Source organism: Pristiophorus japonicus, chromosome 14 (assembly GCF_044704955.1).
Source record: "Pristiophorus japonicus isolate sPriJap1 chromosome 14, sPriJap1.hap1, whole genome shotgun sequence".
NCBI lineage: Eukaryota > Metazoa > Chordata > Chondrichthyes > Pristiophoridae > Pristiophorus > Pristiophorus japonicus.
In genome coordinates this window covers 165922020-165982967 of record NC_091990.1, presented here as the reverse complement: position 1 = coordinate 165982967, position 60948 = coordinate 165922020, and the positions used below count along the sequence as shown (strand labels likewise).

The 60948-nt window shown below is 44.3% G+C and overlaps 2 protein-coding genes across 4 annotated transcripts in view; both read right to left on the bottom strand.

Moving 5' to 3' along the window:
- Positions 1-2100: 2100 nt before the first annotated feature.
- LOC139279535 (cytochrome c oxidase subunit 6A, mitochondrial-like) lies at positions 2101-40540 on the bottom strand. The gene is made up of 3 exons (XM_070898658.1): positions 40435-40540; positions 26033-26166; positions 2101-2307 (listed from the first exon to the last, which is right to left on the bottom strand). Exons 1-3 carry the CDS (start codon positions 40517-40519, stop codon positions 2227-2229), a joined length of 300 nt encoding a protein of 99 aa, XP_070754759.1. The 5' UTR covers positions 40520-40540; the 3' UTR covers positions 2101-2226.
- A 13416-nt stretch (positions 40541-53956) lies between these two features.
- gal (galanin/GMAP prepropeptide) overlaps positions 53957-60948 on the bottom strand; it is a 16441-nt gene continuing 9449 nt past the window's right edge. For all 3 annotated transcript variants that reach the window (XM_070899790.1, XM_070899792.1, XM_070899791.1), the window contains 2 exons: positions 60396-60473; positions 53957-54213 (listed from right to left, as the gene is read on the bottom strand). In XM_070899790.1, the coding sequence (XP_070755891.1) occupies positions 54155-54213; positions 60396-60473 (137 nt within the window). In that variant the 3' untranslated portion in view covers positions 53957-54154. The remainder of the gene's footprint in view (positions 54214-60395; positions 60474-60948) is intronic.

Here is a 60948-nt window from a genome sequence, read left to right as displayed (position 1 = left end):
TACTCTGCACTAACTTGTTCTGCACCTGATTTAGGAGTGCTTAATGCTGACACACTGCACAGAAAGTGGAAAAGTGTTCCCTTCCATCACCTTGATCTTTTCTGTACATAACAGTGAATATCTGGAAATGAGTTATGGGCTCTTTAGAAGAAAATTGATGAACATTTGTGGTTACCGAATAAGGGAAATTGAACAATTTTCCATCCTAGGAACATGGGGACCGACTTTCACTTCCTGGCCTCGCCTGGTATTAACGGCCTCAAAGTGGGCTCGATAGCCTTACAGCCTCATGATATAGTTGGCTCCAGTTTAAAAGGGGCCGGCCACCGGGGGTGCAAAGCACCCACCTGTTTCAGGCAATAGGCCTCTGTTAACATGGAAATCTGGATTCTATGTTGCAAGTAGGACCTCAATTGCTATGTTAGGTAGGAACTGGTCAGAGTCTGCGCAGTGCATGGGTGATGGAAAAGAAGAGGTTTTCTTAAAAATAAGTGTTGAATTATTTTTGTGGATCCCAGTGTTGACATCAAAGACTAGAAATGACTGTGTTTATGTTAAGAAAGGCTTAACTGAATATCGTTTGTCTCTTGGCATAATTAAGCATGCTCGTGAGCAAGTGATTTTACTATTTAACTTGCTTGTCAAACATTGTGCTATAAATTACCATTGACAGTGTTAAGCAGTCATTTAAATCCCTGAAGGCACACACGTGAGTCTACTACAGATGTTTACTGTGCGATTTTCCTGCAGAATGGTGGCTAAGAGGCTAAGGAAGTCCTGCTTTGATGACATGGCACTGGAAACACTGTTTGAAGTACAGAGAGAAAGGATATATGAAAGAGAATCATCACCGCTCCCATCCTCTTCCCCCCCCCCCCCCCCCCCCCCCCGAGGTATGTGGTGCAGCGGGCATGGGAAGATATTGCTGAAAGGATCACTGCTGTTTCCTGAACCTGTCGGACCAGATAGGATACAAAGATGTGGCAGATCTCCAGAATTAGGCTCCGGTAAACCAACACCTTTGTGCTGAACAAACACCTGTCATAAACAGACATGCAAGACATTCAACTCTACCAAACTTAAGCAGGCTTACCATTAAGAAAATGTTAACCAGTGCAATACTGGCATAAGAAACCCAGGGTCAAGAATGCTTTGCATAAATGGGGATAGTTACGTAAGATATAATTAGGACCTGTCACATGTCAACCTGTGTTACAGCAAGAATAACAAATTTAGGTCTAAACTGGAATTCATGCAAGTCGGTCTAACAGGTTAAGGTTTTTAAAAATTTTAAGAATCCAGACTGTCACTGAAGCTGTAGAATTGCATGACATTATCAACTGTTATTAGTCTATGTACTTTCCATATCTTAATACTATTCTTTCACTTGCAGGCCAAGATTTATGTGTCGAGTGTGAAATGTATGTTTCAGATAATGCCAAAGGCAATATTAGGACTATTTGAACATCTATTAATATTTTTGATGTTCAAGCAGTTCTAACATGACACCACAATCACGCAATTGAAAGTCTCATTTAACTGTTGAGATTGAGCATTTGTGATTGGTGCAAGAGAACGTTATGTGAACCCTCTTCTGCCATCTGTATATGCAACATAAGGAAAGGGCCATTGCTATGTACCCTTCAACATGTGGCACAGGATTATTGTTGTATATCCAACACCTGATACAGGGTTATTGCTTATACCCTTCAACACAAAATACAGGCTCATTACAATATGCACCTCAACACATGGCACAAGGTCATTGATGTATTTAACTCAATACAAGATCCAGGTACGTAAGTGTGTTACTATTACGTGGTGCAGAATCACTGCTGCATACCCAACTCTTGAGGTAGGTCATTTCTGTACAATGTTTATTATGTTACTGTATAGACCTTGTTTTGATATTATTTTTCAATGTTTTAAAGTCATGAATCAAAGTAAATGCAGGTTTGTGGGTTTTTTCCAACTCATCTATGCCAAAATCTCATTCAACCTATTTGAATGAGATGACTGAACTACAAGTGAGGTTTTGCTTTACTGTACAAGGAGATAACTTTTCCAGGATTAGAGACAGCTCAATACTGAGAGACTATAGGTCATGTAAAGCCTTTTATTGTATATTTTGAATGTTACATATGGATTATAATAGCACATGTGAATTACGTATTTTAATGTTGAATGCATTGTGGGGCTGGAATTCCCAACAATGAATGTAATGCTTTATTTCTCATAGCCGGTAGGTAATGGATTGGTGTGTGAGTTGTGGAAAAGTGAATGATTCCCATCTCTCCAAGGAAAAGGCTGTAAAAGAGAAACAAAGTTGCATCAGTACTGCTGTGAGACAGAAAAAACAATCCAAAACTACTATAGAAACGGAACTTTTCTCATTTGTTTGATGGCTGCGAGGATCCTGTGTGAAACAGGTTTGGGACAGTCTCAATGTAATTACTTGTGAGCATAGGGCCAGCACACACAACTTCCCTTAATCTCGACTCACGGGCACCAAATTGGTCACATCTCCACTCATTGGGCTCAATTTTGCCCAAGCCCGTTTTCTGGCGTATTGTCATAGTTAACGCCCGTTTTCTTGGCCAGAAATGCAACAGAAATATTTTGCCTGATGTACAATTCAAATTTGGCGCCATGCAGCGTTTCCATGTCGCCTCGGGAGGTGGAGCCTGCTGTCTCGGCCGAAGAAACGATGTTGCACCTTCTGCGCATGCACGGGAAAAGAAGTGACATTTTTAACATAGAAACATAGAAAATAAGTTCAGGAGTAGGCCATTCGGCCTTTCGCGCCTGCACCACCATTCAATAAGATCATGGCTGATCATTCACCTCAGTCCCCCTTTCCTGCTTTCTCTCCATACCCCTTGATCTCTTTAGCTGTAAGGGCCATATCTAATTCCCTCTTGAATATATCCAACAAACTGGAATCAATAACTCTCTGCGGTAGAGAATTCCACAGGTTAACAACTCTCTGAATGAAGAAGTTTCTCCTCATCTTAGTCCTAAATGGCTTATCCCTTATCCTTAGACTGTGTCCCCTGGTTCTGGACTTCCCCAACAGGGGGAACATTCTTCCTGTATCTAACCTGTCCAGTCCCGTCAGAATTTTATATGTTTCTATGAGATCCTCTCTCATCCTTCTAAATTCCAGTGAATACAGGCCCAGTCGATCCAGTCTCTCCTTATATGTCAGTCCTGCCACCCCGGGAATCAGTCTGGTGAACCTTCGCTGCACTCCCTCAATAGCAAGAATGTCCTTCCTCAGATTAGGAGACCAAAACTCAACACTATTCCAGGTGAGGCCTCACCAAGGCCCTGTGCAACTGCAGTATGACCTCCCTGCTCCGATACTCAAATCCCCTAGCTATGAAGGCCAACAAACCATTTGCTGCCTTCACCGCCTGCTGTACCTGCATGCCAGCTTTCAATGACTGATATACCATTACACCCAGGTCTTGTTGCACCTCCCCTTTTCCTAATCTGCCACCATTTAGATAATCTGCTTTCGTGTTTTTGCCACCAAAGTGGATAGCCTCACATTTATCCACATTATACTGCATCTGCCATGCATTTGCCCATTCACCTAACCTGTCCAAGTCACCCTGCAGCCTCTTAGCATCCTCCTCACAGCTCACACCACCACTCAGCTTAGTGTCATCTGCAAACTTGGAGATATTACACTCAATTCCAGCATCTAAATCATTGATGTATATTGTAAATAGCTGGGGTCCCAGCACTGATCCCTGCGGCACCCCACTAGTCATTGGCTGCCATTCTGAAAAGGACCCATTTATCCCGACTCTCTGCTTCCTGTCTGCCAACCAGTTCTCTATCCACATCAGTACATTATCCCTAATACCATGTGCTTTAATTTTGCACACCAATCTCTTGTGTGGGACCTTGTCAAAAGCCTTTTGAAAGTCCAAATACACCACATCCACTGGTTCTCCCTTGTCCACTCTACTAGTTACATCCTCAAAAAAGTCTAGAAGATGTTTCAAGCTTCATTTCCGCTTCATAAATCCATGCTGATTTGGACTGATCCTGTCACTGCTTTCCAAATGTGCTGCTATTTCATCTTTAATAATTGATTCCAACATTTTCCCCACTACTGATGTGAGGCTAACCGATCTATAATTACCCGTTTTCTCTCTCCCTCCTTTTTTAAAAAAAAGTGGTGTTACATTAGCTACCCTCCAGTCCAGAGTCGATAGACTGTTGGAAAATGATCACCAATACATCCATTATTTCTAGGGCCACTTCCTTAAGTACTCTGGGATGCAGACTATCAGGCCCTGGGGATTTATTGGCCTTCAATCCTATCAATTTCCCGAACACAGTTTCTCCTTCTCACTAGACCCTCGGTTTCCTAGTATTACATAAGAACATAAGAATTAGGAACAGGAGTAGGCCATCTAGCCCCTCGAGCCTGCTCCGCCATTCAATAAGATCATGGCTGATCTGGTCGTGGACTCAACTCCACTTACCCGCCATCTACCCGTAACCCTTAATTCCCTTATTGCTTAAAAATCTATGTGATTTGAATACATTCAATGAGCTAGCTTCCTTAGGCAGAGAATTCCACAGATTCACAACCCTCTGGGAGAAGAAATTCCTTCTCAACTCGGTTTTAAATTGGCTCCCCCGTATTTTGAGGCTGTGCCCCCTAGTTCTAGTCTCCCCGATCAGTGGAAACAACCTCTCTGCCTCTATCTTGTCTATCCCTTTCATTATTTTCAATGTTTCTAGAAGATCACCCCTCATCCTTCTGAACTCCAACGAGTAAAGACCCAGTCTACTCAATCTATCATCATAAGATAACCCCCTCATCTCCGGAATCAACCTAGTGAATCGTCTCTGTACCCCCTCCAAAGCTAGTATATCCTTCCTTAAATAAGGTGACCAAAACTGCACGCAGTACTCCAGGTGCGGCCTCACCAATACCCTATACAGTTGCAGCAGGACCTCCCTGCTTTTGCACTCCATCCCTCTCGCAATGAAGGCCAACATTCCATTCGCCTTCCTGATTACCTGCTGCACCTGCAAACTAACTTTTTGGGATTCATGCACAAGGACCCCCAGGTCCCTCTGCATCACAGCATGTTGTAATTTCTCCCCATTCAAATAATAATCCCTTTTACTGTGTTTTTTTCCAAGATGGATGACCTCACATTTTCCGACATTGTATTCCATCTGCCAAACCTTAGCCCATTCGCTTAACCTATCTAAATCTCTTTGCAGCCTCTCTGTGTCCTCTACATAACCTGCTTTCCCACTAATCTTTGTGTCATCTGCAAATGTTGTTGCACTACACTCTGTCCCCTCTTCCAGGTCATCTATGTATATTGTCAACAGTTGTGGTCCCAGCACCGATCCCTGTGGCACACCACTAACCACCGATTTCCAACCCGAAAAGGACCCATTTATCCCGACTCTCTGCTTTCTGTTAGACAGCCAATTCTCTATCCATGCTAATACATTTCCTCTGACTCCGCGTACCTTTATCTTCTGCAGTAACCTTTTGTGTGGCACCTTTATGAAGACAGAGCCAAAGTATTTGTTCAACTGGTCTGCCATTTCTTTGTTCCCCATTATAAATTCACCTGATTCTGACCGCAAGGCACTTACGTTTGTCTTCACTAATCTTTTTCTCTTCACATATCTATAGAAGCTTTTGGAGTCAGTTTTTATGTTCACAGCAAGCTTCCTCTCGTACTCTATTTTCCCCCTCCTAATTAAACCCTTTGTCCTCCTCTGCTGAATTCTAAATTTCTCCAAGTCCTCAGATTTGCTGCTTTTTTCGGCCAGTTTATATGCCTCTTCCTTGGATTTAACACTATCCTTAATTTCCCTTGTTAGCCACGGTTGAGCCACCTTCCCCGTTTTATTCTTAATCCAGACAGGGATGTAAAATTGTTGAAGTTCATCCATGTGATCTTTAAATGTTTGCCATTGCCTATCCACCATCAACCCTTTAAGTATCATTCGCCAGTCTACTCTAGCCAATTCACGTCTCATACCATCGAAGTTACCTTTCCTTAAGTTCATGACCCTAGTCTCTGAATTATCTGTGTCACTCTCCATCTTAATAAAGAATTCTATCATATTATGGTCACTTTTCCCCAAGGGGCCTCGCATAACAAGATTGCTAATTAGTCCTTTCTCATTACACATCACCCAGTCTAGGATGGCCAGCCCTCTAGTTGGTTCTTCCACATATTGGTCGAGAAAACCATCCCTAATACACTCCAGGAAATCCTCCTCCACCGTATTGCTACCAATTTGGTTAGCCCAATCTATATGTAGATTGAAGTCGCCCATGATAACTGCTGTACCTTTATTGCACGTATCCCTAATTTCTTGTTTGATGCTGTCCCCAACCTCACTACTACTGTTTGGTGGTCTGTACACAACTCCCACTAGCGTTTTCTGTCCTTTGGTATTCCACAGCTCCACCCATACAGATTCCACATCATCCAAGATAATGTCCTTCCTTACTATTGCCTTAATTTCCTCTTTAACCAGCAATGCTACCCCACCTCCTTTTCCTTTCTGACTATCCTTCCTGAATGTTGAATACCCCTGGATGTTGAGTTCACAGCCTTGGTCACCCTGGAGCCATGTCTCCGTGATGCCAATTATATCATATTCGTTACTTGCTGATGCGCAGTTAATTCATCCACTTTATTACGAATACTCCTCGCATTGAGGCACAGAGCCTTCAGGCTTGTCTTTTTAACACTCTTTGCCCCTTTAGAATTTTGCTGTAATGTGGCCCTTTTTGATTTTTGCCTTGGGTTTCTCTGACCTCCACTTTTACTTTTCTTCTATCTATCTTTTGCTTCTGCCCCCATTCTACTTCCCTCTGTCTCCCTGCATAGGTTCCCATCCCCCTACCATATTAGTTTAACCCCTCCCCAACAGCACTAGCAAACACTCCCCCTAGGACATTGGTTCCGGTCCTGCCCAGATGCAGACCGTCCGGTTTGTACTGGTCCCACCTTCCCCAGAACCGGTTCCAATGTCCCAGGAATTTGAATCCCTCCCTTCTGCACCACTCCTCAAGCCATGTATTCATCTTAGCTATCCTACAATTCCTATTCTGACTAGCATGTGGCACTGGTAGCAATCCTGAGATTACTACTTTTGAGGTCCTACTTTTTAATTTAACTCCTAGCTCCCTAAATTCAGCTTGTAGGATCTCATCCCATTTTTTTACCTATATCGTTGGTACCTATATGCACCACGACAACTAGCTGTTCACCCTCCCTCTCCAAAATGTCCTGCAGCCGCTCCGAGACATCCTTGACCCTTGCACCAGGGAGGCAACATACCATCCTGGAGTCTCGATTGCGGCCACAGAAATGTCTATCTATTCCCCTTACAATAGAATCCCCTATCACTATAGCTCTCCCACTCTTTTTCCTGCCCACCTGTGCAGCAGAGCCACCCATGGTGCCATGAACTTGACTGCTGCTGCCCTCCCCTGATGAGTCATCCTCCCCAACAGTACCCAAAATGGTGTATCTGTTTTGGAGGGGAATGACCGCAGGGGACCCCTGCACTACCTACCTTCTGCTGCTCTTCCTGCTGGTCACCCATTCCTTATCTGCCTGTGTAATTTTTACCTGCATGCTGGGACCCCAGCTATTTACAATATACATTAATTATTTAGATGAAGGAATTGAGTGTAATATCTCCAAGTTTGCAGACGACACTAAACTGGGTGGCGGTGTGAGCTGTGAGGGGGACACTAAGCGGCTGCAGGGTGACTGGGACAGGTTAGGTGAGTGGGCAAATGCATGGCAGATGCAGTATAATGTGGATAAATGTGAGGTTATCCACTTTGGGGGCGAAAACACGAAGGCAGAATATTATCTGAATGGCAGCAGATTTGGAAAAGGGGAGGTGGAACAAGACCTGGGTGTCATGGTTCATCAGTCATTGAAAGTTGGCATGCAGGTACAGCAGGCGGTGAAGAAGGCAAATGGTATGTTGGCCTTCATAGCTAGGGGTTTTGAGTATAGGAGCAGGGAGGTCTTTCTGCAGTTGTACAGGGCCTTGGTGAGGCCTCACCTGGAATATTGTGTTCAGTTTTGGTCTCCTAATCTGAGGAAGGGCATTCTTGCTATTGAGGGAGTGCAGCGAAGGTTCACCAGACTGATTCCCAGGATGACTGGACTGACATATGAGGAGAGACTGGATCGACTTGGTCTTTATTCACTGGAGTTTCGAAGGATGAGAGGGGATCTCATAGAAACGTTTAAAATTCTGACTGGTTTCGACAGGTTAGATGCAGGAAGAATGTTCCCGATGTTGGGGAAGTCCAGAACCAGGGGTCACAGTCTAAGGATAAGGGGTAAGCCATTTTGGACTGAGAAGAGGAGAAACTTCTTCACAGAGAATTGTGAACCTGTGGAATTCCTTACCGCAGAGCGTTGTTGATGCCAGTTCATTGGCTATATACAAGAGGGAGTTAGATATGGCCCTCGTGGCTAAAGGGATCAAGGGGTATGGAGAGAAAGCAGGAAAGTGGTACTGAGGTGAATGATCAGCCATGATCTTATTGAATGGTGATGCAGGCTTGAAGGGCCGAATGGCCTACTCCTGCACCTATTTTCTATGTTTCTGTGACCAACTCGCTAAACGTGCTATTCACGACATCCTCAGCATCGCGAATGCTCCAGAGTGAATCCGTGCGCAGCTCCAGTGCTGCAATGCAGTCTGTCAGGAGCTGCAGCAGGATACGCTTCCTGCACATGTAGTCATCAGGGACACTGGAAGCGTCCCTGAGTTCCCACATGGCACAGGAGCAGCAGGGCATGTGTCAAAGCTCTCCTGCCATGACTTAACCCTTTTGATGTTATTTCAATGGGCATGCATGCGCAGTACAGCTCCAGGTTGGCAATCGGCCATTTTTAAAGAGCCAGTTGTATGTGTGATAACATTGAGTGTTGTGTGAGAGTATCGGAAAAATCGGAGCTGCAGCAATACAAGATGCAATGTGGTGCAAGGATCAAGAATTTCTTACAGGATTGTGGAAGCACTAGTTACTGTCATTGAGACCAGAAGAAGGAGCTAGACACAAGCAGAGGTCACACAAAATTTCCACCCAAAGAAATTAAGAAACGCTGGAACCAAGTTGCAGATTACTGCGCAATGGTGATCACCACGAGATCTGGAGGCCAGTGTAAAAAGTGGCAGGACCTTGGTCAAGTAGTTAGTGTCAGTAATATTTTCATTTATTCAATGGAATTGTAAATGTGACCAGCTGTATATGTCCCACCCAGCAGAAAGACACTCTCTCTAAAAAGTTGCATTTTCATCTTTGCAGAGGAAGGTGGCACATAATAAAAGGGGAAGAACTCGAACAGGAGGAGGCTTAGCAAATCTGCAGCCACTGACACCCTTGGAAGAAAGGGTCGCTGCTTTGATGGGTCCTGCCTTGGTAAAAGCAATCACCACTGCACAAGCTGGTCCCACACTCGAGGGAGAGGATATGTCCTGCAAATTCCACAGTCTGGCTTTGCTAAATGTTAAGTACTGTGCGAGCTAGCCATGCTTCGGTTCACGGGGACATCTCCCATCAGCTATGCTTTGGTTCATGCAATCTGCACAAGCTGGGCCACACTCGAGGGAGAGGGCAAGTCCTGCAAATTCATCGTGGTCCTTCAAATCAGCCTGCTGCCTGTGCTGCGTAAGCCTACTGATGCCATCCACCCTGCCCCTTCCTCTGCTGCTAACCATTTGTCTGTGTTCTGTTATATTTTGCAGAACTTGAGGCCAACCCTGACGATGCAGAAGAATATTCAGACGAAGGCGAGCATGAAGAGAACATCTTCCAATCACACTTTACAGAGCAATGGGGGTGAGGGGGAGGTGGAGGGGATGGATGAAGCCCCATCTCTTGCACTCACTTTGGAAGAGATGCAGGTGCCGCCCATTGAGTTGCTAGCCCCTTTGCTGGCTAGTGGTTTGAGTATTGGTGGGACATTCCATGGTTTCCCACCGTCCGAGGCTGGGGATTCCACTGGAGTGCAGCGAGGCACACCCAGGGCCCCATCTTCCAAGGTCGCGGGTTCCAGTAGTGAGGTGCGAGCCACACCCATGGGGAGGAGGGGAAGGAGAGCTCGACAGAGCTCTCCTGAGGCGCAAGATCTAACAGATGTGGTTCAGATGATGGCAATGAGTGGGGAGAGCATTGACCTTGCTCCTGGAGGTAGCAGGACTGTCGGGAGAAGTCACAGCAATCTCATGAGAAGTGGAAACGATGTACAGGACCATGAGTGAGGGAATATCTCAGTCAGCTGAAACCATGTCAGTGACCATGAAGGAGGGAATATCATAGGTAGCTGATACGCTGTCAGTGAACATCAGGGAGGGAATGTCAGAGATGGTGCAAACACTATCACTGAACATGAGGGAGGGAATGTCACAGGTAGTTGAGACAGTTTTGCTCAACATGAGGGAGGGAATGTTGCAGGTCATTGAGACACTGTTGGGGAACATGAGGGAGGGAATGTGGGAGTTAGCTGCTGCAATAAGGGAACACGCCCAGACGCCGCGCCCATTGACAGAATCAACTGCCACTCCCACTCCAATCCCCAGACCAGCCTCTGAAGAGCTCCAAGCCGGGCCCTCCACATTGCCGCCTGCCCCCCCCCCCCCTCAACAGGTGCGCGCTACCTGAGACCTTAGGAAGAATAAGCTCGGTACCAACCCCAGAAACACTCTGCCACCGCCTGCGGGCAGGGGTGGTGGAGTCACCAAGACCAAGCGTGGTGGGCGGTCTTAGAATAAGGTGGAGGAGAGATGGGTGCAGCCTTGCTTTGCTGCTGCTGCTGCTGTTGTTGTTATTATTGTTGCTGTTGTAATTGTTCTCATTAAAAGATTTTTGTAAGTTATGTAAATTTACAAGTTTAAAAGTTAGTAAGTGATCTTAAAGTAAATAAGTGATCGTAACTGAAAACTTTAAAGTTTGATACAAGAATAATTTTATTAAAGTTAAATTAAGTACAAAGAACTGTTTGTTAAACTTTTGAATAAAATATATTTTACATTAAAACTGAATCATTTACATTTGTTTTGTTATTAACACAACTTTTGGTACTCAAGAAGAATTCTTTTCATTATTTGTTCAATTATTAACACAATTTTTGAAATAAACAAGAATAATTTCCATCATTTGTTCCATTAACACAACACAACATTACGGAACAGGTCCAAACAGTAAACATGGTCCATGTGGAATACTTGTCGCTGAGCCTTCAGGCAGCAAAGCGTTCACTGATGAGCTGCTGGCGCAAGGCTCGAGCAATCGTTAGAGGCACGATGGCCCGCTCTCCTCTGCTGTCGTGCTTCAGGTTCAGGTACTTGCATGGCTTCCTTGTCCTCCTACACGTCATCTGCATCTTCCTCATTATCATCAGCCACTCTCACACAGGTGGGTCTTCTACCAGCTGCTGCTGCCTCATGATGGCTAAGTTATGCAGCATGCAGCACACAACAGTGAACTGACCGACAATCTCAGGGGAGTATAGCAAGTCGCCTCCGGAATGGTCCAGGCTCGGAAACACTGCTTCAAGATGCCAATGGTCCTCTCTATGCTGCTGCGCATCACAATGTGCGACATGTTGTATTCCCGATCAGCTTCCGTCCGGGTTACGCGTAAAGGAATCATGAACCAGGTGGCCAGACTGTACCCTTTGTCTCCCAGTAGCCAGCTCTGCCCTTCTGGCTGCTGCTGAAACATGGCAGATATAATGCTCTTGCATAGATGAACGCATCATAGAAACATAGAAAATAGGTGCAGGCCTTTTGGCCCTTTGAGCCTGCGCCACCATTCAATATGATCATGCAACTTCAGTACCCCACTCCTGCCTTCTCTCCATACATCCTGATCCATTTAGCCGTAAGGGCCACATCTAACTCCCTTTTGAATATATCCAACGAACTGGACTCAACAACTTTCTGTGGTCGAGAATTCCATAGGTTCACAATTCTCTGGGTGGAAAAGTTTCTCCTCATCTCGGTCCGAGATGGCTTACCCCTTATCCTTAGACTGTGACCCCTGGTTCTGGACTTCCCCAACATCGGGACCATTGTTCCTGTATTTAATCTGTCCAATCCTGTCAGAATTTTATGTGCTTCTATAGATCCCCTCTCATTCTTCTAAATTCCAGTGAATACAGGCCCAGTTGATCCAGTCTCTCTTCATATATCAGTCCTGTCATCCCGGGAATCAGTCTCGTAAACCTTTGCTGCACTCCCTCAACAGCAAGAATGTCCTTCCTCAGCTTAAGAGACCAAAACTGCACACAATACTCAAGGTGTGGTCTCACCAAGGCCCTGTACAACTGCAGTAAGACCTCCCTGCTCCTAAACTCAAATCCTCTTGCTATGAAGGCCAACATGTCGTTTGCTTTCTTTATTGCCTGCTGTACCTGCATGCCTCCTTTCAATGACTGATGTACCATGACACCCAGGTCTCGTTGCACCTCCCCTTTTACTAATCTGCCGCCATTCAGATAATAACCTGCCTTCCTGTTTTTGTCACCAAAATGGATAACCTCACATTTATCCACATTACACTGCATCTGCCATGCATTTGCCCACTCACCTAACCTGTCCAAGTCACCCTGCAGCCTCTTAGCATCCTCCTCACAACTCACACTGCCACCCAGCTTAGTGTTATCTGCAAACTTAGAGATATTACATTCAATTCCTTCATCTAAATCATTAATATGTATTGTAAAAAGCTTGGGTCCCAGCATTGAACTTTGCGGTACGCCACTAGTCACTGCCTGCCATTCTGAAAAGGACCCGTTTATCCTGACACTCTGCTTCCTGTCTGCCAACCAGTTCTTGATCCAAATCAATACATTACCCCCAATACCATGTGCCTTAATTTTGCACACTAATCTCTTGTGTGGGACCTTGTCAAAAGCTTTTTGAAAGTCCAAATACACCATATCCACTGGTTCTCCCTTATCCACTCTAGTTACATCCACTAGTTACATCCTCAAAAATGTTTTAGATTTGTCAAGCATAATTTCCCTTTCATAAATCCATGCTGACTTGGACCAATCCTGTCACTGCTTTCCAAATGTGCTGCTATTACATCTTTAATAATTGATTCCAGCATTTTCCCCATTACCGATGCCAGGCTAACCAGTCCATAATTCCGTTTTCTCTCTCCCTCCTTTTTTAAAAAGTGGGGTTAAATTAGCTACCCTCCAATCCATAGGAACTGATCCAGAGTCCATGGAATGTTGGAAAATGACCACCAATGCATCTAGTATTCCTAGGGCCACTTCCTTAAGTACTCTGGGATGCAGACTATCAGGCCCTGGGGATTTATCGGCCTTCAATCCCATCAATTTCCCAAACACCATTTCCTGACTAATAAGGATTTCCCTTAGTTTCCCCTTCTCGCTAGACCCTCGGTCCCCTAGTATTTTTGGGAGGCTATTCGTGTCTTCCTTGAAGAAGACAGAACCAAAGTATTTGTTCAATTGGTCTGCCATTTCCTTGTTCCCCATTATGAATTCACCTGATTCTGACTGCAAAGGACCTACATTAGTCTTCACTAATCTTTTTCTCTTCACATATCTATGGAAGCTTTTGCAGTCAGTTTTTATGTTCCCTGCAAGCTTATTCTCATACTCTATTTTTCACCTCCTAATTAAGCTCTTTGTCCTCCTCTGTTGAACTCTAAATTTCTCCCAGTCCTCAGTTTTGCTGTTTTTTCTGGCCAATTTATATGCCTCTTCCTTGGATTTAATACTATCCCTAATTTCCCTTGTTAGCCACGGTTGAGCCACCTTCCCCGTTTTATTTTTATACCAGACAGGGATGTACAATTGTTGTCGTTCATCCATGTGATCTTTAAATGTCTGCCATTGCCTATCTACCATCAACCCTTTAAATATCATTTGCCAGTCTATCCTTGCCAATTCACATCTCATACCATCGAAGTTACCTTTCTTTAAGTTCAAGACCCTAGTCTCTGAATTAACTTTGTCACTCTCCACCTTAATGAAGAATTCTACCATATTATGGTCACTCTTCCCCAAGGGGCCTTGCACAACAAGATTGCTAATTAATCCCCTCTCATTACACAAGACCCAGTCTAGGATGGCCTGCTTTCTAGTTGGTTCCTTGACATATCATGGGTGCTCGCACGGTATCTTGCATCGACCGACATGATCCAATGCATGTCCTCACACATGAGCTTTACATTAATGGAGTGGAAGCCTTTTCTGTTCCTGTACATCTCGGAATCTTCCAAAGGTGCTCGCAAGGCGATGTGGGTACAATCAATGAAGTCCTGTACCTTTGGGAAACCAGCAATCCTGGAGAAGCCCACAGTCCTGTCACGCATTGCCTGGACTGTCATGGGGAACTTTATGTAGTCATTCCTCCGGGCATATAGTGCCACAGTCACCTGCCGAATCCAGACACGTGTTACATGTTGAGAAATGGCGCACATATCCCCAGTTGTAGCTTGAAACGATCCTGAGGCATAGAATGAAAGTGCAACTGTAACCTTCACTTCAACTGACAAAGCAATCCCCCTGATGCTTCCAGGTTGCAGGTCTGCATTGACCAACTCACAGATCTCAGGTACAACTTCTTTGCGGAAATGCAGCCTTCTGACAGTCTGCATCACTCGGGTGTAGGTACGAACACCTGTCTCGATATACCCGAGCTGAGTAAGGCCTCTGTTATGTAATGATGTGTGTATCGTCCCAGTACCTTAAATGTAATGTAAGCACTATGCCACACCACAGAGGGCACTGTGGTGGAAAACCTGGTCGTACCTGCAACAGGCTATATAAGGCTGGACAACACACCTGAGAGGCACTCTGGAGCTGAACAATAAAGGACGAAGGTCACAGCAGTTAGATTTACACCAGACCGTGTGGAGTCAGTGATTTGTGTGCTACATACACCACAGCCTCCTGTCCAGCACCCTATGGGATCTGATGTTCCTCATGCGATGATGTCGAATTAATTATCTCCTACTTAGCACCATGATGCAGTAGGCTCGCACAAGGTATGGCATTCTCAGTATTGCCCCCATAGTTAAATTTTACCTTTGCAAGAAGCTCAAAACGTCAGAAAGGCAGGCAGGACAGGTTCTTTGTTCTCTTTCCCCAAGGTCTGTGTGGATGGACCACACCCAGGTCTTATGACTTCTCCTCCCCCGGCCAACCCCCCCACCAAAAAAAATTCATTACTCCCTTTCTCCCCCAAACTCATTGTTGTCTTGTGACTTCTCACCCCGCCCCCTCAACTCATTTCAGTCTTGTGCCTAATGCAGCAGCCTTCTGATCAGAGCCTCCGTCCCCGGCCTCAGTGCAGAAGCCTTCTGATTGCCACCCCCGAGCTTGTTTTCCAGCCGATCCCCTGTGTCCGGACGTCGGGCCAATTCTGACGGCTGACACTACGACCCAGCAGCCCTGCTTGAAGATGTTCAGTGGTGGTGTGTGAGTTTAAAAAAAATGAAAACTTCAGAAATCTAATAAACTTCCATGTACTCTGTTGAAAGGTTTAAAAAAAAGTTCAACTTTATTATGGATATTTAAAGTGTTTTTGACTCCCAAAAACTTTGAGGAAAAACAATGGGGTCTTTCAGCGCCAATTTCTCAATGTGCCCTGTTTTCTGTTAACTCACCAGAAGGTTTTTCAGGTGTGGTCAGATACGCCAACCTAGGATTAAACAATTTTGGGCAACCTGCAAGAAATGATGTCAAAAAAACCTAACCTAGAAAAATTGTAACTGAATAAGTTATGCCGGCGCAGATTCCAGGAGGAAACTTTGAATTAAATACGTATGCCAGCAAAAACGGTGCACGCCAAAAAAAATAGTGCAAATGACCCGGGAAAATTGAGCCCATTGAAACTAAATTGGTAATTTGGAGATGGTGGTGTAGGAAATGGAAAAATGTCTTAATATGGAAATATGACTTGAAAAAGACTTGCTTTTATATAGGTCCTTATCACACCTCTCAGACACATCCCAAAGTGCTTCATGTGCGATCGATTACTATTGAAATAGAATGACTTGTTATGTAGGCAAACATCGCAGCCAATTTACATCCAGCAAAATCCTATAAACAATGAGAGGTAATGTTTTTTTGGTGATGTTGGTTGAGGGAGAATGTTGGCTAGGACGCAAATAATTCTCTGCTCTTTGAATTGTGCCATGGGATATTTAACACTGACATAAACCAATTTAGTTGGCACATAAGGCTTCAGGTTTAACATCTCATTCGAAGGATTGCACCTCCAATCTCTCAGTATTGCATTGTAGGTAAATGGAGGGAGTCTGTGCTACAGTAGAGGGAGCTGTGACAGATAGGAAGTTATGTCACATTTCAAGTCACATATGATCTGAAATGTAGCCCGTTACTTGAATTTTATTTAACTCTCGGCCCAGTTTCTCTGTGTTGGGGGTAGAATCAATATTCCTTCGGAGTATCTGAAAACTGCCATTGTAAAGATATGTTTAATTTTTCAATACATTCTGATTGTAAAGCAAGTCGAAACCATTTGATGTTTTGGATCCACCCAGGATTACAGATATCTCCGAGATATTCATCGTTCCTCCAACCACTGCTCTCGCTGCATCCTGGGATGCACACTCAACGTTATGCGCTGCCACATGCATGCTCTCAACCTCTCTCTTCAGCAACACCGACTCACTCTGTCTCTAAGCTATCCTGGTCCGCAGTTCCATTTCATCATTCGCCTCATCCGGCGCTTTAAGCAAAAACTTCTTTCTTTCTTTTCAGGTGTCAAGGATCGTAAACTTCAACAACTGTTGGACACCAAAGCCCCTCCGGAACCTTCTTACCCTACACTTCCCTCTGATCCCATCCCTTCTTCCAATCTTACCCCCTGCCGTGTTTTCACTATCCCCTCTGACCTTCCTCTCTCTGACCCTGAATGATCAGTCCTCAGCAAAGGTCTGAGCTTCATCTCCTTATACCCCGACCTCAATGAATTTCGAGCTCAGCACGATGCTGAGCTCTTTTTCCGCCGCCTTCGCCTCCGTGCCCACTTCTTCAGCCAGGAGTCTTTCGCCCCCCCCCCCTGCACAGCTGATCTTTACTCCCATTTTCAGAATTCTCGCTCTACCTGGACCCCTCCCTCTGGCCTCTTACCCTCTCTAGCCCTCTTCATTGCAAACTGCCGACGCGACATCAGCCGTCTCAATTTCTCTGCTCCCCTCACTCACTACAACCTACCTCCCTCTGAACTTGCAGCACTCCGCTCGCTCAGATCCAACCCCAACCTTGTCATTAAACCTGCTGACAAGGGTGGTGCTGGTGTTTTTTGGCGAACCGACCTCTACCTTGCAGAGGCTGATCGCCCACTCTCTGACACCTCCTTCTACCTCCCCCTGGACCATGACCCCACCACTGAACAGCAAGCCATTATTTCCCAGACCATCACTGACCTCATCTCCTCTGGAGATTTTCCCTCCACAGCCACCAACCTCATAGTTCCCCAACCCTGCACAGCCCGCTTCTACCTCCTTCCCAAGATCCACAAACAGGACTGCCCCGGTAGACCCATCGTTTCAACCTGTTCTTGCCCCACAGAACTTGTTTCTTGCTATCTCGACTCTCTATTTTTTTTCCCCTTGTCCACTCTCTTCTCACCTACATCCGCGACTCCTCCGACGCCCTCTGTCACTAACAGTTTTCAGTTTCCCGGTCCCTACCATCTCCTATTCACCATGGACGTCCAATCCCTCTACACTTCCATCCCCCACCAGGATGGCTTGAGGGCGCTCCACTTCTTCCTCGAGCAGAGGCCCAACCAGACCCCATCCCCTACCACCCTCCTCCGCCTGACTGAACGTTCTCACATTGAACAACTTCTCTTTTAACTCCACTCATTTCCTCCAAATTAAAGGTGTTGCTATGGGAACCTGCATGGGTCCTAGCTATGCCTGCCTTTTTGTGGGATATGTTCCAGTCCTACTCAGGTCCCCGCCCTCACCTCTTTTTCCGGTACATTGATGACTGTATTGGTGCCATTTCCTGCTCTTGCCCTGAACTTGAAAATTTCATTCACTTTGCATCCAAATTCTGCCCTTCCCTCACCTTCACATGGTCCATCTCCGACTCTTCCCTTCCCTCCCTCGACTTTTCCGTCTCCATCTCTGGGGATAGGCTTTCGAGCAGTATTAGCCCGCTGACTCCCACAGCTACCTAGACTACACTTCCTCCCACCCCATATCCTATAAGTACTCCATTCCATTCTCCCAGTTTCTTCATCTCATCTGCTCTGATGACGTAACCTTTCACACTAGTGCCTCTGACATGTCTTCCTTTTTCTTAACCGAGGATTTCCCTCCGCCATGGTTAACATGGCCCTCGACTGTGTCCGTTCTATTTCCCGCACCTCTACTCTCACCCCTTCCCCTCCCTCTCAGAATCATGATAGGGTTCCCCTTGTCCTCACCTTTCACCCTACCAGCTTCCATGTTCAACGGATCATCCTCCACCATTTCCGTCACCTCCAGCGTAATCCCACCACCAATCACATCTTCCCCTCCCCTCCCCTCTCAGCGCTCCAAAGGGACCGCTCCCTCTGCGACATCCTGGTCCATTCCGCAATCACCTCCAGCACCCCTTCCCCTTCCCACAGCATCTACCCGTGCAAGCGCAAGAGATGCAACACCTGCCCTTTTATCTCCTCCCTTCCCACTATCCAAGGCCCCAAATACTCCTTCCAGGTGAAACAGCAATTTACTTGTACTTCTTTCAATTTAGTATGTGGTATTCGCTGCTCATGATGTGGTCTCCTCTACATTGGGAAGACCAAGCGTAGATTGGGTAACCACTTTGCGGAACACCTCCATTCAGTCCGCAAGTGTGACCCTGAGCTTCCGGGTCTCCTCTGGAGATTTTCCCTCCACAGCCACCAACCTCATAGTTCCCCAACCCTGCACAGCCCGCTTCTACCTCCTTCCCAAGATCCACAAACAGGACTGCCCCGGTAGACCCATCGTTTCAACCTGTTCTTGCCCCACAGAACTTGTTTCTTGCTATCTCGACTCTCTATTTTTTTTACCCTTGTCCACTCTCTTCCCACCTACATCCGCGACTCCTCCGACGCCCTCCGTCACTGTTAGTGACGGAAGGCGTCGGAGAGCTCCCACTCTGATCTCTCTGTCCTTGGACCTCTCCATTGTTCCAATGAAGCTCAATGCAAGCTCGAGGAACAGCACCTCATCTTTCGTTTAGGCACTTTACAGCCTTCTGGACTCAACATCAAGTTCAACAAATTCAGAGCATAACCTCTGGCCATTTTTGGCTCCCTCCCCCCCCACCCCCTTCCCCATCTTATGTTTTTATTCTCTTTGTCTCCAATGGCAGCTGCTCATTACTCCGCCATTCACACCCTATCCAGATTAATCTTTATCTAACTTCTGTCGTTACCATTTCAAGTTGGCCCATCATCCTTTTTGTCTCTCTCATCTCTCCTGCCTTCCACCCTATCACAGACCTTCCCTTTTGTTCTTTCTTCCCCTCCCCCTTTCAGTGCTTAACAATGATCTTTTCGAACATTCACCAGATCGGAAGAAGGGACAACGACCCGAAACGTTAACTTTGTTATTCTCTCCACGGATGCTGCCTGACCCGCTGAGATTTCCAGCATTTTGTTTTTATTTCAGGTTCCAGCATCTGCAGTATTTTGCTTTTATAGAAACCATTTGACACAGATTGCTTGTTTTGTATTGAAAACGATCAATTTATGGTAAAGGGTTTGGTAATGTGTAATTGGATATGTAGCTTAGACCAGGCACCATTTAATCTATAGGATGTAGACTCTCAGTCCAGATGCCTGTTTGAATTAATGTGGAATGACAGATGGTCCACAGGAACAACGCTTGGCTCAGGCATGGGGATATATTCCAACAACCAGCTTTTCAGTTTTTCTGAGCCCAATTAGATACAGGCAGGAGAAAAAAAATCTCACGTATAGGTTTTGTTATGGACTTTGACCCAGGTTTAGTATTAAGGAATTAGTGAAGTTGCATGTTTTATTATTTTTGTATATCCTTTGGAGCTCATAGAATCATACAGCATAGAAGTAGGCCATTCGACCCATTATGCTGGCTTTTTGAAAGAGATGTCCAATTAGTCCCACTCCCTCGCTCTTTCCCCGTAGCCCTGCTAATTTTTTCCCTTTAAGTATTTATCCAATGCCCTTTTGAAAGTTATTATTGAATCTGCTTTCACCACCCTTTCAGGCAGTGCATTCCAGATCACAACTCGCTGCATAAAAAATGCTTTCCTCATGTTGCATGTAGGTCTTTTGGCAATTACCTTCAATCTGTGTCCTCTGGTTACCACCCTTCTGTCACTTGAATGTTTCTCATTTATCAAAATTCTTCATGACGAGCTATAAGTTAAATGTTCTGTAATCAAGTGAAATCTACTGTATTGATTTTTCACTGCTGCCTACTTTTTACTTTTAAGAAACCTGATTTGTAGGTTATAGCCTGAGTTGTATAAATAGAGTGTTTATACATAAGAATATAAGAAATAGGAACAGGAGTAGGCCATAAGGCCCCTCGAGCCTGCTCCGCCATTTAATAAGATCATGGCTGATCTGACCACGGACTCAGCTCCACCTCCCTGCCCGCTCCCCATAAGCCCTTATTGTTTAAGAAACTGTCTATTTCTGTCTTAAATTTATTTAATGTCCCAGCTTCCACAGCTCTCTGAAGCAGCGAATTCCACAGATTTACAACCCCTGAGAGAAGAAATTTCTCCTCATCTCAGTTCTAAATGGGCGGTCCCTTATTCTAAGATTATGCCCTCTAGTCTTAGTCTCCCCAATCAGTGGAAACATCCTCTCTGCATCCACCTTGTCAAGCCCCCCTCATAATCTTATACGTTTCTATAAGATCACCTCTCATTCTTCTGAATTCCAATGAGTAGAGGCCCAACCTACTCAACCTTTCCTCATAAGTCAACCCCCTCACCCCTGGGATCAACCTAGTGAACCTTCTCTGAACTGCCTCCACAGCAAGTATATCCTTTCGGAAATATGGAAACCAAAACTGCACGCAGTATTCCAGGTGTGGCCTCACCAATACCCTGTACAGCTGTACAAGACTTCCCTGCTTTTATACTTCATCCCCTTTGCAATAAAGGCCAAGATTCCATTGCCTTCCTGATCACTTGCTGTACCTGCATACTAATCTTTTGTGTTTCATACACAAGTACCCCCAGGTCCCGCAGTACTGCAGCACTTTGCAATCTTTCTCCATTTAAATAATAACTTGCTCTTTGATTTTTTCTGCCAGACCTCACACTTTCCAACATTATACTCCATCTGCCAAATTCTTGCCCACTCACTTAGCCTGTCTACGTCCTCCTGCAGTCTCTTTATGTCCTCCTCACACATTGCCCTTCCTCCCATCTTTATATCGTCAGCTAACTTGGCTACGTTACACTCAGTCCCCTCTTCCAAGTCGTTAATATAGATTGTAAATAGTTGGGGTCCCAGCACTGATCCCTGCCCACCCCACTCGTTACTGATTGCCAACCAGAGAATGAACCATTTATCCCGACTTTCTGTTTGTCAGCCAATCTTCTATCCATGCTAATATATTACCCCCAACCCCTTGAACTTTTATCTTGTGCAGTAACCTTTTGTGTGGCACCTTGTCAAAAATGTCTTCTGGAAGTCCAAATACACCACATCCACTGGTTCCCTTTTATCCACCCTGTTCATTACACCTCAAAGAATTCCAGCAAATTTGTCAAACATGACTTCCCTTTCATAAATCCATGCTGACTCTGCCTGACTGAATTATGCTTTTCCAAATGTCCTGTTACTGCTTCTTTAATAATGGACTCCAACATTTTCCCAACCACAGATGTTAGGCCAACTGGTCTATAGTTTCCTGCTTTTTGTCTGCCTCCCTTTTGAATAGGGGCGTTTTCCAATCTGCTGGGACCTCCCCAGAATCCAGGAAATTTTGGTAAATTACAATCAATGCATCCACAATCCCTGCTGCTACTTCTCTTAAGACCCTAGGATGCAAGCCATCAGGTCCAGAGGATTTATCTGTCTTTAGTCCCATTATCTTACTGAGCACCGCCTCCTTAGTGATTGTGATTGTGTTAAGTTCCTCCCCCTCTCCCTATAGTCCTTTGACTATCCACTGTTGGAATATTGTTAGTGTCCTCTACTGTAAAAACTGATACAAAATACTTGTGTTTATGTTATGTGAAGACAAGAAGAATGCGAGAACTGTATCAATTTAGCGAATTCATTATAGTAATAAAGGTTTCTGTTCAACCTTTGGGCAACAATACCATCACCAGATAATTTATGTATAAAGTCACACTGTGATTTATCAGTAAGGGTTCACCTATGGGAGTAGCCTTTGGTGCTTCAAATGGTGAAACAGTAAAAATGCAACAGAAGCTTTAGTCTGCATTTAATTGTGCTGTACCTAACCTGGGAGTGCTTCATGATGAAACTGAATGTTCAAAATGGAAAATGCTAATGCTATCATACCTCAGTTTGATAAGACCAAAATTGACACACGCAAGTTTTTGAGATTTTAGTTCAAGAAACAGCAGTCTCTCCTGCAGTTGTGACAAATCATTCACTCCTTTTACCCCAACATCCAGACACACATTCTTCCAGCAGGAGTTGCTGGATAAATGCATTGAGCCACCATTCTTTTAACCAAATACCAAATTGGAGAATAACTCTGGAAATGTTGCAACAGTCTGATTGGACATTGTACAATTCACAGCATTTTTAGAAGCAATGAAATGTTTGACTCTTGCCTTGCTTTTGATAATGGTGCTGCCCATTCATGATATCCTCACAAGGTTATTTTACAACCTTGTGTGGAGAGAATTCTGGGACTTGAAGTACAGTGATGACTTGCACAGATATAGTAGCCTTTACAAATTTCTGCCATCTTTTCCTGAAGATGTTGACTTATGCAATAGTACAATTCTGTGAGGCTTTGCACAAGGAATGTGTGAACCTAGCGTGAGTGGGGATTTTGAGGTTGTCTAGTGGCTTGATGAGTTTATCCAGAAACGCCTGCTGCAAGTACACATGTCTGTATGTTGGGCAATTCCAGAATAGGGCTTGACTGGGATGTCCCCACAGCCGAATGGCCTGTCAACAATTGCTATCAAGGCTTCCACATAAATAATGGCTGTTTGGGTAAAATACCATTGGGCAGCTGACATCTGCAGAACCATACCATATGATTTTTATAAATGATAGTGTCATTGAGAATGTAAGTGTGCTAGAGGAGTATATGGAACAATTCATGGAGCTAACTGTAGAAAAGGAATTGGTTCTTTAAAAAAAAGCAGAACTCAACCTGGATACATACTGGATCCTAATGGCATGTACCCTAGACTGTTGAAAGAAGTCAGAGAGGAGATAGCAGAGGCTCTGGCCACATTTTTCCAATCCTCCTTACATTTGCAAGTAGGATTGGAGAGTAGATAATGTAATACCCTTGTTCAAGAAGGAAGAGAAAGATAAACCAGTTAACTATAGACCAGTTAGGCTAATACTAGTAAACATTTAGAAATGCATGGGTTAATCACATGTACATCGATGACAGCAGCTCTACCTTACCACTATCTCTCTGAACCCCTACACGACCTCGATGTTGTCAGGTTGCTTGTCTGACATCTAGTCCTTTATGAGTTAAAATTTTGTGCAATTAAACATTGTTGCTGGTGCTGCTATGCTCATCAGAAGTTACTACTTATTAACTGATCACAACAGAAATTATGCTAATCACCGTTGTCATTTTCAAAACCTTTCAAATCAGAGCTATTTTTTTCCAACCATAATTATTCTCCTTTGCACTTGAAAAAGAAAAGTAATATGCTTGCAATGCAAAAAAAATCAGGTTAACTCCGACATAACCACGATATATTTTTTGAACCTGCTCCAACTCTATGTTCCAGCACATGCCTTCTGTTCATCTGGTTTTTGCCTCTCCTTCACCTCCCCACCGTTACACTTTGGGACTCATCCCCTATATCCTGTTACTTCTGTCCCTGACTACGAAATAGACTTCAAGAGGACATAGACAAGCCGGTGGAATGGACGGACACATGGCAGATAAAATTCAACGCAGAAAAGTGTGAGGTGATGCATTTTGGTAGGAGGCATGAGGAGAGACAATACAAGCTAAATGGTACAATTTTAAAGGGGGTGTAAGAATAGAGACAGGGGGGTGTTTGTGCACAAATCTTCGAAGGTGGAAGGACAGGTTAACAAAGCAGTTAATAAAACATATGGGCTTTATAAATAGACATATAGTACAAAAGCCAGGCACCATTTCATCTATAGGATGAAACACTAGATTGGCTCCAGCTGAAGTACTGTGTCCAATTCTGGGCACCACACTTTAGGAAGGACATGAAGGCTTTGGAGAGGGTACAGAAGAGATTTAATAGAATAGCTCCAGGGATGGGGTGGATAGACTGGAGAAGCTGGGGCTGTTCTCCTTAGAGCAGAGAAGGCCAAGAGGAGATTTCATGGAAGTATTTAAAATCATGAAGGGTTTAGATAAGAGTAAATAAAAAGAAACTGTTTCCAATGGCTGAAGGGTTAATAACTAGAGGGCACAGATTTAAGTTGATTGGCAAAAGAACCAGTGGCGATATGAGGAAAAACTCTTTTACGCAATGAGTGGCTAGGATTTGGAATGCACTGCCTGATAGCATAGTAGCTATAGATTCAATAGTAGCCTTCAAAAGGGAATTGGATAAATACGCAAAGGAGAAAAAAAATCACAGGGATATGGGGAAAGAGCGGGGAGTGGGACTGACTCTTTGAAAGAGCCAGTAGAGACTCGATGGGCCAAATAGCCTCCTTCTGTGCTGTACTGTTCTATCATTCTACGAAAGTCTCCTCAAAATCTAACTTTGGTCTCAGATTCTAATTCTTCTACTATTGTTTGGCATCCGTTCTACTCTGAAGACTCCTGGATACTGACTATGTTAAAGATGCTGTTGTTGTTGTTATCCTCTGGCTTTGGTCTGTGTGTGAATCTAGACAGTGTGTCAATAGGCTAGTTGACCATATACATAGATGAAGAGAAAGGTGAAAAGGTTCATCAGGTGGATCAATGCTGATTTTAGTAATTAGACAGTGTAATCTTGTGGAACATACTCCCCCTACTGTTAGTACTGTTGGCTTGTGGAAGAAACAAGAAAAGACATCTCAGCAAGCTCAATCCTGTCTGTCCAATGTTCACCTTGCAGGAAACATCAAATAGTTATCAGCTGATTTTTTTTCTCCCTAGCCTAGGTCTCTGAGATCAAATGTAACATTACCAAAGTTCAGATGGGTAAGATAGCCCATGATACTGCACTAAGGCAAACCAAAATCAAGAGATCAAATCCCACCATGAAAAATTGTGAATTGAATTCAATAAATCTGGTAACTGTGAGCTTATGTGTGACTCTTATCTCATACTCTTGTTGATTCTTAATACCCTCAGGGCAACTAGGGATTGTTCCCCTGAGGGTAATAAATACTGGCTTTCTGGTGTCATCTACATCTCAAGAATAAATAATAATTTTTAAAAATCAAATAATTTAGCACAGACCAAGGTTTGTAGCTGAGACCATTTGGCCTGTATAGTTTAGCACCAAAAGTGCAATATTTTTACCTGTGGAGACTGCGCACAGTATGGTAATTGTAGCATGGATACAGGGGAGACAATCTGCTGAGTGGGCAAGGGTTATATTTCTATTGTTGATGCACATTTTGAAGATTGGTAGAGTGTGATACAGAGTATGATACTTTCATTCTTCTGAGTGTTGATGGGCATACATAATGGTTTTTTTTTTTGCCCTGGCCCATGCTGGAATACAAAGCCCTGGTGTACTTTTATTATTTGCGATTGCTAAATTCTGTGACAATTAGAATATTCTGAGTATTGAAATATCTGTTACAGCTTATTTACTTTGTCTTATACCTTGGAGCGGATGCGGAGATGGGTATACGGCACAAATTCAGGAGGTTCTTGCGACTTCTTTAGATAAGCATTCAGCATGCAGATAGCAACTCCTGGTAAAGCAACTACAAAACTCACTAACTTCCAGACAGGACCTGAAGAAAAGAGACAGAGAAACCATCAGATGTAGACCAAAGAGTATACATGTGTAGCCTTTGCAGTAGTGGCAACACAGCCAAAGGCATCTAGAGTTTATTGCAGCACAGGATGAACCAATTATATACTGTATGCTAGGTGTTGATATTCTCTGAACACGAATACAAGACAAAGATTTCACTTCAGACCAGTGCAGTTGGGGAACCTGCTTTTTAAATTTTTTTAAAAATAAAAAAACAATTCTGGCTGTCTGCTGTATCATCAATTTCCCATATTTTCTTCTCAATGATTAAAAACCTTAAAGTAATTGGTGCTCAACTGTGATTATAGCTCTGACTTCTAGGGTTCCAAGTAATACAAGCATCTAATATAACCATAGCTCCATATTCACATCACCGCACGAAGTTGGTCCTGCATCACTTAGCTTAATTGAGTCACAGCAGAACTGTGAGTGGGAGGGGCTACAAATACTACAAGGCAAGCATTATCAAGTGTGACAAAGAGATGAACAGAAAGTGTAATTATTGACATCGGAAGTGACATGTTCAGCAAATTGTTGATCATAAAACCACTCACAAACAGTGTCTATTTTTTAAAGAGTGGTATACATTTAAAAATTCTAAATTTTTAAACTAAAGTCAGTATTTTCTATTAACTTTTATTCAAATACATGAAAAATGGTACAGTACTTCAACACATATGGATATCACACTTTAGCAGATGCATTACATGGCATACCACTCTAGTTCTTAGAAAACAGAGTACAATCTACTTTACCAAAGCAACCCAACTGCAAATCTACTGATAATCTATAACATATTAGAATTCTTACATAGGTCCATACTTCATTGAAATCTGCTGTATCAACAAATACTCAGAGAATTTCAAAGTTAAATAGTAAACCCTTAACTGAAGCTTAGTTTGGACTTGATAGATATGCCTAGACCCGTTACTCTGTTGTTCTAATTAATCTGGGAATGTGCAGTCTATCAGATTTCCCAATTCCATTTCATCAACATCTAGCAAGCGCTGCTTCATTATTTTTCAAAATTATTTGAAGCTAGAAAACACATTTTAAAAGGATTATTCAACTCAAGTTTATTTAAGTATTTTCTTAAACAGATAGATTTTTTGTGTGTGGGAGTGACAAAAATAACAAATAGACTGTACTGATTACTCGTACGTTGCAGCTTTTGTTTTGTGTTCAATAAACTTCAAAGTATATTAAGCAGAGAGAGAAAATGTCTTTCCTCGCTCTAATTTTAGTTTATTTGTTTTTTTTAAGTTAAATTTTGATGCAAATGGAAGCTTCTAATTGTCACCTGTTTTGTTGACATTCCAATTACTCACATCTCCGAGACAGAAGAGAAAGAGAGCAACAGACATCTTTCCTTATCCCAAGTTAATTTTTTGTTAGAATTCAATTTTGAAAGCAAACAAAATTACTGAGGGAAATGAATAAGTGGGTTACGGTAGGAAAAAAACTGAATGAGGTAGCTTCTGGACACTTGGCCTTGGATAGAGGAACTGAGTGGATGGAGGGTTAAGGGTGAGGTGAGTGACAGTAGAGCGAGGAGGAGTGGAGGTGACAAACGGTGTGTCCTTAAGATGCTGCTTTCACTCCGAATGCCGTCCTGTCGGTGGTCTCAGCTGTCTGATCATGGAGTCAGAACCAGACTGCCTATGTACCAACAATGAAGACACAGCCTCCAGCAGGAACCTCAACGGCCTGAGGAGAATGCCAGATCCTGTAGAGTCATGTTCCCAGAGTGCAAACGAGTACCTCTGGCATCTATGGTCCTCAAAGCATCTAGACAGAGCATGAGAATAAGCTAAAGGACAGCTCACAGGGGCACCTGTGGGAAGCATACGGTTCAGAAGACATAATGTAAAATGATGGTGCACGTTAAAAACCTTTAATGAAATAGTCTTATAGTGATAATGGCAGCTGCCCATAATTGATGCAATGGATAAAGCTGAATGTTAGTGTTTTAGTAAGAGAACTATGATGGCATTTGTAAGCAGGACTGTATGCAATTAATGATTACTTTACACTGTTGGGTGGACTAGGCAAGATGCAGCAGCATTGCGAGAGGAGCGGGCTCGGGACTACAAAGGGCGGCGGCAGCGAGTTGGAGCAGCGGCAGTCCGAGGGACCAGCTGATGCAGGGGCAGAAGGTAAACAAAGAAGCAAAAAGAAATCGAAGTGTTACGTCACAGCCAAGAGGGTAAGTGATTGGCTGGTGGATTGGTGAGTATTTAATCTTTTTCTTTTCTTATAAGTAAGAAACCTTTGGCGTTGTTACCAATTAAGTTAATTTAAGGGTTAAGTCATGGCAGGAGAGCCCAGAACCGTGTCATGCTCTTCCTGTGTTATGTAGGAAGTCAGGGACACTTCCCACATAGCAGAGGAAGAGCATGACACGGTTCTGGGCTCTCCTACCATGACTTAACCCTTAAATTAGCCTAATTGTCCCTGACAACTACAGGTGCAGGAAGTGTATCCAGCTGCAGCTCCTGACAGACCGCATTGCGGCACTGGAGTTGCGCATGGATTCACTCTGGAGCATCCGCGATGCTGAGGTAGTCGTGAATAGCATGTTTAATGAGTTGGTCACACCGCAGGTAAAGGTTACACAGCCAGATAGGGAATGGGTGACCATCAGGCAGAGCAGTGGAAGGAAGGTAATGCAGGGGTCCCCTGCGGTCATCTCGCTCCAAAATAGTTACACCACCTTGGGTAATGTTGGGGGAGATGGCTCATGAGGGGAAGGCAGCAGCAGCCAAGTCCATCACACCAAGGGTGGCTCTGCTGTACAGGGGGGTAGGAAAAAGAGTGGGAGAGCTATATTGATAGGGGATTCTATTGTAAGGGGAATAGATAGGCATTTCTGCGGCCGCAATCGAGACTCCAGGATGGTATGTTGCCTCCCTGGTGCAAGGGTCAAGGATGTCTCGGAGTGGCTGCAGCGCATTCTGGAGGGGGAGCCAACTGTCATGGTACATATAAGTACCTACGATATAGGTAAAAAATGGGGTGAGGTCCTACAAGCTGAATTTAGGGAGCTAGGAATTAAATTAAAAAGTAGGACCTCAAAGGTAGTAATCTCAGGATTGCTACCAGTGCCACGTGCTAGTCAGAGTAGGAATTGCAGGATAGCTCAGATGAATACGTGGTTTGAGGAATGGTGCAAGGGGGAGGGATTAAAATTCCTGGGACATTGGAACCGGTTCTAGGGGAGGTGGGACCAGTACAAACCGGACGGTCTGCACCTGGGCAAGACCGGAACCGATGTCTAGGGGGGAGTGTTTGCTAATGCTGTTGGGGAGGGTTTAAACTAAAATGGCAGGGGGATGGGAATCTATGCAGGGAGACAGAGGGAAGTAAAAAGGGGGCAGAAGCAAAAGGTAGGAAGGAAAAAAGCAAGAGTGGAGGGCAGCGAAATCAAGGGCAAAAATCAAAAAGGGCCACATTACAACATAATTCTAAAAGGACAAAGGGTGTTAAAAAAGACAAGCCTGAAGGCTCTGAGTCTCAATGCGAGGAGCATTGTAATAAGGTGGGTGAATTGACTGCGCAGATAGCTGTTAACGGATATGATGTAATTGGGATTACAGAGACATGACTCCAAGATAACCAAGGCTGGGAACTCAACATCCAGGGGTATCCAATATTACAGAAGGACAGACAGGAAGGAAAAGGAGGTGGGTAGCATTACTGGTTAAAGAGGAGATTAACGCAATAGTAAGGAAGGGCATTAGCGTGGATGATGTGGAATCTATATGGGTAGAGCTGTGAAACACCAAAGGGCAGAAAATGTTAGTGGGAGTTTTGTACAGACCACCAAACAGTAGTAGGGAGGTTGGGGATGGCATCAAACAGGAAATTAAGGACACGTGCAATAAGGGTACAGCAGTTATCATGGGTGACTTTAATCTACATATTGGTTGGGCTAACCAAACTGTGGTAGCAATGCTGTGGAGGAGGATTTCCTGGAGTGTATAAGGGATGGTTTTCTAGACCAATATGTCGAGGAACCAACTAGAGAGCAGGCCATCCTAGACTTGTGTAACGAGAGAGGATTAATGAGTAATCTGGTCGTGCGGGGCCCTTTGGGGAAGAGTGACCATAATATGGTAGAATTCTTCATTAAGATGGAGAGTGACACAGTTAATTCAGAGACTAGGGCCCGGAACTTAAAGAAAAGAAACTTCGACGGTATGAGACGTGAATTGGTGAGAATGACACTTAAAGGGTTGACAGTGGATAGGCAATGGCAGACATTTAAATATCACATGGATGAATTACAACAAGTGTACATCCCTGTGTGGCATAAGAATAAAAAAAGGAAGGTGGCTCAACCGTGGCTAACAAGGGAAACAAGGGAAGTGTTAAATCCAAGGAAGAGACATATAAATTGGCCAGAAAAAGCAGCAAACCTATGGACTGGGAGAAATTTAGAATTCAGCAGAGGAGGACAAAGGGTTTAATTATGAGGGGGAAAATAGAGTATGAGAGTAAGCTTGCAGGGAACATAAAAACTGACTGCAAAAGCTTCTATAGATATGTGAAGAGAAAAAGATTAGTGAAGACTAACGTAGGTCCCTTGCAGTCAGAATCAGGTGAATTCGTAATGGGGAACAAGGAAATGGCAGACCAATTGAACAAATACTTTGGTTCTGTCTTCACTAAGGAAGATACGAATAACCTCCCTAAAATACTAGGGGACCGAGGGTCTAGCGAGAAGGGGGAACTGAGGGAAATCCTTATTAGTCAGGAAATTATGTTAGGGAAATTGAAGGGACTGAAGGCCGATAAATCCCCAGGGCCTGATAGTCTGCATCCCAGAGTACTTAAGGAAGTGGCCCTAGAAATAGTAGATGCATTGGTGGTCATTTTCCAACATTCCATGGACTCTGGTTCAGTTCCTATGGACTGGAGGGTAGCTAATTTAACCCTACTTTTAAAAAAAGGAAGGAGAGAGAAAACAGGGAATTATCGACTGTTAGTCTGACATTGGTGGTGGGGAAAATGCTGGAATCAATTGTTAAAGATGTAATAGCAACGCATTTGGAAAGCAGTGACAGGATCGGTCCAAGTCAGCATGGATTTATGAAAGGGAAATCATGCTTGACAAATCTTCTAGAGTTTTTTGAGGATGTAACTAGTAGAGTGGACAAGGGAGAACCAGTGGATGTGGTGTATTTGGACTTTCAAAAGGCTGTTGACAAGGTCCCACACAAGAGATTAGTGTGCAAAATTAAGGCACATGGTATTGGGGGTAATGTATTGAAGTGGATAGAGAACTGGTTGGAAGACAGGAAGGAAAGAGTGGGAATAAACGGGTCCTTTTCAGAATGGCAGGCAGTGGGGTTCCGCAGGGTTCAGTGCTGGGACCCCAGCTATTTACAATATACATTAATGATTTAGACGAAGGAATTGAATGTAATATCTCCAAGTTTGCAGATGACATTAAGCTGGGTGGCAGTGTGAGCTGCGAGGAGGATGCTAGGAGGCTGCAGGGGGACTTGGACAGGTTAGGTGAATGGGCAAACGAATGGCAGATGCAGTATAATGTGGATAAGTATGAGGTTATCCACTTTGGTGGCAAAAAGAGGAAGGCAGATTATTATCTGAATGGTGACAGATTATTAAAAGGGGCGGTGCAACGAGACCTGGGTGTTATGGTACATCAGTCATTGAAGGTAGGCATGCAGGTACAGCAGGCAGTAAAGAAAGCTAATGGCACGCTGGCCTTCATAGCGAGGAGATTTGAGTATAGGAGCAGGGAGGTCTTACTGCAGTTGTGCAGGGCCTTGGTGAGACCACACCTTGAGTATTGTGTGCAGTTTTGGTCTCCTAATCCGAGGAAGGACATTCTTGCTATTGAGGGAGTGAAGCGAAGGTTCACCAGACTGATTCCCGGGATGGCAGGACTGACATGTGAAGAAAGACTGGATCGACTAGACTTATATTCACTGGAATTTAGAAGAATGAGAAGGGATCTCATAGAAACATGTAAAATTCTGACAGGATTGGACAGGTTAGATGCAGGAAGAATGTTCCCGTGTTGGGGAAATCCAGAACCAGGGGTCAGTCTAACGATAAGGGGTAAGCCATTTAGGACTGAGATTGTCGTGTATTTCACCACCTTGCAATGACAATAGTTATGTAACTGTAACTCATGCACACTGTACCTGTACCCTTGAAATGCACACCCTGACCACAGGGGGTGAGCTTGCGGGAGACACTCCTCACCTGGGTCTCCAGGTATAAAGGGGAGGTCCCACCCAGGGTCAGCACTCCTTGGTCCTGGGAATAAAGTGATATATACATGCCTCGTGTGAGTTTGTAACAAGGTGCAGAGACACCACAGAGATGAGTAGAAACTTCTTCACTCAGAGAATTGTGAACCTGTGGAATTCTCTACCACAGAAAGTTGTTGAGGCCAGTTCGTTAGATATATTCAAAAGGGAATTAGATGTGGTCCTTACGGCTAAAGGGATTAAGGGGTATGGAGAGAAAGCAGGAATGGGGTACTGAGATGAATGATCAGCCATGATCATATTAATGGTGGTGCAGGCTCGAAGGGCCGAATGGCCTACTCCTGCACCTATTTTCTATGTTTCAACAACTGATGTAGCGCCTTTAATGTAGAAAAATATCCCAAGGTGCTTTGCAGAAACATAATCAGACAAAAATTGACAACAAGCCAAAGGAGGAGATATTAGGAGGGTTGACTTAAAGATGCCGATTGTAAGGAGGGTCTTAAAGGAGAGAGAGATGGAGAGGTTTAGGGAACTCCAGAACATAGGCAAAAGTAAAATACTGCAGATGCTAGAAATCTGAAATAAAAACAAAAAATGCTGGAAATACTCAGCAGGTCAGGCAGCATCTGTAGAGAGAGAAACAGAGTTAATGTTTCAGGTCCATGACTCTGGAAAAAGTTACAGATGCAATAGATTTTTAAGCAAGTGTAGGGGCAGGGAAAGGGGGAGGGGAGGAAAGAACAAAAGGGAAGGTCTGTGATAGGATGGAAGGCAGGAGAGATTAAGGGCTAAACTTTCCTGAGAGCCCCGCAACGCCTGATTGCCCGTCCAGAAAAACCACTAACATTTGGTAAGTAACGGTGGTGAAAATTTCCAGTTTCAAGTTAAAACTATTTAAAACTAATCGCCCGGCGAGAAAATGGGTCTTGCACCATTATTCTCGTGGTTTTTTTGGCAATTAAGGGGAAACTAAGTAAATGGACAGTTTTTTAAAAATTTAGTCCGAGGCCTAGGTAGAGGGGAAAATTTAAAAAAAACATGTCCACTAAAAAAAAATTAAAAACATTCCCAAGACACTTTTACACATAATCGCCGTTTTAAAATAAAAAAAAATAAAGTACCTTTAACTTACCTTTGTTTGCAGAGTACTCACCTACTGCCCTGTTTAAGCAGCTTTTACAGGGCGGTTCCCTTGGCGATCTGGACAGGCTTCCGTTGAGGCCAAACTTACGCTCTGACGATTTTCTCAGCAGTGCACGTCAGCGGTTTGGTCCCGGCGGGCGTTTTCAGATTTGGGCGATACTATTAAAAAACAAAGGGGGAAACTTTTGCCGGGCGGAAAAACAGCTGTACCGCCGAGAACTCACAAAAATGAAAGGAAAGTTTAGCCCAATAAAACAAAAAGGATGATGGTGCAAGGCAAAAGGAGATGGGAATGGGACAAGTTAAGAAACAAAAGCGGAGTCTAGATGAGGTGGAAATGGAAATGGCAGAATCATCAACAGCTGCCATGTGAAAAAAAAAATAGGGTCAGAGGTTATGGTCTGAAATTGTTAAGCTTGATGTTGAGTCCGGAAGGCTGTAAAGTGCCTAATTGAAAGATGAGGTGCTGTTCCTCGAACAAACATTGAGCTTCGTTGGAACAGTGTAAGAGGCTGAAGACAGAGAGATCAGAGTGAGAGTGGAGCGGAGAATTACAGTAACAGGCGGCCGGAGGCTCAGGGTCATGCTTACGGACTGAATGGAGGCGTTTTAGAAAGCGGTCACTCAATCTGCATTTGGTCTCCCCAATGTGGAGACCGCATCGTGAGCAGCGAATACAGTATACTAAATTGCAAGAAGTACAAGTAAATTGTTGTTTCAGCTGGAAGGAATGTTTGGGGCCCTGGACATTGGGAAGGGAGGAGTTGCATCTCCTGTGCTTACACGGGAAGGTGCTGTTGGAAGGGGAAGGGGTGTTGGGGGTGATTGAGGAGTGGACCAGGGTGTTGTGGAGGGAGCAGTCCCTTCGGAATGTGTTTGGTGGTGGGATCACGCTGGAAATGGCGGAGGATGATCCGTTGAATGTGGAGGCTGGGGGGGGGGGGGCTGGCGGTGAAAGATGAGGACAAGGGGAACCCTATCGTGGTTCTGGGAGGGAGGGGAAGGGGTGAGAATAGAAGTGCGAGAAATAGAATGGACACGGTCTGGGGCCATGTCAACCGTGGTAGAAGGATATCTTCTATGTTTGTTTTTAATAGATAGAGGAAGTGATTTCATCGCTAAAACATATATGATGCTCATTCCAACATGAGCAAGTCCAAAGATATTCTCAATTTTCAGGGAATTCACATCTTTAATAATATGCCAGTTGCACAGGCAAGGATTAAATGTTGAATTTTATTCTGATACGATGAGTAACTGTTATATTACAGATCATTGAAATAATTCTTTAATAGAATGAAGAGGATATTCTATGTTCAACAGATTATGTGGATATGGACCGACAGGGCAAGGATTATTGGCATATATTGATACAGACCCTTAAAAATATCTTGAGACAGTCACAGCTTTGATAGGTTAGTCTACTACCATTTCCAGCCTAACCATTTCCACACTCAGCATCATAGATATTATATTCTCATGCTTTTACTGCCACCACGTGATAAAAAACTAGAAGCACAGCTGATTCAAACTAGGTCACATTTCAGTACTTGCACAGCACATTCTCTCAAATGCAATGTGTCCCCACAGTACTAACTACAAAAATGACTTATGAACTGTTATGTATGTAGACTTTACTAGTGTGTAAGACTTGCCACCAGGGGGCGCATCTGTTGGAGGCCCAAGGGTGACCTACACACCCCGGGCAAGCAGGTATAAAAGGTAGTCTACCTTGCTTCCTCACTCTGGAGTTACATTAAAGAGACCAAGGTCACAACAGTTTGAGCTTACAGTATACAGTCTTGTGGAGTTATTCTGAACACAACAATTGGTGACGAGTAACAGATCACGAACTTTCAAGTGGTTATAGCTGCCGTTGGTATTCTTGAGAGATTTGTTGAGGGTGAAGATTGGGAAGCCTTCGTTGAGCGTCTTGACCAGTACTTCGTGGCCAACGAGCTGGATACGGAAGAAACCGCGGTCAAGCGCAGGGCAATTCTCCTCACTGTTTGTGGTTCCATGATATATGGCCTCATCAAACATCTGCTAGCACCGACGAAACCAACGGACAAGACATATACAGAGTTGTGCACGCTGGTTCGGGAACACCTCAAGCCGAAGGAGAGCATCTTAAAGGCCAGGTATTGCTTTTACACGTACCATTGCTCCGAGGGCCAGAACGTGACGAGCTATGTTGCCAACCTAAGACGCCTTGCGGGACCGTGCGAATTTGTTGTATTTTTGGGAGAAATGTTGCGGGACTATTTCGTGCTTGGAATCGGCCATGAGGTCATTCTTCGCAAACTGTTGTCTGCCGAATCCCTACATCTGAGCAAGGCCATCATGATAGCCCAGACTTTCATGTCCACGAATGATAACATTAAACAGATATCTTTGCAGCATCGAAGCTTAGTGGCAAGTACTGTGCATAAAATAACGCCTTCAGCGGCAGAACTGTACATGGCAGGGCCTACACGCCTGCAGAGGCCAGACCTAGGATGACTCAGAGTCTGCTGTGGGGCTTGAATGCGAATCCATTAACACTATGTTGGCGCTGCAGGGGCAATCATAGAGCCCATCAATGTCGATTCAAGCACTACGTGTGCAAGGGCTCTGGAACAATGGGGCACTTCCAGCGAATGTGCAAACAGATACACCGTTTTGGGTACTGTTGAGGGGGATGACTCAACATGTGAGGGGTAAGGCAGCAGCAGCCAAGTTCACAGCACCGTACGTGGCTCTACTGCACAGGAGAGCAGGAAAAAGAGTGGGAGAGCTATAGTGATAGGGGATTCAATTGTAAGGGGAATAGATAGACGTTTCTGCAGCCACAACCGAGACTCCAGGATGGTATGGTGCCTCCCTGGTGCAAGGGTCAAGGATGTCTCGGAGCGGGTGCAGGACATTCTGAAAAGGGAGGGTGAACAGCCAGTTGTCGTGGTGCATATAGGTACCAACGATATAGGTAGAAAACGGGATGAGGTCCTACAAGCTGAATTTGGGGAGCTAGGAGCTAAATTAAAAAAGTAGGACCTCAAAAGTAGTAATCTCAGGATTGCTACCAGTGCCACGTGCTAGTCAGAGTAGGAATCGCAGGATAGCTCAGATGAATACCTGGCTTGAGGGGTGGTGCAGAAGGGAGGGATTCAAATTCCTGCGACATTGGAACTGGTTCTGGGGAAGGTGGGACCAGTACAAACCGGACGGTCTGCACCTGGGGAGGACCGGAACCAATGTCCTAGAGGGAGTGTTTGCTAATGCTGTTGGGGAGGAGTTAAACTAACATGGCAGGGGGGATGGGAACCGATGCAAGGAGACAGAGGGAAGTAGAATGGGGGCAGAAGCAAAAGATAGAAGGAAGAAAAGTAAAAGTGGACGGCAGAGAAACCTGAGGCAAAAAGCTAAAGGGGCCACATTACACCAAAATTCTAAAAGGGCTAAGTGTTAGAAAGACAATCCTGAATGCTCTGTGCCTCAATGTGAGGAGTATTCGGAATAAGTATTCCGAATTAACTGCGCAGATAGCAGTTAACGGATATGATGCAATTGGCATCACAGAGACATTGCTCCAGGGTGAGCAAGGCTGGGAACTCAACATCCAGGGGTATTCAACATTTAGGAAGGATAGACTGAAAGGAAAAGGTGGCGGGGTGGCATTGCTGGCTAAAGAAGAAATTAATGCAATCGTAAGAAAGGACATTAGCTTGGATGATGTGGAATCGGTAGGGGTGGAGCTACTGAATACCGAAGGGCAGAAAACGCTAGTGGGAGTTGTGTACAGACCACCAAACAGTAGTTGTAAGGTGGGTGTCAGCATCAAACAAGAAATTAGGGATGCATGCAATAAAGGTACAGCAGTTATCATGGGTGACTTTAATCTATATATTGATTGGGCTAACCAAACTGGTAGCAATACGGTGGAGGAGGATTTCCTGGAGTGTATTAGGGATGATTTTCTAGACCAATATGTCGAGGAACCAACTAGAGGGCTGGCCATCCTAGACTTGGTGATGTGTAATGAGAAAGGACTAATTAGCAATCTTGTTGTGCGAGGCCCCTTGGGGAAGAGTGACCATAACATGGTAGAATTCTTTATTAAGATGGAGAGTGACACAGTTAATTCCGAAACTCAGGTCCTGAACTTAAGGAAAGATAACTTCGATGGTTTGAGGAGTGAATTGGCTAGAATAGACTGGCAAATAATACTTAAAGGGTTAATGGTGGATAGACAATGGCAAACATTTAAGGATCACATGGATGAACTTCAACAATTGAACATCCCTGTCTGGAGTAAAAATAAAACGGGGAAGGTGGCTCAACTGTGGCTAGCAAGGGAAATTAAGGATAGTGTTAAATCCAAGGAATAGGCATATAAATTGGCCAGAAAAAGCAACAAACTGAGGACTGGGAGAAATTTAGAATTCAGCAGAGGAGGACAAAGGGTTTAATTAAGAGGGGGACAATAGAGTACGAGAAGAAGCTTGCCGGGAACATAAAAACTGACTGCAAAAGCTTCTATAGATATGTGAAGAGAAAAAGATTAGTGAAGACAAACATAGGTCCCTTGCAGTCAGATTCAGATGAATTTATAATGGGGAACAAAGAAATGGCAGACCAATTGAACAAATACTTTGGTTCTGTCTTCACTAAGGAAGACACAAATAACCTTCCGGAAGTACTAGGGGACCGAGGGTCTAGTGAGAAGGAGGAACTGAAGGATATCATTATTAGGCGGGAAATTGTGTTAGGGACATTGATGGGATTGAAGCTCGCTAAATCCCCGGGACCTGATAGTCTGCATCCCAGAGTACTTAAGGAAGTGGCCCTAGAAATAGTGGATGCATTGGTGATCATTTTCCAACAGTCTATCGACTCTGGATCAGTTCCTCTGGACTGGAGGATAGCAAATGTAACACCACTTTTTAAAAAGGGAAGGAGAGAGAAAGCGGGTAATTATAGACCGCTTAGCCTGACATCAGTAGTGGGGAAAATGTTGGAATCAATTATTAAGGATGAAATAGCAGCGCATTTGGAAAACAGTGACAGAATCGGTCCAAGTCAGCATGGATTTATGAAGGGGAAATCATGCTTGACAAATCTTCTGGAATTTTTTGAGGATGTAACTAGTAGAGTGGACAAGGGAGAACCAGTGGATGTGGTGTATTTGGATTTTCAAAAGGCATTTGACAAGGTCCCACACAAGAGATTGGTGTGCAAAATCAAAGCACATGGTATTAGGGGTAATATACTGACGTGGATAGAGAACTGGCTGGCAGAGAGGAAGCAGAGCGTCGGGATAAACGGGTCCTTTTCAGAATGGGAGGCAGTGACTAGTGGAGTGCCGCAGGGCTCAGTGCTGGGACCCCAGCTCTTTACAATATACATCAATGATTTGGATGAAGGAATTGAGTGTAATATCTCCAAGTTTGCAGATGACACTAAACTGGGTGGCGGTGTAAGCTGTGAGGGGGTTGCTAGGAGGCTGTAGGGTGATTTGGACAGGTTAGTTGAGTGGGCAAATGCATGGCAGATGCAGTATAATGTGGATAAATGTGAGGTTATCCACTCTGGGAGCAAAAATGCAAAGACAGAATATTATCTGAATGGCAGCAGATTAGGAAAAGGCGAGATGCAACGAGACCTGGGTGTCATGGTTCATCAGTCATTGAATGTTGTCATACAGGTACAGCAGGCGGTGAAGAAGGCAAATGGTATATTGGCCTTCATAGCTAGAGGATTTGAGTATAGGAGCAGGGAGGTCTTACTGCAGTTGTTCAGGGCCTTGGTAAGGCCTCACCTGGAATATTATATTCAGTTTTGGTCTCCTAATCTGAGGAAGGACGTTCTTGCTATTGGGGGAGTGCAGCGAAGGTTCACCAGACTGATTCCAGGAATGGCTGGACTGACATATGAGGAGAGACTGGATCAACTGGGCCTTTATACATTGGAGTTTAGAAGGATGAGAGGGGATTTCATAGAAACATATAAGATTCTGACGGGAAGGGACAGGTTAGATGCGGGTAGAATGTTCCTGCTGTTGGGGAAGTCCAGAACCAGGGGACACAGTCTTAGGATAAGGGGTAGGCCTTTTAAGACTGAGATGAGGAGAAACTTCTTCACTCAGAGAGTTGTTAACCTGTGGAACTCGCTACCGTACAGAGTTGTTGATGCCAGTTCATTGGATATATTCAAGAGGGAGTTAGACATGGCCCTTACGGCTCAAGGGGTCAAGGGGTATGGAGAGAAAGCAGGAAAAGGGTACTGAGGTGGATGATCAGCCATGATCTTATTGAATGGTGGTGCAGGCTCAAATGGCCTACTCCTGCACCTATTTTCTTTGTTTCTATGATTCTGAGGGACTGCCTATGATGATGATATATATATATATACACAGAACTTAGGTGTGTCTGGTCTTTCTTCATGACAATCAATGTCAAGATCTTGCAAATAGTTACAATTGACAAAGTTGTTTCAAGGAACACACCTACCAAATGTTATTCTTATGAAATAGGGGTGGGTCATTTTGATTGATGAAATGTCACTGAGCTATAAATGAGGTTGCAGGTCATGTTACTGCTTTCAGGTGTCACTCCAACACTCCCCATACCGATATATAATATATACAGCCAGCCCCTCCCCTCCCCCAGGGGCGGCGTGATTTAAATCTTGACGCGCTAAACTGACGGACAAGCCCCGCCCCCCGGGGGACGGTTATATTTTTCAAACAAGATGGCAGCGCGTTTCTGGCTCGTGCTCTGCGATTGTCAATCAGTTTTCGCGCGTTTGCAAATTCTTATTTGAGTTTTACTGAGATGATTGTTTGATCGCTCGGTGTTGTTTTGTCTTTATTTTACCTGCCGCAGGGCGGCCAGGTGCCTGGCTGGCTGAAGCGAAGGTTGTGCCGATGCGGAACCCTCTCGCTCCCAGCCGTCGCGCCATCTTCAGCAGGGTGACGGTTGGCGCCGTTGACAACCAGGTCGCCCCGCCCCATCCATGACGCCACAATGCTTACGTCATACGGTCAATGCAAGGGGGGAAGCGGGATTGGCCGGCTGCGCCAATGGGGAACAGGTTTAGAAGAGAAGGGTGAGGGTGAAATGGAGAGAAAGTCAAAGAGTGGAAAAGGACAGGAGATAGATGAAAGTAGGGAGAGGAAACGACACAGGGCAGATGAGAACACCAAGAAAGTGACAGTGCATGGGATACGGGCAGAGATGGGGTAGAAACATAGAAAATAGGTGCAGGGGTAGGCCATTTGGCCCTTCGAGACTGCACCACCATTCATTAAGATCATGGCTGATCATTCACTCAGTACCCCATTCCTGCTTTCTCTCCAGAGATGCCAGAATTTGAATATAGATGGAGAGTAGGTAAGAAGGGGGGAGATAGAAAATAGGTGCAGTACCCCTTTCCTGCTTTCTCTCTATAATCCTTGATCCCCTTAGCCGTAAGGGTCATATCTAACCCCCTCTTGAATATATCCAATGAACTGGTATCAACAACTCTCTGCGGTAGGGAATTCCACAGGTTAACAACGCTCTGAGTGAAGAAGTTTCTCCTCATCTCAGTCCTAAATGGCTTACCCATTATCCTCAAATTCCTGGGACATTGGAACCGGTTCTGGGGGAGGTGGGACCAGTACAAACCGGACGGTCTGCACCTGGGCAGGACTGGAACCAATGTCCGAGGTGAACTGTTTGCTCGTGCTGTTGGGGAGGAATTAAACTAACATGGCAAGGCAAATGGGAACCTATGCAGGGAGGCAGAGGGAAATAAAATGAAGGCAGAAGCAAAAGATAGAAAGAAGAATAGTAAAAGTGGAGGGCAGAGAAACCCAAGGCAAAAAACAAAATGAGCCACATTACCGAAAAATTCTAAAGGGGCAAAGTGTGTTAAAAAGACAAGCCTGAAGACTCTGTGCCTCAATGCGAGGAGTATTCGGAATAAAGTGGACGAATTAACTGCGCAGATGGCAGTTAACGGATATGATGTAATTGGCATCACGGAGACGTGGCTGCAGGGTGACCAAGGCTGGGAACTCAACATCCAGGGGTATTCAACATTTAGGAAGGATAGGCAAAGAGGAAAAGGAGGCGGGGTGGCGTTGCTGGTTAAAGAGGAAATTAATGCAATAGTAAGGAGGGATATTAGCCTGGATGATGTGGAATCGGTATGGGTGGAGCTATGGAATTCCAAAGGGCAGAAAACGCCAATGGGAGTTGTGTACAGACCACCAAACAGTAGTAGTGAGGTTGGGGACAGCATCAAACAAGAAATAAGGGATGTATGCAATAAAGGTACAGCAATTATCATGGGCGACTATAATCTACATATTGATTGGGCGAACCAAACTGGTAGCAATGTGGCGGAGGAGGATTTCCTGGAGTGTATTGGGGATAGTTTTCTAGACCAATATGTTGAGGAACCAACTAGAGGGCAGGCCATCCTAGACTGGGTGATGTGTAATGAGAAGGGACTAATTAGCAATCTTGTTGTGCGAGGCCCCTTGGGGAAGAGTGACCATAATATGGTAGAATTCTTTATTAAGATGGAGAGTGACACAATTAATTCGGAAACTAGGGTCCTGAACTTAAGGAATGGTAACTTCGACAGTATGAGGCGTGAATTGGCTAGAATAGACTGGCAAAGGATACTGAAAGGGTTGACGGTGGATAAGCAATGGCAAACATTTAAAGATCACATGGATGAACTTCAGCAATTGTACATCTCTGTCTGGAGTAAAAATAAAACGGGGAAGGTGGCTCAACCGTGGCTAACAAGGGAAATTAAAGATAGTGTTAAAGCCAAGGAAGAGGCATATAAATTGGCCAGAAAAAGCAGCAAACCTGAGGACTGGGAGAAATTTAGAATTCAACAGAGGAGGACTAAGGGTTTAATTAAGAGGGGAAAAATAGAATACGAGAAGAAGCTTGCAGGGAACATAAAAACTGACTGCAAAAGCTTCTATAAATATGTGAAGAGAAAAAGATTAGTGAAGACAAACTTCGGTTCCTTGCAGTTGGATTCAGGTGAATTTATAATGGGGAACAAAGAAATGGCAGACCAACAGAACAAATACTTCGGTTCTGTCTTCACAAAGGAAGACACAAATATCATTCCGAATGTACTAGGGGACAGTGGGTCTAGTGAGAAGGAGGAACTGAAGGATATCCTTATTAGGCAGGAAATTGTGTTAGGGAAATTGATGGGATTGAAGGCTGATAAATCCCCGGGGCCTGATAGTCTGCATCCCAGAGTACTTAAGGAAGTGGCCCTAAAATAGTGGGTGCATTGGTGATCATTTTTCAACAGTCTATCGACTCTGGATCAGTCCCTATGTACTGGAGGGTAGCTAATGTAACACCACTTTTTAAAAAAGGAGGGAGAGAGAAAATGGGTAATTATAGACTAATAATCTTGTCCACTAAGCCAAGCCATGTAATCCATGTGCTTAGATTTCTTATTTGATGGTTTGTTCTGTTTGAATTTTGTGGGCCCAGAAAATTGGGATGGGTTGTCTCAGTGCTGTTGCTTATGGATTAATCCTAAAACCAGAACACCAAGATCTATTAGTCTCGGCAAATTGAGATTTATGCAAATCAATGGAGACATTGAAATCAACGTGTTGTGTTAGTATAAGTATACTCCCTGTACACGCAATGTACAGTTACATAAGACTACTGGATGTACCTTCACACTGTATATACTGTGCTTGTACCACCAGAGGGTGCAACTGGTGGAGACCTAGGGGTCACCTGTACACGACAGGTAACCCGGTATAAAAGAGAGCTCGCCTTGCTGTACCCTCACTCAGGAGCTGCAATAAATGGACTAAGGTCACCACAGTTCAAGTACAATACCTTACCTCGTGGAGTCATTACTAGAGTGCTTACAGACACAATACAACTTTGTATGAAAGAATATTAATCAAGAAATAGTAGGAGTTTGCAACAAAGGTAATGAAATAATCATGGTGAACTTTAATCTTCATATAGACTGGACAAATCAAATTGGCAAAGGTAGTCTGGAGGACGAGTTCATGGAATGCATTCGATATAGTTTCCTAGAACAATACGTCATGGAACCAACCAGGGAACAGACGATTCTAGATTTTGTCTTGTGTTGTGAAACAGGGTTAATTAGCAATCTCATTGTAAAGGATCCTCTGGAGCAGAGTGATCATAATACAATAGAATTTCACATTATGTTTGAGAGTGACTTGCCTAAGTCTGAAACTAGAGTCTTAAATTTAAACAAAGCCAATTACATAGGTATGAAGGGTGAATTGGCTAAGGTAGATTGGAAAAATAGATTACAAGATATGGCAGTAGATAAGCAGTGGCTAGCATTTAAAGAATTATTTCATAATTCTCAACAAAAATACATTACATTGAGAAACAAAAACTCCACAGGAAACGTGATCCATCCGTGGCTAACCAAAGAAGTTAAGGATAGCATTAGATTGAAAGAAAAAACTTATAATGTTGCAAAGAATAGTAGTAAGCCTGAGGATTGCGAGCGTTTCAGAAACCAGGAAAGGATGTCCAAAAAATTGTTAAGGGAAAAAATAGACAATGAGAGAAAACTAGCAAGAAATATAAAAATAGATGGTAAGAGCTTCTACAAGTATGTAAAAAGGAAGAGAGTAGCAAAAGTAAACATTAGTCCCTTAGAGGCTGAGGCAGGAGAAATTATTATGGGGATTAAGGGAATGGCAGAAACGTTAAATATTTTGTATCAGTCTTCACAGCAAAAAGCAAACCTAAAATGGTGTGGAACCAAAGGTCTAATGAGGGTGAGGAACTTAATGTAATTAATAATAGGAGATAAAAAATACTAGAGAAACTAATGGGACTAAAAGCCGACAAATCCCCTGGACCTGACGGCTTAAATCCTAGGGTTCTAAACGAGGTGGCTGCAGAGATAGTGGATGCATTGGTTTTGATCTTTCAAAATTCCTTATATTCTAGCACGGTCCCAATGGATCGGAAGGTAGCAAATGTAACACCACTATTCAAGAAAGGAGGGAAAGAGAAAACAGGAAACTGCAGGCCAGTTAGCCTGACATCAGTTGTTGGGAAAATGCTGGAATCCATTGTTAAGGAAATGGTATCAGGGCATTTAGAAAATCATAACATGTTTATGCAGAGTCAACATGGTTTTATGAAAGGGAAATCATGTTTGACTAATTTATTAAGAGTTTTTTGAGGATGTAACTAGCAGGGTAGATAAAGGGGAACCAGTGGATATGGTATATTTGGATTTCCAAAAAGCATTCGATAAGGTGCCACATAAAAGGTTATTACACAAGATAAGGGATTATTGGATTGGAGGTAATGTATTAGCATGAATAGAGAGGATTGGTTAACGGACAGAAAACAGACAAGGAATAATCGGGTCTTTTTCAGGTTGGCAGGCTGTAACTAGTGGGTTGCAGCAAGGATCAGTGCTGGGGCTTCAGCTATTTGCAATCTATATTAATGATTTAGATAAAGGGACTGAGTGTAATGTATCCAAGTTTGCTGATGATACAAAGCTAGGTGGGACAGTAAACTGTGAGGAGAACTCAAAGCATGTGGGCAGTAAAGTGGCAGATGGAATATAATGTGGGGAAATGTGAGGTTATTCACTTTGGTAGAAAGAATGGAAAAACAGAATATTTTTTAAATGGTGGGAAACTTTTAAATGTTGGTGTTCAGAGAGATTTGGGTGTCTTTGTGCAAGAAACACAGAAAGCTAGCATGAAGGTACAGCAAGCAATAAGGAAGGCAAATGGCATGTTCCCCTTTATTGCAAGGGGGTTGGATTTTAAGAATAAGGAAGTCTTGCTACAATTGTACAGGGCCTTGGTGAGACCACACCTGGAGTACTGTGCACATTTTTGGTCTCCTTGTCTAAGGAAGGATATATTTGCTTTGGAGGCGGTACAACACAGGTTCACTAGATTGATTCCTGGGATGAGAGGGTTGTCTTATGATGAGGGATTGTGTAGAATGGACCTATACTCTCTCGAGTTTAGAAGAATGAGAGGTGATTTCATTGAAACATACAAAATTCTGAAGGGGATTGACAGGGTAGATGCTGAGAGGTTGTTTCCCTGGCTGGAGTGTCCAGAACTAGGGGGTCACAGACAGCGATGAGGAGGAATTTCTTCACGCAGAGGGTTGTGAATCTTTGGAATTCTAAGCCTCAGAGGGCTGTGGATGCTCTCTGATATTCAAGGCTGAGATAGATAGATTTTTTGAATCATGGGGAATCAAGGAATTATGGAGAATGGGCAGGAAAGTGGAGTTGAGGTCGATGATCAGACATGATCTTATTGAATGGCGGAGGGGCCGTATGGCCTACTCCTGCTCCTATTTCTTATATTCTTATGCTCTTATGAGGCCTTGGAGGCCCTTGACTCACCCTGATATACATCTGTGACTCATGAAGACCAAAAGCTTGAAAAGCTGAAACTTGCAATTTGAGGCTAACTTAAAACACAGCTCCATTTTAGCAGCTGAATAATGTATTGTGCATTTTTCAGTATAATGCACCACTCATATAAAATAGCACATTTTTTGATTAACCATGACAAATGTCCTCTTCTCTTTCTAGCAGACAGCAACAAAACCAACTTGCATTTATAACGCGCCTTTAAAATCGCAAAATGTCCCAAGGCACTTAACAAGAGCATTATCAATAAAAATGTTGACACCGAGCCACAGAAGGATATGTCAGGACAGATGAACAAAAGCTTGGTAAAAGAGGTAGGTTTTAAGGAGCATCTTAAACGAGGAGAGTGAGGCAGAGAGTTTTATGGCGGGAATTCCAGAGCTTAGGGCCCAGGTAGCTGAAAGCCGGCAACGGTGGAGTAACTGAAATCGGTGGAGTAACAAAATGCCAGAATTGGAGCATCGCAGGTACCTCGAAGGCTTGTAGGGCCGGAGGAGATTACTGTGATGGGGGTATTGTGTTCCTAACATAGTTGAGACTGCACACAGGGAGGTTAAAGTAACAGTGACCTCAGTCTTTATTAAGACACTCCAGAGTGAGGAACAGGCCTGAGGGGCCGGCTTAGATACAGTGCTCCCAAGGGATGCTGGGATCCCTTGGGACTTCAGGGGATGCACACCCTGGTGGCGGAACATGGGAGTGCATGCTTTACAGACACACATCACCCCCACCCCCAAAGTCAAAGCGAAAACTATTTACAAGGTGAGGCGGTCGGGAGCCTTTTTTTCTCTGGTGGACCGCCTCGGTACAAATGTCTGTTCTGGTGTGTTGGCTGTGCCCTCGTTGGGCTGGCGTGTTGTTGGCCCTGCAAGGCTGCTGGGTGAGCCTGGCCTTGCTGGGCTGTGGGCATGATGGGTTTGATTTCCTGGTCTGGGGTGGTGTCGTTGATCCTTTGGGTGTGTGTTGTGGGCTCGAAAAAGGTGGTGTCTGCTGTGGGTTGTTCAGGGCAGTCTGTGAACCGTAGCCTCGTTTGGTCCAGGTGCTTTCTGCAAATTTGTCCATTGTCTAGTTTGACTACAAACACCCTTCTCCCTTCTTTAGCTATCACCGTGCCCGCAATCCACTTGGTACCATGTCCATAGTTTAGCACATACACAGGGTCATTCAGATCAATTTCCCGTGACACAGTGGTACGACCATCGTTTACATTTTGTTGCTGCCGCCTGCTCTCTATCTGATCATGCAGGTTGGGGTGAACCAGCGAAAGTCTGGTTTTAAGTGTCCTTTTCATGAGTAGCTCAGCCGGGGGCATCCCTGTGAGCGAGTGGGGTCTCGTGCGGTAGCTGAGCAGTACTCGGGACAGGCGGGTTTGGAGTGAGCCTTCTGTGACTCGTTTAAGGCTTGTTTGTTTGTACTGCCCGCTCTGCCTGCCCATTGGAGGCTGGTTTAAACGGGGCCGAGGTGACATGTTTGATCCCATTGCGGGTCATGAATTCTTTAAATTCGGCACTAGTGAAACATGGCCCGTTGTCACTGACCAGTATGTCAGGCAGGCCGTGGGTGGCAAACATGGCCCTCAGGCTTTCAATGGTGGCGGTGGCGAAGCTTCCCGACATTATTTCACATTCAATTCATTTTGAAAAAGCATCCACCACGATCAGGAACATTTTACCGAGAAACGGGCCCGCATAGTCAACATGGATCCTTGACCATGGTCTGGAGGGCCAGGACCACAAACTTAGTGGTGCCTCTCTGGGCGCGTTGCTCAACTGAGCACACACACTGCATTGCCGTACACAGGACTCTAAGTCAGAGTTGATACCGGGCCACCACACGTGGGATCTGGCTATTGCTTTCATCATTACTATACCCGTGTGTGTGCTGTGGAGATCCGAGATGAACGTCTCCCTGCCCTTTTTGGGAAGCACTACGGGGTTAACCCACAACAGGCAGTCTGCCTGAATGGACAGCTCATCCTGGAACGGCTTGATTAGCTCTTGCATTTCAACGGGGATGCTGACCCAGCTCCCATGCAGTACACAGTTTTTTTTACTAGGGACTGCAGAGATTCTTGGCTGGTCCAAATTCCTAATCACATGCTAGCACAAGTCTTTTACACGGGTTATACAATACAAGCAGCTTGTTGGAGCATAAAATGTTTCTGGCTTTCTCAAAAGCAATTACTTGTTTTTTTCCCCATACCCAATTCTCACCTTTACGCAATAACACATGTACGGGCTGTAGGAGGGTGCTTAACCCCGGTAGGAAGTTATCAAAATAGTTGAGGAGTCCCAGGAACGACCGCAGCTCCGTGACATTCTGTGGCCTGGGCACGTTCCTGATAGCCTCTGTCTTGGCGTTTGTGGGCCGAATGCCATCCGTCGCGATCTTTCTCCCCCAAAACTCCACTTCTGTTACCATGAAGACGCATTTCAACCTCTTCAGCCGCAGCCCTACGCGATCCAGTCGCTGGAGGACTTCCTCCAGGTTTTGTAGGTGCTCGACAGTGTCCCGACCCGTGACCAATATGTCGTCCTGAAAAACCACCGTGCGTGGTTCCGACTTGAGTAGGCTCTCCATGTTTCTCTGGAAGATTGCTGCAGCGACCGAATTCCAAACGGGCATCTGTTGTAGATGAACAGTCCCTTGTGGTGTTGATGCAGGTGAGGCCCTTTGAAGACTCCTCCAGCTCCTGCATCATGTAGGCCGAAGTCAGGTCGAGCTTGGTGAACTTCTTGTCTCCTGCCAATGTCGCAAATAGGTCGTCTGCCTTAGGTAGCGGATATTGGTCCTGTAGTGGGAAACGATTAATAGTTACTTTATAATCGCCGCAAATCCTGACCGTGCCATCACTTTTGAGTACTGGAACAATCGGGCTGGCCCACTCGATGAATTAAACTGGGAAGTTGATGCCCTCGCATTGCAGCCTGTCCAGCTCGATTTCCACTCTCTCCCCCATCATGTGACGTACCGCTCACGCCTTGTGGTGAATAGGTCGTGCCTCTGGGACCAAGTGGATCCACACCTTCGCCCCGGAAAAGTTTCCAATGCCTGGCTCAAAAAGGGAAGGAAATTTGTTAAGAACCTGGGTACATGAGGTCTCATCGACATGTGATAGCACTCGGATGTCATCCTAGTTCCAACGGATTTTGCCCAGCCAGCTCCTTCCAAGCAGTGTGTGGCCATCGCTCGGGATAATCCAGAGTGGCAGTTCGTGCACCGTGCCTTCGTAGATGACCTTGACCATGGCGCTGCCCAGGACAGTGATAAGCTCTTTGATGTACGTTCTCAGTTTCGTGTGGATGGGGCTCAGGGCTGATCTGAGTGCCTTGTTGCACCACAGTCTCTCAAACATCTTTTTACTCATGATGGATTGGCTAGTGCCATTGTCCAATGGCTACGGGTAAGCTATTCAATTTTACAATTAGCATTATAGGTGGACATTTCGTCGAAAATGTGTGCATCCCGTGTACTTCAACATCTGCCTCCTCTCTCTGAGGCTCAAAATTGCTTTGATCCACCATGGACCGATCTTCCTCTGCCACGTGGTGGTTAGCAGGTTTTGCAGAGCTTGCCCCATTGTTCCACAGCTCTTGCAAACATACCCTTTGAAGCGGCATGAATAGGCTGAATGGAAGCCTCCACAATGCCAACTAGGTGTGAATTCATCCTTTGTTCTGGACTCTGAGTCATCTGGATCACCTGAGGCCTGCTGGCAGTTGCAGACTCGTGGTTTCTGCCCTGTACATTTCTGCTCGCAAACACAGTTCCAGTTAATTAATGAACATTGCTAGCACTTGTGTGCTGAGAGATTTGTTTGGTATTATCACTGGTGGACATAAACGCCTGTGCTATCATAATGGCCTTACTGAGGGTCGGTGTCTCTATAGTCAAAAGTTTTCGTAGGATGGTCTTGTGGCCAATGCCCAGTACAAAAAAGTCTCTGAGCATTTGCTCCAGGTAGCCATCAAACTCACATTGTCCTGCAAGTCGCCTTAGCTCGGCGACGTAGCTCCCCACTTTCTGACCTTCAGATCGCTGGCACGTGTAGAACCGATACCTCTCCCTCGGGTTAAGATGTTCCCGAACCAGTGTACACAGCTACTCATACGACTTATCTGTGAGTTTCACCGGAGCCAGAAGATTCTTCATGAGGCTGTAGGTCGGTGCCCCGCAGACCGTGAGGAGGACCGCTCTCCTTTTTGCAGCGCTTCCTTCTCCGTCCAGTTCGTTGGCTACAAAGTACTGGTCTAGCTGTTCGACATAGGCTTCCCAGTCCTCACCCTCCAAAAACTTCTCCAGGATGCCCAGTTTGCTGCATCTTTGCGTTGGATTCGTATACTCGTCGCCAGTTATTGTGTTCCAAACACAGATGAGACTGCACACAGGGAGATTAAAGTAACAGTGACCTCAGTCTATATTAAGACACTCCAGAGTGAGGAACAGGCTTTTGGGGCCAGCTTATATACAGTGCTCCCAAGGGATGCTGGGATCCCTTGGGACTTCAGGGAATGAGCTCCCTGTTGGCAGACCATGGGAGTGCATGCTTTACAGATACACAACAGGGGGCAAGGCCATGGAGGGATTTGAAAACAAGGGTGAGGATATTAAAATTAAGGTGTTGTCAGACTGGGGACCCATGTAGGTCAATAAGCACAGCGGTGATAGATGAACAGACCTTGATGCGAGTTAAGATACACGCAGCAGTTTTGGATGAGCGCAAGTTTATGTACGGTGGAAAATGGGAAGTTGACCAAGTGAGCATTGGAATAGGCAAGTCTAGAGGTAACAAAGACATGGATGAGGGTTTCAGCAACAGATAAACTGAGGCAAGGGTGGAGAAGGGCGATGTTACGGAAGTGGAATTAGGCGGTCTTAGTGATGGAGCAGATATGTGGTCAGAAGCTCATCAAAGAGTGAAACACAACAGCAAGGTTGCGAACGGTCTGGCTCAGCTTCAGACAGTTACCAGGGAGAGAGATGGAAACGTTGGGTCAGGGAAAGGAGTTTGTGATGGGGACCAAAGACAATTTCCAGAATTTTAATAGGAAGGTGGGGTGGATGTGGGTGCGGGGAGGGTTAGAAAGCAGGAGGGCATACATTTAAAAAATATCGGAGGTCTCGGGGCGGGGGGTTTCCGATTGCAGAGATGGGTGAGGCAGGGACACACGCACTTACTTCCTGGATCTCGCAATCCTCGCCTTACTATAGCTGGTGGGTACTCCGAGGCTTGAGAAACCTGACCAGCCACAGTTAAATTTGAAAAGGTCCTTAAATCCGAGGCATGCCAGCCTCATTATAATATTTAAATGGAGGCCCGGTTCCTGGGAGCGAGTTGGCTTCCTGGGAGAGGGTTTCCTGCCCAGCGTGTCCTGCCTCTGTTAAAACAGGAAGTTGGAGTTTGTCCTTCAGTTTTTTAACACTTTAACCTCCCACCTGTTTTTTGGAGTTAAAATTCCCTCCAATGGCTTCAGTTTTCCCAATATTTAGTTGGAGGAAATTGCTACACATCCAATATAAGCAGAAATTCATAGACTATATAAACCTATCCAATGCTGCCAGACCCCAAGACCCCCTTGGAAATGCTGCCTGACCCTGGTATTCTTCCATGCTGGCAGACGTGAGCACCCCCCAGCCCCCACCCCCAAACCATGTCTGCTAGGCCACTGATTGAGCGAAATCTCACATTGCACTCCCTGTTGCCGTCAAATCCCAGGTTTCCTCTCGATAGAGCTGTCAAACCCAAATAACTCTTCCCCACAATGTGGTCAGAACTCCTCTACCATTACATCTGCACGCTACTGTAGTGCTGCCATATGCCAAGAGGCATCCCTCACCCCTGCTACTAAATGCTAGGTAACAAGCAATTTAGTCACCCGAGTTAAAAAGAATATCTTCCTTAGAACAGGTTCAGAGAAGAGTGGTCAGAATAATTCTAGGTTTTAGAGATTAAGTTAAGCAAGTCTCAAGCAACTAGATTTATTTTTGTAAGATAAAAAACTGAAGGGGACATGATACAGGTCTTTAAAATTCTAGATAGGTATGCAGCTAAGGGAGGGAAGGATTAAAAAAGATATATAAGTGCGCCTGCTGTGCTTGGAACAAGCGACGGTGTTAATCATTGGATCTAATAATTTAAGGTACTTAAATGGGAGTATGCAAGGAGATTTAACACTGCAGTTGTTTAGTCTTGTCTTCAGACATATTCTTCACACTCACAACTGAACAAACATTCATTTTGTCTTGATTGGCTCAAAGGGTGAAACAAAGAAAGACTCTGGAGAAGCAGAGACCACATCGCCATTAAGATCGTCAACTACACATTTCATCTGCATCTTAATAAAAAATACATTTTATATTATTCCTACAGACATTTGATTAGCCCTCCAGCAAGAGATAGATTTTTGTCACTCCGGACACATTGATTAATGTGTCAATTTATAGAGATCACATGTCTGTTATGCAATATCATTTAGTTTCATCTGTTTGTTATGTTACTCTGTATGTATGGCTCTTTAATCTCATTAGTTATGCTAATAATGATACAACAGTACTCCAGCTCTTTATACTCCCGACCTGCGGTGGTGTTCTCTCGCAGGTCGGCGTGGCATCATGGTGGAGGTGCGGTGAGTGTTTTGTGCCAGAGGAGCAGTGAGAGTTTGTGGCAGAGGTGCGGCGAATGTTTGTGGCGGAGGAGTGGCGAAAGATCGTGACGGAGGTGCGGCGACTGAGGGTATGGGTCACAGAAGATCCGAGGGCCCAGGGGCAGCCCGGGCCAGCCCACACTGCAATATGTGTGCGCACTAGATCCGTGCAGCAGAGCAGGTCTCCAATCGTCCTGGTTAACCCTTGCCACTGGATAAAGGCCTAGCTCTGTCGAGCCCGTGTGGTGGCTGATGTGCAATGGTCACCACACGTTAAAAAATTCACGCACAGGCATCTTCTGTCCCCTCAATTGGAGTTCAGGACTGGAACACTGGTTCCTTCATTGAAACATCTGTGAATTCATGTGGAAGCAAGTCATCCTTGTTCGAGAGACCGCCTATGATGATGAACTGTACTGTACTGAAAGGCCCATTTAACATGGGAGCATGAGTACTACGACAAGTCCTTGATGTCTTGAGGTATGAAATGAGCCAGTTGGTAGCTCTTCTCAGGGCTGGAGGTACACTTTTAGAATCACTGGTCATCAGAGTAATAGCTTGTTGCTGATGGTGGAGAGGAGAGCTGCAGCAGCGGCGGATTGGGGCGGGGGGGGGGGGGGGGGGAAAGAGAGAGAGAGAAAGAAAGAGAGAGAGCTTGGTGGGGGCGGAGAGAGAGAGAGCCTTGAGGGAGGTGGGGGAAGAGAGACACATGTGGGGGGGATCAGAGGGGAGAGAGGGAACTCAGAAGACAGATCACATTCTTCCAAGCCCTTTTACATCCACACCCAATTTCTCGGAAAGCTTGGTGGATGTGTTACAAGGGACATCGTTGGAGTGGATGAAATCAAAAAGTCACAACATTGTCACTGTTCACTTCATACGCAATAAACCTGTTAACAATCTGCACACAATTCCCCATCTATGGTGGGCACGGGGGGGAGCTAAGGTTATGCACTTGCGCTTGGGTAAGAGACTTCGGCTGGTGGAGGCAGCTCTTGCGCTGGGGTAAGGGACTTCGGCTGGGGGATGTGTCCTCTCTGACATCTGAAGTCAAAATGGATCACGTTACAATGTGCAAAGTTAGGCTGGTGGTTCCATTTACACATTCCAGAAAAACTTCAGGCTGTGGCTTATCCGCCAAGGGGACCAATCAGCAATCAATCAGTCATGTGATAATGGAGAGCCAATCAGAGAAACTGCTGCCATTCAGTTATTACAAATAATGTATCCTTAAAGAAATTCCAAGCAATGCAATGCACTTGTTGCAGCTGCTAATTTTATTTGTTTACACATTTTCCTCAGTGTGGAAATTTGAAGATTTTCACAAAAATTATTCATCCCAATACTAAGTCAACAAAAGTAATGGAAATTGATTGAAATATTCAACCATCTAATTATAATTTATCCTAAATGTCATCAATAATCTTTGATTTGTTCACTGGAGGTTGCAATCCCATGCTGTTCACATTCCAGAAAAGTTGCTCTTGACAGGTTAAGGCTGGCCAACTTCAGACGGTAACAATGGTAGCAGGTTATCAAGTGCACCAATCTCTGAAACAAATAAATAGTCTTCATTAGGATCAAACCGGAAACATGGGCCAATGTTTTATAGTTACAGCAAAGAGAGCACACAATGCAATACAAACCGTGTTCTTTGCAGTTTAGTATATTTTAAGTGTGTTTTTGTTCTCAACTGAGCAATTAATGGTGAGAAATTGAATATTTTCCATTTCCGGCACCCAGTGTCAGCATCAAATATCCTGGTAAGATTCGTTGATCAAGTATTCCTGTAGTTTGATGTAGACCGATATTCCCTTTGCTCTGCTCAAAGCTTTAGAAAACAATCTCTATAGCATCAGCTACACTAGCGATCTCTTTTGAGTGAGATGACCAAGTTATGTAATGAGAGAGGATTAATTAGCAATCTCGTTGTGAGAGGCCCCTTGGGGAAGAGTGACCATAATATGGTGGAATTCTGCATTAGGATGGAGAATGAAACAGTTAATTCAGAGACCATGGTCCAGAACTTAAAGAAGGCTAACTTTGAAGGTATGAGGCGTGAATTGGCTGGGATGGATTGGCGAATGATACTTAAGGGGTTGACTGTGGATGGGCAATGGCAGACATTTAGAGACCGCATGGATGAACTACAACAATTGTACATTCCTGTCTGGCATAAAAATAAAAAAGGGAAGGTGGCTCAACCGTGGCTATCAAGGGAAATCAGGGATAGTATTAAAGCCAAGGAAGTGGCATACAAATTGGCCAGAAATAGCAGCGAACCTGGGGACTGGGAGAAATTTAGAACTCAGCAGAGGAGGACAAAGGGTTTGATTAGGGCAGGGAAAATGGAGTATGAGAAGAAGCTTGCAAGGAACATTAAGACGGATTGTAAAACTTTCTATAGATATGTAAAGAGAAAAAGGTTAGTAAAAACAATCGTAGGTCCCCTGCAGTCAGAATCAGGGGAAGTCATAACGGGGAACAAAGAAATGGCGGACCAATTGAACAAGTACTTTGGTTCGGTATTCACAAAGGAGGACACAAACAACCTTCCAGTTATAAAAGGGGTCGGGGGGTCTAGTAAGGAGGAGAAACTGAGGGAAATCCTTATTAGCCGGGAAATTGTGTTGGGGAAATTGATGGGATTGAAGGCCGATAAATCCCCAGGGCCTGATGGACTGCATCCCAGAGTACTTAAGGAGGTGGCCTTGGAAATAGTGGATGCATTGACAGTCATTTTCCAACATTCCATTGACTCTGGATCAGTTCCTATAGAGTGGAGGGTAGCCAATGTAACCCCACTTTTTAAAAAAGGAGGGAGAGAGAAAACAGGGAATTATAGACCGGTCAGCCTGACATCGGTAGTGGGTAAAATGATGGAATCAATTATTAAGGATGTCATAGCAGTGCATTTGGAAAGCGGTGACATGATAGGTCCAAGTCAGCATGGATTTGTGAAAGGGAAATCATGCTTGACAAATCTTCTGGAATTTTTTGAGGATGTTTCCAGTAGAGTGGACAAGGGAGAACCAGTTGATGTGGTATATTTGGACTTTCAGAAGGCGTTCGACAAGGTCCCACACAAGAGATTAATGTGCAAAGTTAGAGCATATGGGATTGGGGGTAGTGTGCTGACATGGATTGAGAACTGGTTGTCAGACAGGAAGCAAAGAGTAGGAGTAAATGGGTACTTTTCAGAATGGCAGGCAGTGACTAGTGGGGTACCGCAAGGTTCTGTGCTGGGGCCCCTGCTGTTTACACTGTACGTTAATGATTTAGACGAGGGGATTAAATGTAGTATCTCCAAATTTGCGGATGACACTAAGTTGGGTGGCAGTGTGAGCTGCGAGGAGGATGCTGTGAGGCTGCAGAGCGACTTGGATAGGTTAGGTGAGTGGGCAAATGCATGGCAGATGAAGTATAATGTGGATAAATGTGAGGTTATCCACTTTGGTGGTAAAAACAGAGAGACAGACTATTATCTGAATGGTGACAGATTAGGAAAAGGGGAGGTGCAAAGAGACCTGGGTATCGTGGTACATCAGTCATTGAAGGTTGGCATGCAGGTGCAGCAGGCAGTTAAGAAAGCAAATGGCATGTTGGCCTTCATAGCAAGGGGATTTGAGTACAGGGGCAGGGAGGTGTTGCTACAGTTGTACAGGGCATTGGTGAGGCCACACTTGGAGTATTGTGTACAGTTTTGGTCTCCTAACCTGAGGAAGGACATTCTTGCTATTGAGGGAGTGCAGCGAAGGTTCACCAGACTGATTCCCGGGATGGCGGGACTGACCTATCAAGAAAGACTGGATCAACTGGGCTTGTATTCACTGGAGTTCAGAAGAATGAGAGGGGACCTCATAGAAACATTTAAAATTCTGACGGGGTTAGACAGGTTAGATGCAGGAAGAATGTTCCCAATGTTGGGGAAGTCCAGAACCAGAGGTCACAGTCTAAGGATAAGGGGTAAGCCATTTAGGACCGAGATGTGGAGGAACTTCTTCACCCAGAGAGTGGTGAACCTGTGGAATTCTCTACCACAGAAAGTTGTTGAGGCCAATTCACTAAATATATTCAAAAAGGAGTTAGATGAGGTCCTTACTACTAGGGGGATCAAGGGGTATGGCGAGAAAGCAGGAATGGGGTACTGAAGTTGAATGTTCAGCCATGAACTCATTGAATGGCGGTGCAGGCTAGAAGGGCCGAATGGCCTACTCCTGCACCTATTTTCTATGTTTCTATGTTTCTATGTTATTATAAATTAGTATTGAATTGGGGGAGAAAACTGTTGATCTCTGCCCACAAGCAACTGGTTTGAGGCTAACCTAATTCACTTCACAAAGGACCCTACCAATTAACAGACAAGAAGACTTTCCTTCATCAGTCTGAACTGGATTCAAATTCATCTCAGTGTAAAAAGCTCAATGGGTTAACTCAGTCATTTAGTTCTCCAATTTTTATTATTGAAATATTTTTCTCAAATCATTGATTCAGTTCATCTTTTTCTTAAAAAAATCTGTGGTATAATTTTTGGGCCACAATTGTAGAGAAAATGGCTATACTGTCCTAGGGACTTAATATCTCCATACACAATCTTTTAGATAGCAGAGAAACCCCACCCAAACAATCTTTAAAAAGATTTAAGCCCTTCTTCCCCCAGCTGGCATTCATGCACAACCCTGAGCAGATGTGAGATTGCCCCCAGAATCCAGGAGAATAAAGATTTTCCTTCATGAGCAAAAAAGGAGAAATAAAATGACTAACTATAACAATACATAACATCAGCGCCACCACACTTCAGCTCCTAATTTCACTGAAATGAGGATTCTCACTGGCTCTATATCCATTCCATTACAAAAAAATTCACATCCCATATCCAAACCAAATACTAAACTCAGCCACATTGCATCCAATCTGTCACAATCTTTTGTATACAATCCAGATATTAATTTCATTAATTAATGCCCAGTCACTTTAATTCAGGTCACCAATCTCACCCAACCCATTTCTAATCTGATTCAATGCCAAATCAGACACCAGTCTCACTTCACCCACCTCATATCCACTGTTAAACCGTATTATACATTGTAATAAATCTAGCCATCAATCTTGACCACATTGTGTCATGTCCAATATAGGCATCAATTTCACCTACCAAACACCCAATGCAATCAACTCTAATGGATATCTAGTCACCGACTGTCAAGTCCAACACCAAATTTTCACAACATAGCCATCTCACAACAATCAACTATGTCACACTCATTGCTTTCAATAGAACATCAACAGAATACCCAGCTCACTCACCTCATGTTGGTCGCCAATGTCATGCCCATTGTATTTAATTCAACTCAAATGCAACTTTGCCAGCCTTGTATCCAATTATCAGTCTCATCCACCTCAATTGAATGTCAATCTGACCTGGACAATACTTGGTGTCAATCTGACAGTCTAATTCTTCCATTCTCCAATGTCAATCTCATCCACCCCACCTCCAATTTCATACCAGTGTCAACCAGATCATACCCAATCAATTTCACCATGCAGTCACAACTCACCCAGCTTTTGAATTCAAGACAATCCAATAATCTTCAGTAAATCACACAATCTCAAATTTAATCCAATATAAATCGCAATACCTGTATTATGCTTCAATTTAGAAATCTCACCCACATTGTATACAGTGAATTATTTCAGCCACTTTATATCCAATTTAATCCAGTCAAAGCTTACTCACCTTGTAGCATACCAAATATGCAAAAACTGACCAACAACTTCAAAAAACTCCAACAACCATAAATATTGGCCTCTTGCCACCTGAAAATGAGGAGTTATACAGAAAATGCTGTGAGATATCAGCTCGTCATAGGTTAGGTTGATGAGTCAGACACATTCAGCTTGTCATAACCTAACCTGCAGGCATGCCCAACATTTGATCAATCATAAACAAAAAAAGGCCTAAAAATGTAGTTTGCAACTGAGGGGTATGTAGAAATTACCTAAGGGAATGTGATTGCTTAAGGCATCAGATGCCACTTTGTATTTAATGCTTCATGGTATATGCAAAAGGCATAAACATGTATTGTAGAAGAGAAGACTAGAAGACACAAATAAATAGTAAATAGTAAATTTAAAACAGGTATTAGAAAACAATTTAGGTTGATAAATATTTGAAATTCTAAATACAGTTACAATAGTAAGGTGAGTGAATTATAGTGCAAAAGGCCAGACCCTCAATAGGTCAAATGGTCTATTCCGCTAACCTTACCCAACTCAAGTACTCAGTCTTAGGGGGCGAAATTGCCCGTTGCCCCGATTGGGGGCGGTAACCTTCGGACGCCCCGATGCGGAATTGGGCCTTTCGCCCATCAAAGGAAGCAGAGCACTATCTCCGGCACTCTGCTTCCTTTGAGGCCCAATGACGGCCCAAGAATCAGCCGACCAACAAAGATGGCGGTCCGGGACACTGCAGGCCTCAGCTTTAAACAACGCCCCAGAAGCAGCTGTCCGCCAGCTTCGCAATCCATGAAGGTGACGTTGTCATCCACCCGCAATTTCCCCTGTGGGGCATTAACGGGTTGGTGCAGGACAATGAGGGGTCAGCGTGCACAGCGCCTCCCAAACCTCTGGGGCAATTTCCTGCGAGGTGGTAGTGCCCCTCTCCACCGGGAGAAAACGCGCTTGTGCACCATTAGCACCCCCCCGGAGGTGCTAACAGGGCTATAAAAAGGGCCAATTTTGTCCCCTTACTCATTTTCTATCCAATCTAGTCAATCTTACTTATCTTGTAACTCTAATATCACTAACTATGTTTAGTCACAAATCTGACACTTAACCAAAATACCATTTGTATTTATGATTCTAATGATATATAGTATCACCAGTATCATCATTTTACACCTTGCCAATCTCAACCAATTTGTAGCTAATCTGAAACCCATCTCACCTACTTACATCCATAAATCAATGAGATCCACATTCCTTATCTAGTCGCCAATGCCTGTTGGTTTCATTTAGGTCCTATGCAGCCACTTCCCTATTGGGAGTCTCTCTTCTAGACCATATTCAATTCAATCAGCAACCAATTTAGCACATCTTAATATCCAGCGACAAATCTTGCTTTTACCTCATGTAATTCATTGCCACAGTTATCTTACTTCTCCAATATTTAAACTAGTCTTCGCTTTAAACTAATCTCTACTACCTAATCATTTACCAATTCATCTAGCTCTAACAATTCATGGAATTGCCACCTTTGGCCATCTTCTATGGAATCCAGATACTTCCTGTTGCACTCTCCAGTCAGTTTTTCCAATTCCTGCCACACCTTTACACATGTACTCATTTGAATACTATTCATTTACAAGTTGAAAAAATTACTGGATTCCAAAAAGTGTCCATGAAGAGTTCGCTGAATCAGGAACATAATGAACATGATTAACTGGGAACTGTTTTAATAGTCTGTATAATAATGACAATCTGTAAAGATCATCTATGTGGGCCAGGTTAAAAAAGGAAAAATAAACAGCAAATAAGTAACAGACAGGTTTGCAGTGCTGGTTATCACATCTGTAGTAATAGGAGCAGAAGGAGGCCATTCAGCCCCTTGACCCTGTTCCGCCATTCAATGAGATCATGGCTGATCTGTACCTTAACTCCATCCATTTGCCTTGACTCCATATCCTTTTATATCCTTGGCTAGCAAATGTGCTTCCAATATCAAATAATCTTACCTTTTAGGTGCAAGTACATAAGAAATTCGATGGCTATACGAGCAGCACTTTCATCAGCAAGGATTTGTAGCAAGTTATCTAGAAAATGCACATTAGGATTTATGTTTAGTCAAGAAATGCTTTCTTTTTTTAATTAATATTTTGTTCAGCAAAGTATGACAATGGAGCATAGTGCAATTTATATTCCATCACAACAAATGTTCCGAGGTTAGGTTGATGAGTCAGATGCAATGTCGACAAACCCCCACACAAACATTGTATCTTAAAAGGACAGCACTGCTGTGTCAGTGTCAATTATTAATTTGCCACACCAGCTATTCCTGCAATACTCAATTATCAGATGTCTCAGGCATTTTATCTAATCTGACACATCCTACATGTAGCCCTATTCACTGATGAAGGGAATGGATTATTCTGTTTGTTTGGATTGGGACATCATCCAACACACAAAAGTTGTTGCGGATGAGTCTATGACAATTTATTTGCTGCTTCCTGTTCCTGCTCCTCCCCATTGGTTTCATTACTTCCATCCAAGTATGGCATGTGAAACTGG

Bases quoted from the DNA above. Each gene is read 5' to 3' on its own strand.
- LOC139279535 (XM_070898658.1), bottom strand. From the start codon at position 40,519: ATGGCGCGACGGCTGGGAGCGAGAGGGTTCCGCATCGGCACAACCTTC. The intron at 26,167-40,434 runs GTAAAATAAAGA...TCTTTTCTTCAG, and splicing joins ACCTGGCCGCCCTGCGGCAG to GTCCTGTCTGGAAGTTAGTG. The intron at 2,308-26,032 runs GTATAAGACAAA...TCTCTTTTACAG, and splicing joins ATCTCCGCATCCGCTCCAAG to CCTTTTCCTTGGAGAGATGG.